The sequence below is a fragment of the Leptonotus elevatus genome, chromosome 3 (assembly GCF_054856555.1).
Source record: "Leptonotus elevatus isolate MCC_2025b chromosome 3, RoL_Lele_1.0, whole genome shotgun sequence".
NCBI lineage: Eukaryota > Metazoa > Chordata > Actinopteri > Syngnathiformes > Syngnathidae > Leptonotus > Leptonotus elevatus.
The window spans coordinates 6,475,562-6,547,650 of record NC_141241.1 but is presented as its reverse complement, the minus strand read 5'-3'; positions in this window follow the sequence as shown (position 1 = coordinate 6,547,650).

Here is a 72,089-nt window from a genome sequence, read left to right as displayed (position 1 = left end):
GTATTCTTTTTCTATATAGCTGAAAATAGAGTACTGTATTGTTATTTTTTTCACTGTTGTTATTATTTGTTCTGGCATACTATTTTGTTAGCAAATAGTTTTTGCACAAATGGTATGCCACCCCCTCCTCGTTTTTCCTCATAACCTCAAAATATTCTGAAAGATAGTTTGCTAGAAAAATCCCGCTCCAGTCAGCATCATATTTGATACCACACTCAAAGGCGTTTTTTTTATTTATTTATTTTATTAATCGCTGAAGTGGGAAATACAACCTACAGATTCTGACAAGAACAATATTACGTGCAATAAATTAAAGAAATGTTTACCACATACTGAGCCTACAGCTATAACACCTCTGTGATCTGTTTCATTTGATCGTTCGGTCCGCCAGCCTTCATAAAGCAGTCTCTTGCAATAACACTGTGCTATAGTCACACCTCTGGGCATACTGGTCCTGATCAGCTCATGGACATTTAAAAAATGTTTGGGCTTTTCAATGACTAAACTATTCAAATGTTTCAACTCTGTTTGCAGTTACAACAAAAATCGTTTAGGAAACGGTGTATTATTATGACTTTCAAAAAAATTAAAAATAAATAATGTAATGACATGATGGATAATAGTCTTTATGAAGGAGTACTACTTGAACAATCAATTAGTCATTGGAATACTGTGTGTGGAGTAGCCTATAGATCCCCTCCTCAGTTTGCAAACAGTAGCACGACTGCATATACGGATGCAATGTATAATGCAACTTCCTCTCCATTATGCTACATCAGCTGCTAAGCAGTTCTTTGATATTTTTCCTGTAAATGCACTAAAGTCTCAAGATCCCTTTGATTGCATAAAATGTGCTGCATGTTCGCTGTTAAACATCTGTAAGAAAGGATGAAGGTTGGGTTGGGGTGCCGTTGTTGTCACCAACATGCTGCCTGCTGGCACCAGTTAGCCCCCAAGGACCACAGGAGGAGCCCACGGGCTTGTTCTGACACAGCTCAACAGTAATGGGACAATGTGATTTCCTAGAAAATGTTGTGGATTTTAAAAAAAAATTAATACCTTACTATTACTGTTATTTATACAGCTGTTGTTGTGCCTTTTGTTCACTCGAATATCAATAATAATTAAAGGAAATTTTAGCAAATTTGGTGTGTGTTCCTTGTGTTCTCGTCAAGTTTCATCATGTTCAATTATGTTCATCCAATCAGCTCCCTCAGCCACGTGCTTCTTGTCCAGGTGTCTCTCGTTGTCTCGTCAGTTTGTGTGTATTAAGTTCCTTGCTTTCTTTCAGTCCTTTTCGGTTCATTGTCCATATCATCCACCTTGTCGTGTCATGTTTTCTAAATAGGTTATTACCAGGTTTTTTTCCCCCCAGTTTTGCCTTGCCTCCCTGCATTTGGGCCCACCAGAACACAAAACGTGACACTTTCAGAAGTGGATGTCATTGTTGATAACCCTTCAAGCTAATAAATATTCAAGTTATCACTTTCTAAAAGGTTGGTGAACCCTCTTAAACACAATAAAATAAAAATAATTTGTAGTTCAGTCCAGAATAAAGATAAGATGTGTAACAGATAAAAATTTATGTCCCGTGCACGCTTGCTGGTTTGATGTGGAAAAAGTCTGACTTCCCACTTTCCTCGAATGCAGCAAAAGTTAATGATTGGGGAAGTAAGCACAAACACGATGTCATACAACCAAAAACAACAATAATTAAAAATGATAAAAACATGAATTAAAAATACAGTTCCAGCATGTGCCATAAATATATGCAATGTAAACTTCTACAATTCAATATCACCAGATGAGATTTTTTTTTCTATCTTAGAAACAATCCAGGTGATTAGACAGTATCACAGTCCTTTTTGATTGGCTGTTGTCACTATCTTACATCACACACTGATCAAACACCCCCCCTAATTTAGATGCCTGGGGTCAGAACCCCAATACACCGACCCCCACCCCACTCTCTGCCTCCAGCACACACGCAAACCAAGTGAAGATATGAGCTATACAAGATGGATGGATGGATGCAATTGAAAATGTATTTCTGTCTAGAGTAGCATTCATTTTCCGGCACTCTGATGATAGTCAGGCCTACTCTACTCACATATGAGATGGAACTGATTTACCTAATGTTGTGGCTGGTGAGTGTAAATCACGAGTCACAGCACATCTGAAAGATTGCAGCCAGAAAGGGAAAATACTGCACTGCATAGCACAAACACAAACAAAGGGATGAGGGTTGGGTATTCAATTTTCAACTGTTGGAGTGGTGTAAACACAAACCAACAGCCTGATTGTTCCAACACAAGATTTCATTCAATTAAACCGTACACGTTTTTACTATTTTCTTATACAGAGGCAATAGAAATGTATGCAGAGTAGGACCATATACTTGTGAATTTTCTTCCTTTGTATTATGATATATATTTATACATTATATATATTGATAATAATTTAAAAAAGGAAGGCTAAAGAGACAGCACTCTCGTTCTCATTAAAGTACACACATGCACGCACACACACCGTAGCGGTTGCCCTCTTTTTTCACTAATAAGTGTTGGATTGCATCGTTTCCAAAGCTTCTTCAAGCATGTGTAGTCTTCTTGGAGTTATAAGTCTGGGCTGATCATGTTTGTGGGTCGCTCTAATTAGTTGCGTGTCCCACAAGCTATCTCTCTGATGTGATAATGTGTGTTATGGATTGAGAATACACTAGTAAACAAGCTCATTGTGAGGGGGTTTGTATAAAGAGGGAAAATGTGATTAGAATTATTTACATTGCTTTTCCTGCAATACGGATTGAGCTGGGGGGTTGTAGACTGCGGTCAGTGGCCTTGCAGTTCATGTTATTAAATGAAAAATGATGACCAGGTAAAGTGGCAAGCTCATATAATTATTAGCCTTGTATGACCATTTACTTTAAAATAGGTGCAACCTGGACTAATCCAAGTAGATTTTTGCTTAAAACAACAAACGGTGAACAGTCTCAGCTTTTTTTTTTTTTTTTTTTACATTACTGAAAGTTTTAACAGACTGCCTGCAGCCAGAGTGATGCCCTCCCCTGCTGTGTGGGTATCACCCGCACATCTGGCAACTTTGCAAATGATGACAAAAGAGAGTCTGTGCATCATCAAGGTGCAAATCGAGATGGAAATCAAACTGAACCTCTTTAGGAGCTTTGGCATGGCTGCATACATTACCAAGATTTCTATTTCAACAAAACAAGTCTTGCATACATTAGAAGTGGTCATTGTTTTGGCTGCATATAGGTAAATCATTTCTTAACTATATTTTGGTTTGATATTATGATTGAGTCATGGACAGCATAATGCTTTACTTGCTTGACTTCCACTGCGTATGCGGCGTCGGTTCGATTTGCACTCAGTAAGTGTGAATAGTCGTCGTTTTGGGTGTCCTGGTGCCAAGTGCACACGTGGACGCCCTTATGTCTGAAAATGGTGTTTGTGATGGACAAGCACAGATGTCCAATAACAGAGCATCACTCGGGTTCTGGTTGATTGGTTCTGATATGGGAGGGTCCGACCAATCACAGATAAGTAAATATAGTAAACTTCCAGGAATATCCATTATTTTCAAGAAAGAATTGTGAATCATATTCAGCATAAATAGGTTGAGGCAAAGGGAAAAAAATGATTCCAGAATTTAAAACCAAACGTCAACGTTATGTATATGGTAAATATATTCTGTCGATCACAAAAATAAGGCTTGCCGTTAAAACATGACTTAGATTTGGAATAGTATTTGATCCAAGGGCTAAGGTCGTACTGTTATTTTGTTTTGTTTTTTAATTAAAGACTATTAATAGTTATACTCAATATTAATTCATGGAACATTCACACTGATAAATTGTTCTGATTTTGTCATATTCCTAATGAAATGTAATTAAACTGTTGCACTTGAACTTTTGACTACAGAAGTAACTTTCAAACTGCTTAATATAAAAAGCTTTTGCCGCAGAGCGATCAAAGGAAGCGCTAGGATGATAAAAATAAATCAGTAAGTACAGAAATCAATACAAATATTCTTTGGCCTGACAGTTTTCAATGATGGCAAGAACAACTCGGGTTATAGCAGACTGCATTTTGTTTTGGCCCTGGGTTTGATTGACAAATAATGGCCCTGCAGTTGTTGTTTTTCTTAGCTCGGCACACAGTGTGTAACAGACACCCATCTCACCGGCTTGTGGCATTGGGGAATAATTACAGAGGGCTGCCCGAGGTAAGGCCTGGCAGAGAGAGTTCGTTAGCGATGAGGGGGAGGGGTGCAGCATAGAGGAAGGGGAGAGTGGATAGCCTTGCACTGTACAAGTGCACATTCAGTGCAGACAAAACTGTTTTCCTTGCACAATCTCTTTTTTTGCATACCACTGCATGTCTCACTAGCTGCAAGGCACAGAAACAAGATTTGGCCAACTGTGACTTTGGTATTTAACTTATTTGTATTGAGGTTTATGGACCACAAGGTGTATTGTGTTACCTATATTATTTTCAACCAACAGACTGTTGCCAATTCTTGTTTAGAATACAACCATATGGACTCGGTTCAGTTAGTCAATTAGTGAAGCCCGGAATTCAAAGCAAACATGGGGAAGCAGCATTTAGCAGTTATGCTGCATACAAGTGGAATAATCTGCCCACAGAAGTTAAATTAGCCCTGAGTGTAAAATCCATGTGGAAGTCTTCTATTAATGTCTTTGAATATTGCCAATATACATTATTTTCATAATTTTTTAAGCTACTTTTGTGTTCTCTTCTTTGCTTCTAAACGCCGTAATATTTTTTTGTTTGTAAATGCTTTTAGGTGTTGTGTCTTGGCTTGTGTGAAGCACATTGATTTGCCTTATATGTAATGTGCTATATAAATAAAAAGCCACTTTAAAAACAATTGTCACATTGTCACCAGGATTTTGGTTAAGGTAAGCCATTTAAAATTGAAAACCTTTTCTGTAGACAAATCATTAAGGATTTAATGCAGTGCATTGTGTACATGTTTAATCAAATGGCACCCATACAACAGACAAACAAATCAATCAAAAAATAACTCAAAGCAACACAAAAGTTAAATCTGCAGTAACATGCAAGGAGATGTGTGCAACTATACAGGATAATTTGGATGTGTGGCTTGTTTGTTTACCTTCCTCCTTGAGTTCAATGAAAAATGTTCATTTATAGTTTATTTTGGTTTCCTTTTTTTCTGTTTGAAAATTATTTTTTTTTATGAAAAATTAATCTCTTGATCTGCATCCAACTCAAATGTTTATATGTGGGTGAATGACAGCACATGCACTTGCTAATTTGTATTAGTCCCTATCCTAGCATGGGTTTACTGCACAGAAGTCTCAAAGGATTTCTCTCTGCTATGCTGTGTATTATTTAGCTCTCTAGTATTTGTGTATGGTACCTTATATGATACACAACTGATGCAATTAACATTCTCAACTGTCTTATTGCTCATTCGCTGAATGTCCCATACACACACATGTGCATAATTTACAGATATAGCAACCGAAAAGAGAACTGAGCTGAAATCTGACAGAAGCTAAACTAAGGTAACTTAAGGATAAAGTTGATTGACTTCATCCTCATGCAACTTACTTTTCCTCTTGGGAATTTCAAAAACCAGAAGGATGTGGATGAGTATTTGTAGCATTAGCACTATGCAGTGAAGTAACACTACGCACGGACCCCGTGAGGATGCTGGGAAACGGATCGCCAGGATCAAAGGGAACGTGGAACACAGCAGAAAGAGGGATCTCGTAGCTTAAAGGCTCATTAGCAATATTACAAAGGTAAGGCTTGGAATTAGGTGTCTAGGATTTAATACTGAGACAGTTTTAATACAAAACCCAGGAAAGGATAGCTTATACATGTTTTACTGGTGGAGGTAGGGGATTTGGCTAAAGTTAAAAAAGTGCTTGTCTTGTGTCATAAAGCCTATTATGAGTAGTCACACTGCAACATGTTTTTGACCTTGAACGGAATGCTACAAATGTTGCATTACTAGATCCTGATTGTTGTAATGATCATATGCACTATAGTTATTGATTGATCTGCTAATCTTTCAAGAAGCCTTTTTTTTCCACAATATGGAACATTCTAAACATTTTCCTATGCACGTTCACCGAACCCTTCTTTATTGAAAGTAAGAACTTACCCAGATGCTGAACGTGGCTTTCGTCACTATGCCGACAAGGGCGGAGCTAGAGTTATTTAGGAGCAATTACAACCCTTCTAGCAACTATTTTTCAAAAAATGACTTTTTGTGGCATTATTGGAGACTTTTGGGGACTCTCTGCATAGCTCATGTTCCACTTTCTGTTTCCAGACTGCAAATGAACAGTGCGAACAATGTGAAGACACCACTGGCTAATTTAGCGCTATACATTTCACACATAATGATTTGGCAGACACACCAGAGACCCAAATGTTTGTGTAAAAACAGTCATATATTATTAATACACTGTATGGCAGAATGTATCCCCTTTAAGAAATGTAGTGGGTGAGTTGTTTATTACAAATATTCATTTTGTTAGTGTTTAACACATACAGTACAATTATAGATTGGGTCTATTGGCCATCTGGAAAATATATAAGAAATCCTGATTTCTGTCTTAATTCATATAAACCCATTGCACAGCATAAATTAGGCTGGTCTTTGAAGAAAATAATGAAACCACCTGATTTAGTAAAGAAAAGAAAGTAAAAATTTCACTTTTTTTGTAATGCCATATGGCTCTCTGAATTGTATTTAAATCCAAGTTCTACATGTTGGTGAATAGTATTAAGATAATTGTGGCATGGCAGTAAACTGTGCTTTGAATATTCTATCGTCAAAATGACAAGCCAGATGTTCACATAGTAATTTTTTGTTGTGAAAATGAGTGTGTGTGTTTGTGTGCGTGACAGAGTGTGTATTACAATGATAATGCAGGTATTCATGGCTTCCATATGCACTGTACATGCCCATGTGTGACACTCCATTGGAGTATTTAGCATGGGGGGGGGGGGGGTACGAGGGAGGGAGATAAGGTAAGATTGCACCATCTGGCAGGAGCATCAGAATTCAGGGGAGGGTGATAAAGAATTTTATTCACCTTGTGGCTAAACGTTGGAAGTAGAGCGCTTATTAATGTCAGTTAACGAAATGCTGAAACATGACTATGGGATTTGGTTGTGTAACGTTTATTTTACTCACAAGAGGGCATGAAACCTGGCAATAAAAATGAACCACCATGCGCATCTTGCACAAGAACTCAAAAGAATGGGTTAGAATGGGGAAAAAAAAAGTCTCAAATTTTGATTGAAAGGTACTAACAACAGAAAAACTGAATGAATGGGGACCATGAGAAGAAACTACTTTAAATCATTATTTTGAATGATGATAAACTCACGAATGGACAAATGGAGGTTACCCTGTGATATTTTCAATCGTGAATCATTTAACTGTGAGTCAGCGCTAGCTGCGTGCTGCCTGAGGGAGAGATTATTTTCTATTCAAAAGATTTGACAACTTGTTACTGTGTGAATCTTTTACACACTTACATGAAACCAAAATTTGACCCATGATACACATTGTGTAATTTTATCATTCTCACATTGCATCACTCATCATGTCAAATGAGGTGCAGAATGTTCCCAATTACCATTCGTTTTACTTTGGTTTGACTTTATAGGAACATAGTATGAGTCTTTTATAATACTAAAACACTTTTATAGTAGTATAAATCCTTGGCCGACATTTGTGGAGGAGGCAGAGTAGCACGTCCCCATGGTATGTGTTATTCAATTGTTAATGCTAAGCATAAGGTTATGTTACTTATGTTCCATGTTGGCCTCGCTCTCCTTGTTAACATGAGTCCCGTGATACGTTTTGTTACAGTGCTACATGATTCATCTGTGCAGTCGGGGTCAGGCAATATATACGCTGTATTTCTCAGGTGTGAAAGCAAACACTTAAGACGTTCTGTCAGGAGACTACTGAAGCAGTTAAGACGATTCTTGAGCTGCCTAATGTTATTTGGAAGGCAGCGCCAACACAGCGCATGCTTTTTTTGTACATCCCTTTTCTAAATCCCTGTTACCTAACCATGTTGATGATAGCAAACGAGTTTCAGTGAAATCCAAAACTTCTGCTTCTAACTAGCGAAAGGTTTTTCTTTTTGGTTTAGAATGGCTTACCTTAAATGGAATCCAGAAAAGCATTTGCCAACTGCAATAAAAGAAGAAGAAGAAGAACAAGAACAAACCAGGATTTTGGTTAAGGTAAGCCATTTTAAATTGAAAACCTTTTCTGCAGATAAAAGCAGAAGTGTCAAATCCAAACGGAATTAAAGAATGGCGATGTTGGGTGCGAGTCCAAGTTCTAACTGTAATACAGTATATTTAAGTCGCACCCGAGTATAAGTGACAGGACCAACAAAACTATGAATAAAATGTGACTTATAGTCCGAAAATATGGTAAGTGTGATTGCATTTTGTGCCAGCTAAAGGTAAGATAGGAATCTCAATTTCCTTTTTCAATTTTCTTTATTGTCTTCAAAGACAGAACCAGATTATGAAGCCAATCATTATCAGTTTTTCTTTCTTCCTCACTCATTTTGCTACCTTCCTCTTTTCTTATTACACCTGTTCCTCTTCCCTCTCTCCTTCCTCTTTTCTCAGGTCCTCCTATCATACTTTCGTTTCTCCTTCTTCTTCCACTTTTTTTTCTTTCCTCCTTTTCCTCCTTCTTCCTAATTTCTCCTCCCTTCCTTCTTCCCTTCAAGGAATGTGCTTTAGATATGTAATGAGAACGATTTAATAGCATACCATGAGGTACTTCACACTAGCTTAGATGTGTTTTTGGAAAGGTCAGGATAGGAATGGCTCCGATGGTCAGTTTGACTGAGAACTGTGACTGGAGGAGTGGTCTTTTCTAAAGGTAGGTGTTTGTTTTTTGGGCAGCCTTTTGAAGATCCAAACAAAAAACAAACATGAAAAACAACAATACAATCATAATTTATTTATAATTCACTAAAAGTACAGCAATGTGACAATTCTGATGGATTGGCATTTTTAGGGCTATGGTCTATTGTCAATTTTGTCCAGCAGTAATGACCTTTTTGGCAAAAAAACAACAACAGTGCCTAGCCTGAAAAAGGTTCCCCACTGGGTCTTCGCTTCAGGTAGGACGTGAGTTCCCTCAAGTAAGGGTTCTCTGTAGTTCATCTATTAGCTAATAGCCTACACATACTGTATAGGTGTAACTGGTGGCAATTCTGCACAGCCCGGCCTGAGGCTCAAATCGCATGATCATCATCCCCTGCACTGAAAAAGCAGCGCACAGATTAATGGTTAAAAGCTGCTAACCAACTGTGCAGCTCTTAAAGGCGTCGGGGAATGAAGTTCACGTTGCATAGCACAAGCTGGCATCGGTTACACTCAGCACCCTTGAACCTCCCTGTCAATCTGGGTTATGGCAACAAGCAACTGGTGGCGTTCTTGTGCGGTCGGACCCTATGCTGGAGCCTGCGCCCAACGTGGCCTGCTTTGAGAGTGGAGTGCGCTAACTAGTGTGCTAAAAGCTCAGACTGCCAAACCTGTGCGTTATTGCAGCTTTTAAAATCCCTGTAAAGTGAAAATAAAAATGTCTCATACATTTCCCACACCACAGACAGGAGTTTAATTAGCCTGATATATTCAAATGAATAAAAAAAATAATTCATAAGAAAGTATATAAACTGAGGTTCAAATATTGTGAAGAATAAAGGTGTAGTCTCAGCTCTCAGATGCTGTGAGTGTCCGCTGAATGCGCTGAAAACACAATATAAATAGAACCCCCCCCCCCACACCCCTCCCACCAAGCCCCAGACTCTTTGCCCAACATCAGCTGGGATAGGCTCCAGCTCACTCACGATCCTGGGTTGAGGATAAGCGGTATAGAAAACGGATGGATTGGCGGAATTAAAAAAGCTTAGTGGAGCATAATTCTGTCATTACTGCAAGACTGGCATGTTGCACCATCTCTTATAACGTAGCCACAAATGCTCTACTCCATTTTGCCATTTCACGCAAACCCATACTCAACATAGGTTTACTGGCTAACCTTAACCTATTTAGCTGTGACAGTGTCTCCAAGTCATTTATTGTATGTGTACCAAACAAATCTTGCTGTCATCATTAAATCTTGAATGACCTCCCTGAAGAGTGCGTTGAAATCTGCATAGTCTCCATCTTTTTGGCTGTCTTGCACTTTGCCACCAACAGTTCTGAGTTGCTGTGTTGTGTCCCTGAATCAGGGTTTATTTGTTAAGTTTTTTAAGTTCCCTATTTAAAAAAAATCTACAGGTCAGTTATCTCTTTGCTTCTCTCACTGTTTGCAATATCCTTGCGAATTCTGACAACCTTGACGATTGAAAATAAACCTGTAACACGTTTTGGCAAAGCGATTAATATTGCAAAAGGAGAAGCAATTTGAGGTCCATCAAAAATGCACTGAATAATTAATCATGAAAGCTAAGTGCAAAATCAATCTATGCTTGTAGTTACTTTTCATTGAGTGAGCAGCCAGATTCTGACCATAGACACTGTGTGTCTGGATTAGGCCAAAATTCACATGCAGGAGTTCAAATAAATGTGTTTGGCACAGGTTATAGAGTATGAAGCGCCAACTCATAAAGAGGATTATCCCCATGCGCTTTCCATACGAAGCAAGTCAAGAACTTTGCTCCTCATACAATATGAATATGAAGAACACCAACAACTGAAGTCACACATGAGCAAGCACGTTGGCAACTCCCTCTAAAGAAGAACCATCAAACAGAACTAAGACCATCTGGGTTGTGTTGGAGAGACTAGAGGAAGCACAAATGGACAGGAGGAAATAAAAAGATAATTGAAATTGATTAGAAAATGATAGCAGTACATACTCATATTTTGAAAGTTTATGACTAAACTTCGAAAGCATGATTTTAAAAGATAATTTGATAGAGCGTAATCGTATAGGTTTGGGAAAAGAGCAACGAGGATTTAAAAACGTTTTCACTTTATTGGTATGTTTGAATCTTTATTTAATCATTATCCCTTTATAGACAATAAAGGATCAGCAAATCAGGAGCATGTATTATACATAAGTACAGAAATAAACTGCTTTTTAAGGGTGACTTTGGGGGAGTTATATCATACACGAGTGCGTATTATTGACAGAATTTTACGGGCCCTATCCATTATGTTTTATTTGACAATAAACATTGGCATGTGAACTGCTGACTGGTAGACAACAAAATAGTTTGTGTTCGGAATACAGTAACCAATCAGAACATTAAAACCAACAAACCCCAATAGGTTGTAATACAAGAAGATGGCTGTAAAAAAAAGTCTTACCTTGACAAAGATCATTTTAATTATTACACAGGCTCAGAGATACAGCATCCTTTTCAACCATGCACACTGCCCTCTGACAACCTGTAACTCTATGGGGACATGATTAAAAAGACAGGTATCCATTACCTTGAAGCAGAGTAGTTCGTTGTAGCTTGAGGCTTGATGTCACACTCTAATATATACAAAGCCCTGTGAATCTACCCTCTAGAAATCCCCAGTGCCCTTTATCTGCCAATCCCATGACTTTCATTGGCTGACTTGAAGGATGATACCCCCTAATGTTCATGACAAATTAATCCACAGGGGAAAACAAATGACAGTGAGCTGCCAGTGGGTCATCCTTTTGGTGCGGTCTGTCATTTTACATTTGCAGGAACTTGTGTGTTCACCTGCGCAGACAAAAAAAAAACCCGAAAAACAGCAGAGTTGAGCAAACTCTTACTTAAACTTTTATTTAACTTAGTGTACTACATAAAAGCCAATCATGACTTCTGTCTGAACAGCAGCAACGTGCTTGCAAAGCCATACATCATGCCTTAATAGTGCAGCGGTCAACAACCATTTCAAACAATGTATTATAGATATGATCTAAAACGGTGATTCTTAACTTTGTTGGAGGTACTGAGCCCCACCAGTTTCCTATGTGCATTCACCAAGCACTTCTTTATTGGAAACAAAACGGGTATGTTTTTAAATATATGGTATATATGGTTTGCTGATGGGCACAAAGAACATGCAGAGCAGCCTTTTCATTAAATCTGGCTCTCTTCACCTTGAAACATAAAGTGTTGTGTTCTTGTATTCTGCCATGCATCTTAAGTGTTTCTTTAGTTTGGTTAGCTAGCGAGTTGTGCTGAACTAGAATTGCTAACTTGGCATTTTTAAGTAATTCACTGAGTCTCATCACTCAACTGAACTCTATATTTATATAACACTTTAAAATACCCACCACTGTTTTCTTAAGATAGAAACCAGGGGCAGCAGATACAATGAAAACAGCAGAGGCCCCAGAATTGAACCCTGTGGAACACCATATGCTTTGTTATACATGTAAATTTATATTGCACATTTAACCGATCACTTTCTTTTTTTGCTTGACATTGTATAAAGGGATTGCAATAATAAATAAATCACACCACAACCATATCACAACAGCCATAACTCGACTACTGAGCGCACCAAATTCCCTGCAGCGTAGATAGGCCAAGAAATGTAGCATGATCGCCTGCAGCCAATGACGGCCAAGTGGGATCTATAATCAGGAATCATTTGAGCCGGGTGTGTGTCTTGACGTCCGTCACACCCCTGAGACGCACTCACCAAACCCTGAACCACTGATCTAAAATGTTATTGCGCTATGGTGTCTTTACAAAAGAATACCAACTTTATTGAAATGTATGAGACTGATTGTGTGATCTGTTGCTGTTTTGAACCTTGTCCATGATGCATTTCGCATTCATAGTAGGCTGGATAAAATAACTCAACATTTATAGTAAGGTAGTGTTTGTCAAAAGTCAACCGTCCAAAAACATATACTGAATGCTAAGCTGTCTGAAGGCTTTAAATTGTTGTGATTTTTTTTTCTGTTTCTATTTATGTCTGCCGTGTGATTGATTGGTGGTCAGTCCAGAGTGTTCCCAGCCTCTCACCTTAAGTCAATTGGGATAGGCACCTGCTCGCTTGGAGAAAATTGAGAGAAATAGATGAATATTCCATTCACAGCCTTTTGACACTGTCTGCTTAACAAGAAACTGCAATGTAAAAATTGAACAAGTGCCCCAAGTGCAGACATTCTATTACACTAAACACGAGAGATGACAGGAAATACAGCTGAAAGACATGCTTCATAGATTAACGGTTATTCAATGTTAATGTGAATGTGATTTATATTATCATTAGTAAATAAGTCATTGGACAACCTGGGGGGAAAAAAATCTCCTTTTGGTGCTCTTATGAAAATGAAAATATTTAGTGATTTCCTTTCTCGTCTGCCTGTTGTCTTATTTCAACTGGTCTCGTCAGCTCTGCTCTTCTTGTGTCGGACAATCAGCTTATTGTCTCCTCACTTGTTTGTCAATAGGCCATTAGAATTTAGTTCCCTTTGTTCTTTCAATCTCTGGTTGTTGTCAAAAGGGAAGTGTCAAACATTGCATATCGTATGTCATGCTGCTCTTGTATCAGTTATAGTTTGAACTTTTAATTATATATATATATATTTTCCCCTGCGTTCTTCAACCGCTGTTTTCTGTTTTTTCGGTGAAATCAACATTTGGATTTTAGCCTGCACTCATGTTCATATTAAAATGTACAGTTTTAAAATCACTGCTGTATATGAATTTAAAAGTGGCGAAGTAATGAACAAACATGCACTGGTTTAGGAATGTGCCATGGTCGCAAAGACTCAAGGTGCTTAACAAGCAGATCATGTAGCAACTCTGTGCTGTTACCACTTCTTATTGGCATCTTGTTGCTATATTAGAGGTAGCAGGCTGTCAATTAATGTTACAGTATTTTGCAACGGGGTGCACAGTGTTGTGGCTGCCTGGTCAGCAGTGCATTTGCAACTTGGAGAGGAGTGTCCATTGTGCCTGCAACCACAGTTTCTTACAATTTCTTCCCAACTGAACAATGTATCATTGATATCTCTTTCTCAGGTTGGCAAAAATAATTTGGGAAGGAAATGGGAAGGATTAAAAATGGATTATGATAGAAGATAACCTTTAAGAACAAATGTTTCCTTTTTGACCATCAGGTTTTCGAACCCAGAGGAACCGTGTGACTGGCTCCAAACCCAGGATGAGTTCTTTCCTTTTTCTAGAGTTAACCAGTGCTTGTAATCTTGTTTTACTGAACTCTCAGGACCCTACCGTCTTGTTAGCCACAGCACAAAGAACAAGTCCATTCATTATTTGGAACCTGATGAATGACTTGGTCAGACAGTATGGGAAAGCTAAGGTGTAAATGTTCAACCTCTCATAAATCACATTGACGGGCAAGTCTAGACCTTAACCTACATGTACTCAAGAGTGATGATCCTTTGTATATTTTTCCCTACTTTTGTGGAAAAATTGTTTGAGAATAGTTCTCTACTGCTCCCTCTCTGTGCTATTAATAACATGTGTGAAACTTGGTACACGAGAAATGTGGAAGGTCAAAAATATTAATACATACTGTAAGTAGGTAAGAATAATTATACTTTCCTTAATAACAGTAAGTCATCTGTTGCATACTGCAGGCACCTGTAAAATGATTGCAAAATATTACAAAAACATATTTCTGGTGGCAATTAAATCTGAGCAGGTGATTCCAGTCTTGACAGTATCGAGCCCTTTATAGCACTTCTTCAAAACAAAGTGAATGAGAGTTTTAACAATGTGTTCTGATGTCATCAAGTAGTTTTAATGGTTATTTAGATATGCATATGCAGCGTTTTCAGTAGATAGAAGGGGGCTAAAGCACACTGAAATCCCGTTAGGAGTAAGAATTCGTGGACACACATTTTTATCTGACAGTTTTGGGATAAAGATTGTGAAAAGAGCTTCCTTCGTCTAACCTCTCATATTTTTCCAGAACTCCTTTTTACAATTTTGGGACTGCAGCTGTAACCTTTCCACATTATCTATTTCAAAATGCCATCACACTTGTCAACATGACATCACAGTAAGGTCAGCACCCCAATCTATCCTCCTCCTGAGGCTACCTGGTTTAGTTTTGTCTCAGTTTCAGAGCAGATTGGAAAATTCTGCTCATTGACAGTGAGACAGCTTCATTTAGAACAAAAACTTTAGAAGAAAAAAAATTGTGACAAGCACATAATCAGAAATGTGACAAGAAAACAAAATATAAATACATTTTTCATGTAGTCAGCACCATTAAGAATACAAATAAATAAATTTGTGTCAAAATTTATGTCAAACATCTGTCTTCCAAATGTATTACCGGTATGCGAAGGACTTGCGATTACCATTCATAATAAAGGGTCTGTAAAAATACCAAAACTTAGTCTAGCCCACCCCTGCACCAATTTACACCGTGCCTCACACCAGACTTGTACTGGCCCTAAAATAGAGTAGTCTGTCCAGCGTGTTGTCCCCGAGGCCTCCTCCCACTGGGAAGTGCCCGGAATACCTCACCAGGGAGACGTCCAGAAGGCAGCCTAACCAGATGCACCTCACCTGGCTCACAGAGAAGCAGCAGCTCTACGATGAGCCCCTCCCGGATGACCGAGTTTCTTGCTTGTACTATAAATTAATACGATTTATTCCAAGGGAGCTGTAACAAAATGTCTGCCTTGGAAAAAAAGTTGTTTTAATTTGCAGTAGTTGAAGAACTGCATTGGTTTTAATGCTTTTAGGGCCCCTTTTAATTTTTGTAACTTAGCCACACCTTTTTCAATACTTACTTAATGTTTATGCATAATGTAGACGTACACTAAGATGTCAAATTAGCAAGTCACTCAAGTGGAAGTAATTTAGAAAATGTGTTCTTCACAGGAGACTAAATCTCATTACATTGCTATGAATTTACACTTACATCTAACTAGATTTTATTTCAGGGATGGGCATATGGGTTCTTATGCATAATAATTAACACTCAAGGATGGCACAGAACTGCTGAACAGCAAGCCAAAATGAAGTACAGCAACTCATTTTGTGCATTTTTCACAAAAATGAACTCATTACAATTTTTAATATTATCCAGATATCATGTTTATTTTGCATGTCATTCCAAATTCGGTAAAAAATTATTAGGCTTACTCACATTAGATTGGTTTCCATCCACCTATTTTTATTAAAATTTTCAAGAAATGCAAAAATAAAAGTGAATAGAAATGCTAGAAATTCGAAAAAGGGTCTAAAATTCGCAAAAAAGTTTTCACACTTGGACGGGGTGGATTTTGAAGCGTATCAAAAAAAGGAAAATGCTAATTTTGGCTATTGAAACAGGTTTTGCGAATAAACGCTGACAAGACCGGATACACGTCGCACATTTTGACCGGATATTATGTCACACATACGTTTGTAGTCACTAAGCAATGGCGAACGATAAAGTAAAGTATTTTGGGGGTACGATGAAACAAAAATATTTTTGGAATTAATTAAAGAAGCGTATATTAATGCATTTTAGATGGACAACAGCAAAGAAACGCTACGGTTTATCAAGAATTACAAAAGCAAACTCATACAACGTCATCACATGACGCAGTCGCTTCCTGTTTTTCTTCTTCTTTTAAATTACTGGCGGATCCCATCTCTATGATGTATACCGTCACCTACAGCGGCGGAGTCCCCTCTCAATATTCGCAAAAGAAGACCACATGGAAACGCACAAAAGTCGTATCACCGTTTTGTGCATTTTCAGGAAATTTGCATAAAAATTTGAAACAAAATTTGATGGAAACCTGACTATTGTAATATAGGGCAATATAAGGCCAGATGTAAGCACAATTAAGACAAGTCTGCCATCAAGTGGTGAAATCTATACAGCGCCGCTAATCGCGGGTTAGCTACTGTTTAGGGATGCCTGCTAAAACACAATAAAAAAAAAATTGGGGCGGGGGGGGTAAACCCAAGAAGATCTTTAAAAAAACAAAAAAACAATAATAACGCTGATTGACCTCCAATATGCATTTTCCACGAAAAATAGTGGTTGGCCCAGCCCTCCAAAAAAAATAAAAAATTGGAGAAAAACACGGAACTATAAATATGCGAGTATCCGCTGTAGTAGAGGAAACATATCAGATTGAGCTCGGGGGCCAGATGACGCCCATGATCCGCCAGTTGCCCATCCCTTTTTTATTTTATAAATATGGAACCTTGTGTATGTGAAGGCCACAATAACAATAGTAATTTGATTTGCTTTATGGTTTTAAATGTCTAAAAGTCTAGTCCAACCTTATTTGAATAGGAGAGCATTAATTTAAAGGAGAACATGATTCACAAGTGGACAGTAAAAGGTTCACAGACAATTAGTATATATGCTCCTGGATGGTCTCCGTGTCACCAAGAGACTGTGACATGCCTGTACCCTGGGTACACGTCCAACCGACCGCTTTAATTGGACAGATGCTCAGCATTAACATTCATCTACACATACCCACCTCTGTGAGTATGATGGCTCTTTTATTGTGACAAATATGAGGCCAATTTATTGGTCTCCTTGGATAGTAAATAGAAGGTTAGATGCAGCACCAAAGCTTTAATTGCATTGTTGGGGAAAGGTGATTTCCAGCCTTGGCAGCTCTGATGTGCTCATAAGAACAGAGCAGACAGTTTGCTTGCACACACGACGGAGACAATCTTTCCCAGCAGTTACATTTAATACCAGCCAATATTAGAAAGGCAGCTGGTTACTGGAACTTTTATTCCTTTAAAGAGGTCACAACTTCAAGTAGTTTACTCAAGTTACTCTTGCTCATCTTGCAAATAACGTTTGACTATCAGTTAACCCTCGAGTGTCCCTAATCAAATCAAAGTAATCAAATCACATAGAAATATATCTCAGCATAGCAGGCACTGGATTCACATTTACTTGAGCAAACCAAATAAATTGACATAAAATTGCAGGTGACCAGTACAGGTTGAGGGCATAAGTAGTATAACAAAATATGTTTTCTACTATATATGAATGAAACTAAGTAAACATAGGCTATATGCAAGTGCAAAACTTGACCTTCTGTAAAATTCCAATCTCTGAAACTGCAACTTTGTGGTATAACAGTCTAGTCTAGAATCACAGCACTATTATAGTTATCAGTGTAAACGCAATCAAATTATAAAATGATTGAGAAATAACTCCATATTCATTACCCAGATGAAATATTACTAAAAATGCAAATGATAACACTTTGAAACTCCACATTCAAAATCAGTTTGTGTAAATGTGTGTGCATGTGTCTGTGATCAAAGTTCTGAGAGAAGTAAAATTAAGTAAGCCAAGATAACTGAATATGACATCATCAGAGGCCAAAATAAGTGAAACTCTCATGCACAACTCTCTAATTGGTGTCTTCTTTGGCATGAGGGCAGAAGACCACCAGAAGGATAGAGCACAACTGGGGATAGAGGAAATAAACAGGAACGAGCAGATGGTCCACTCGAAAGGACAGACACTCCAACACATGTAACAAACTGGACACCATAAAAGTTAGTTTGTGTGTGTTGGTGACAAAGATGTCCGCCACAATGTGTCAATTAAAGATCGCATCTATTACAGTTTAAACTGCATATTTGCCTTTTATTTTATTTTTTTTTTACAAAATTAGATTTAATTTGTCAGTGGTAAATTGTAATCTACGGAAGCGTGGAACTGTGTCAACATTTTTGACTGGTGAGTATGCTCGAACGTACCAGCAAATACTTTCAAACATACACGTACAAACAAACGTAGACTAAATGCTACAAACATAGCATATTTTCCCATAATGCCTGTGGGTATTACTAGCGCGTGCAATAATGTTAAAATTAGTGCTGTCAAAGTTAAAACGTTAATTAATTAATTAATCCCAAAAAAATATCACATTAATCATGTATTGATTAATCCATTTTAATTTTGATCGCAGATGATCTTTTAGACGACAGCGGATGGTTCCGTTAAAGGTAGCACAGGTTGTGTTTGAGCAATAAACATAATTACATGCATTAAAGTAAAGCATTTAGTAAATGTTTGCGTATGACATTCAGAATATTTGTTCATGTCAAACTATTGGGGCGTTTTTTTCCATTTTAAATTATGCAAGTAATTAACTGATTAGAAAAAGAGGAGGATGAGAGTGGGCAGTGGATAAAATGTTTTGAAGACGTCCTCATAACATTAAATATCGGGGGGAAAAAACATAACAGGTGCTCCTTAAATTTGGCGGGAAAAAAATGTTGATGAAAAAAACCCTTAATTAAACGATTAATCATGATTAATCAAAATTCTTAGATGTGATCAATCTGATTAAGAAATGTAATAGTTTGACAGCTCTTTTTTTATTTTAATTATGTTCAATTAAAGTATATCAATAAAAAAATATATTTAAAAAATACCCCGTGGCATTATGGGAAAATAAATGCGGAACCTAAATCATGCACTGCAGACGTAACAATAAATCATGAAAGTTACTAATAAACAATGTGGTTTACTTAATTTTCGAACATATTGGTTATTGGTATGTGTGCCAAACGCTGAAAAATATAAAATGCTGTTTGCAGATTTAGTTTACAAGTACATTCAAACATACTTGCGAGTATGTTCGAATATTTGAGTATGTTCAAACAAACTTGCAAATACGTTGGAACACACTCGTCATTCAAAAATGTTTACTCCACAACTGGCAGTTCCACGCTTCCGTAGTAATCAGCTGAGCAGAGTAGCAAATTGTGGAGGCTATTTATTTATTTATAAAAAATGTACATATGTTTACTGCCTGACAATATTCACAGTATAAGGAAAAATAATAACTTATTTCACTTTTCCATGCCAAGTGAAAAAATAAATAAATAAAAGGATTCGTCAAGAGATTGGGTAAGATTACATCGCCACAAAACCATTTAGATGGAAAAGGGTAGACTTGCCATATGAATTAGAGTTTTTGTTTACCACAACTCAAACAAACCGAGACAAGCTCTTCTTAGTCCAAAAATTTGATAAATGTCTTTACGCATGAATAAATGGACGAGCCACAGTGCTTTTTGGTAGCGCCAAACACGATAAGGTTTGACCTAATCCTGCATAGTATAATCCAACGTGATCTAATATAATCTACTCCAAACAGTTTTTACCTAATCAAGTATTCACGTACAAGACTGCTGTTCTTTCCATGAGAGAAACGGTTTAAAAAATGACTTATGCCATTGCAATAATAAATGCCACTTTTAAATGGAAGGCTTGATTGATTTTCTGTGGGTCTTCATGCAATTGTTTTCTTATCACCATCTTTCAACAAGCTATTTTAACCCTGTTGACAAATAAGATTAAAATGAATCCTCCATAATCCAATTTTCCTTGCTAAAAGCACTAATTCTGTGTGAAACTGCTCCACTGTGTTATGTATTAGTGGTGTGCAAAATTACTTTTGGCTCTTGGATACACCTCACTGTCATAAAAAAAAAAAAGCTTCTGTTTTGCCAGGCAAGAGGTTTTAATTTGGCTGAGAGCAATTTCACACATTTTGCTATGCTTTACATGTTGCATAATGCCTATGGTGGGCGCAGAATCCAAAGTGTATTCTTGTTTTGAATATTCTGTCCTACTAAATGCATGAATTTTGACAAAGGAATGTCACTCAACCAACCCAATTCAACAACATACGTCAATGGAGCATATTTCTGCATGGAAACAATCCAAAACATGTATCCAATTGGAGATAGGTACATTTAATTATTCTCCAAAGAGGTCACTGGTATTTATTTATATTGTTATTAGACTCTACTTATCATAAAGCCTCAAGAGGAATTTCAGCTCACACTTCCGTATATGTTGTAATGCACACCACGTAGAGAACCAAATTAAACACATGCAAGGACGGATGTCAAAGTGAAAGGGGTGTGCAAACAGTGTTGCACCTCTTGTGCTGGGGGTTGGGGATGGTGCCTTGCTTAAGGGCACCTCAACGGTAGACAAGAAGCCGACTAACGTCTTTAAAAGTGAGTTGCCATTTTTACATTTGTGGGACTTGAATTGTAAGTCCTGGATTCAGTTATACATTTAAACTTAATGCAATAAATTATGGCTTGGTGGTTGTAACGTAAATGCATTATATGGTTAATTAAATAAACAATGAAATTGTTTTTAAATGAATGGTGCTGTGAAAAAAATACTGGCTCATGATAATTGGACAGTGTTGGACATTGTTGCTCTTTAGTTTAACAACAAAAAATCTAGAAATGCAATGAGTAAGTGAGCGCTTCAGGACCCCCCAATTCTGACAGAGCATTAATGATCAAAATAAATCAACTTAATAAAAAATTCAGAGAAAGGCCAAAGAATAGAGGGTGGTTGAGGGTAGTATTTGCTCTCCTCCATGTCTTGTATTCCGTCCGTGGTAAAGTCAAGACAAGGTTGACTGCCTCACTCCCACATAATGTGAATTACAATAATTGTCACCAGAGGGGATTTAAGCTTTACCGACTGATCTTGCAATAAAAAATTTAATTTAAAAAATCACTTTTGCAATAGGCTTATCAGTGACAGCAGATGATGTTGCTGCAACAGTTTTTAACATTTTGTGGCAAACTGGACATTCTCTTCATTTAAAGGCATTGAGTCGTCTTGCTTGTAGAATTGAAGTCCAACAAGTGTGCTATAGCTCAGTAGGACATGGTGAGCAAAGCACAACAAAATTTATGTTTTGTTTAAAAAATTGAAACGACAAATGTGTCCGGTTTCAGGTGTACCAAACATTCTTGTGTAAACACTATGTGCTGTGGATGTATTTCGAAGCATTGTCCCCCACTGAGCGCTAATAGCAGTTCTTAAATGCAATCCCCCCCTTGGCTGTCGGCCATGGTGATTCATTGACGTGAATGACAAAACGACTTTTCTAACAAATGTATTTAGTAAACTGTGACTCACATGAACTCTCACAGGCAAAGCAAACAAAACTTAAGACCATCATTCTTTTATATTTTATTGTATAGCAAACTAAAATTGGTTGCCAACCAGTCCTGAGTGTACACCATCTATCTAGCAATAAAAAAAAATTAGATAATAAAAGCATGGAATTTCGTATATAGTTAGAACAGATGCAGAGGAACAAATCTAGCTATAGGGCCATCGCATATTTGACCTATGACCCAAATGGCAGCCATTTTTCAAAATGGCCGACATTGACGGGTTATATTCTTCCATGTATCGGTATGTATCAAAACATGTTGTCCGACCCAACTACTACAATATAGCTAATGTTAGAAGTCTCTCTGCTCATCACAGTTTGTTCGATGTTTGATTTTATTATCACGGGACATGGACTTTTTCCGATTGGAATAATGGCTAGTCACATGAACTCAGTTGCTAGTTTATTGGTAATTCTTGATTGTTAGACTCATGAAAAATAACAGAATGGAAGCCAATTAACAGTGGCATTTTTGTGAAAAGTGGTACAGGGTTATACTATTTATCATATTTGCTATACCTTATTGACTGTGTTGCTGAGTAGAAAATGACTGCCATATGGGCAAACGGTCAAATTTGTGATGGTTCCATAGCTGAATCTTTTCTATAGAGCTTGTCTATGTTTACACCAAATTTCATGCTTTTATCAACAAATGAGCTTTTTTTTTTCCTACACAACTGCCTAACTAATCCGTTGCATTATTTCACTGACTCAGTCACTCTTTCTGCTTCCAGTCACCGTGATGTCACTGTCTATGCACAAGCAACAGTCTGTGTATCCGTTGGCAAGTCTTGGCCGGTCTACACATGCTGACCCAGGATAACAGTTTTAACTGCACTGTACCGAGTTATGTGTAGTTAGTTTACAGCAACACGACCTTTGGTGTAGTCCAGGGACTACGCGGGTATACTATTTTAGTCAAGTTTGCATATACCCACTTCTAAATCCTCAATTTTGCGTCTACTCACTTCTGAATCCTCCTGGACGTGCAGTTTTTGCGCGCCATTCAGCCATGACCACTGATATGTATATATTACTGGATCGGCTCTGCTATCGGCTATCCAGTAATATATAGATTAGTGGTCATGACCCACCCCTGCGCTGCATCTAACTGGCTGGCCTGCACTCACTGTCTTATTGGTTAATTAAAGACATGAGGACTGATGTGCCAATCAGAGAATGAGTTGGGCGGGTCATGCCGAGGACTTTATTGCTAATACGTGAGGTGCCAATGCCACTTTAGTTGATTGACAGGTCACTCCGTTTTTTGTTGTTGTTTTTTTTGCACTCACTCACTCAAACACGCACACATACACACAAACATGGTCTCCCCAGGCGGGGAAGCCCACGGCAACCTGCATCGTAGGCAAGTGACGGTACCACCCCGCCACCTGGAGCCCGACAGGTCACTCTGTCTCCTGCGCAATGATAGTAAATGTGAGCGAGGCGGAGATAAACGTCTTTGCTTTGACATACAGTACATACTACGAAAACATCATTCACAGGTCAGTTTTAAAGTTGTTTCCAAATAAATCATTGTTTTAAACTACTGGCTATGCAGAGGAGGATTTTGTTGCCAATACATTGTAGTTAAACTGTGCGTTATCCTAACCTTAGCAACTTAAGTTATCTAATGACCCAAACTAGCTGGATTAGGATAATGTAAGGAACCTGCGTAATTGTTTCAGTAATTGTATATTTAACCCAGTTTGCAAAGACTTTTACGCTAGACTGTAATGTTTGATGAACATATTATTCATGTTTGCCTCATAATAAATACATTTTACATTACAAACTGTTCTTAATTCATTCACGATAATTGTATTAATGTGCGTATTTACAAATGACAGCATTTTCTTACATGTCAACGTTTTTAAAACGAGACGTTTTTCTAGAAGCAAAAAAAAAAAATACCGGTACCGGTAAGTACAATTTTGAGTATACCCACTTCTCCAGGGACCACTACACCACTGCACACTACTACTTCGAGAACGCCCGATCTTGTCTGATCTGGGATCCGGATGAGTTCACAGGACCACTCATTCATTCAGCACACGGCGGGTCAAGTTCCTTCTACGACACCAAATTGCAGACTAACCTGCATCATCAATCTCTTTTCATCATTCGTAACACAATTATACAAATTCCTAACCCATACTACCAAAGGTAATGAACAATATAACTGTATAATCATTTAAGAATATTCATCGCATCATAAGGCTTTCTTTCTTATCCAGATTTTTTTTTTCATTCAGTCGCTGAACCAAATAGTAACCTTCATACGAATAGAAATCAAAGCTTTTCATTTTAAATACTGCTTTAACAAGAGTGTGATTACTCTGAATGAACTAAGATGCATTGTATTGACGCCAACTATTTTGTCTTGCGCAGTGCTGCCATGATGGTTTTGGAGGCCATAATAAGAGCAGAGGCCATAGCACATTTCATCTTTTCACAGTGAATGATTGATTTGCTATTCACATGAAGATGGCCATGGTGCACACGTGGAATGTGTTTGAAAGCTTCACTTTGGGCTTGGAATGCAAAATAAACAAGCAACAAAAGATCTGTGAAATAAGTAAAAGAAATCGTTGACCCTGAGTCACTTAAGTTTAAAGTTACACACTTGAGTACACGGTTGGCTTTTAATTAAAGAGATAGACAAGACAGAACTCACTGACATGCTGTCACATTATGATTGAATGATTCATATAAAGGAAAGATACCGAATTAGACCTTGCCAGGCTAAGAAATAATGGATGCATGATGTTACATATGAGTTCATCCAAAATATGTATGTATTCAATAACAGTACATTTCAATTATTGTGTTTTCACACTTGGAAAAAGTTGCACAATACTTTGTCTATCCATATTCAACTGATCCATCCATCCATTCATCCATCCAACCATCCATCCATCCGCAATTTCTGTCTCAATTTCCCCTTGAATGCCGTCAGACTGACTCCTCCTGCGAGGCTTGAAGACAGATGAGCAAAGAAAAATTCCGGCAGCATGTTCTAACTCAGGTTTCCCAACCCAGGGTTCTCCTACCAGTTAGACGTGACCAGAGCACCTCCTTTGGGTGCCATCCTGATCAGATAACCAAGCCGCCTCTCAAAGTAGATGAGCAGCTGCTGCATTCCATGGAATGCTTCAGCCACTCTCCTGCACAGGTTGAATCAGAGATCTCATTCTTTTTGTCATTACCACACGTTCATAACCTCTTATTCTTGTGGCAACCAAGAACTTTATATTGTATGTATTGAATAACGAAAGACCTAAGACAAGCACATAAAAATTATCTTGGACCCATCATATCCTGGTCACCACCTCTTCCAGCTCCTTCCCTTTGGGTAGGCACTATCAAACTATGCGAACAAAAATCATTAGACATTTCAATAGCTTCTTCCCTCTTACCATTAAATCCCTCCTGAAAATATTTTATTCATAATTCCATAGTGGCATTTTGTAAATGTTTCCCAATTTTGCATATCCCTGTGTGGCAGTATTACCGCATTTATTATTGTAGCTTCGGCACTCTGCATATTTGCATAACTGTTGTTGATCACTATTCCACAAAACGAGCCGAAGGACTCTCTGCATCATTTGCACAATCGTTGCTGTATCATTATTATTACACTACTTGTCACTTTAAATTGTATGATGATTCTCTGCATCATTTGCACAAATGTCATCAGATCATAATTACTGCCCTACTGGCCACTTCATTTTTCCCCCTCGAATTTCTGCATCATTTGCATAGCTGTCATTGGTTGTTACTACCACACAAATGATATCCTTACATTGCTTAACAACTCTCTGTACTTAAGTGTGGTGTCCCAAATTTTCTTTTTTTGCCGTAGTTGATTAATCTTCTACACGGACATAGTTAAAATAACATTCCAATTTCTAAACATTTCAGGATGCTCATATTTCCTTCTGTTTCTCAGTCTTGCACTACCTTTTTATTTCATTTATTTTGGCCTCACTTCCCTTATCAACATTATACCATTATGTGTGACAAAACGCCTCAAATGCATAGGAGCATGCTTATTTGCATCTCATTTTATTTCCATTCGGTAAATTTTGATTATTCAACATTTTTCTTTTCATAATTGAATTTCATTCAGTGGAAAAAGGTGAAATTAGTCAGTGTGACTGTTTGGCCTGAGAGTGTATGCGTGTGTCTGTGAGTGACAGGCCGAGTGTGGGGTTTGGGTGCAGACATTGGAGGAGGCAGGGGACGGGGAAATGGGCTGGTGGGGGTGGGATAATTTCTGAGATTTGTGGTTACTGATGATCTTAAAATAAAAATTGCAAGTGGATGAGCTGATTGTTTTTCCCAGTGAATTGGGAGCTGGCCAGCTGCTTAAATGTCACATGATTGTAACAATTACTCTGATGAGACAGCTCATCTGAATAGCCAACAGCTGTGTGTGTGTGTGCATGTGTGTGTGTTCACGTGTTTTTATTGACACGTTTGAGTACTCCAATAATTTATCCTAACTCCAGCACAAGTAACATACAGGAACGAGAGGTGCCAGGATGTTGGGCCATTTTACAATTTAATAAAGCACAAACTGAGAGTCTTAATTTAGGGAAGTAATCCAATTATAAATCCCATTCCCAAAAGCAGTACAGATGGTTTTTATCCAATATGATATGGGATTTGTTTTCATCCCCTTTATCAACAGCTGTGAAGAGTATAACAACTACAAGTACATGTATATTCATGTATTTGGAAAAAAACATTTTTATTAATAAGATATGCTCAGTTTTGATTGACACATTTGGAGAGATCAATCAAATATATATTTTTCGGTCGTGGTTGTAGTGTTGGAGAATTACACCGTATTATAAAGAGAACTGTATCTAATATTTTGTAGCTGATTGAGTTAAGCAAATTAGTTTTATTTATTAATTTAGCCGTGTTACATGCTGTGTTTGGTTTCTGGAACAAGGTTTCGGATTCCAGAAGTCGCAAGTGACCACACATATGTTCACGGTTATTGCAGAGAGTTTTAATGCAATAATCAGTCGGCGACTGTGTTTGGTTGGCTTAACCTTGACCCAATGCTGTATTTGAGGAAAGTGGGAAGTATGACTTTTCCGACTTCATAGCAGAGAGTGTGCGCGGGATTTGTGAAGTCTGGAGGGGGGGGGAAGCACCCCACCTTCACCGACCAGCTTCAAGCTGACATCATTCGACAATGGCGACCCCACTGAATGGCAAAAAATAATTACTAAGATTTTTAACAGATATTTATCTATCTTTCTTTATTGTTACTTTATTTATTTTTTGACATGGCTTTACATAACACAACATCATTTGGAATGATTGCGTTAACCAGAATAACAAATCAGCCATCTTTGTTGTTTACATTTGCCTCAAACGCGTTGAGTTCGGAACTTGGACAATCAGAGTGGCGTAAATCCAATTTCCCAATTTCCTCAAATGCAGCATAAGCTCTCTGAATGAACTCTACTACCATCTGCAGCTAGAAATGGGAACTGAGCCCTAGTAATAAACTGGCCCTGGGGCTGAATTATTTAAGGAGTGGAGTATTGATAAACTCTACTCTTAACGTTTCCATTTAACAATCTTGAGAACTTAGTGTAGTTTATTTTCAATTTATTTAGGCTTTTTGAAGTATTCAGACCTAATAATAATCTAATAGGACAATCTTAAGACATTTAGTTTGACGTCCTTGGTCGGGAAGGGGTAAGATCGGGATAAAACCTTTTTTTTCTGTGAATTGCTCGTAGATGAAATTTTGGCTCACAACGCAAAGTCTACGTCTACATTCGCACAGTTATATTCAGTGACAATTTGTTGAGCCTCCATGCTGCAACTGTCCTATTCCATTGCAACTTTGTTCAATTCCTCATTCTTGTATAATCAATTCATTAATACTGTAAATACTGTTATGCAAAAGTTTATTCCTACTGGTTTGGTACAAGACTGAAGGAAAACAAACAGACAGATGATTGTGAACACAAGAACAAACGAGGAGACAAAGGGACCTCACACACAAACACATAAAGTGGACAAATAGATTGGCATACTGCAGAAGAAGAAGATGTTGAAAGAAAAGCAAAGCATTACATGGACATAGCCAATCATGTACTCAGGTTGTTAAATTGCTGGGCTGGTGAGTTGATTGATGCCTGCCGTGCACAGTGAGTCGGTACGGTGAATCAACAATGAGTAGGAGGGCTGGAGATTGCTGGAGGAGTGCCACACCCACAACACCGTGCAGGCAAACAAAGTGCAGACCTTTGGAGCAAATATGCCACAAGACTGTTGAGTGTGTGTGTGGGCCCTAAGCTTTGTTGGAGCCAGAAAGAAGTGTAGATTCAAATGCAGTATCACCTCTAGTTTGTTTATTTATGCATGTGACAAGAGGCGCAACTACAGCACATGTTGCTTGTAGCCCAACGGCATTTTTTCTGCACATTTAAAAATTTAAAACACTCACTGCCAAGTCAACAAGAGAAGTTTTAGCCTACAAATTCTACATAACCTTAACTTTGTTACATGCCTTGTTTTGTGCTACAGTACATCCTTTTGTATGCGGGTGCTGCCATCTCGCTACCTCCGTGAGTTCGCCCTGCACAGCCACACAATTGTATTGTCCTTTTTATGTATTTGTCTGCCTTACAACAAAGAAGGCAAAATGTCCGCAATAAATGGCACAAGGGGAAAAAAAAATGGTGTGGCAGCTGCCTGAGCACGGCGCTGCTGGCTCTCAAGTCTCTGGTGATTTGACACAAACTCCTGGCCAAAGTCCTTCTCTTTGTCTCACCTAAATCTACACTCGAGGCCAGCACCCTACTGCATGCGTACAAAAGGGAGAGAAATCAACTCAGCAGTCACATCTGGTACAGCCAACTGCATTACTAAGTCCAGACACAAAAGAACCTCAGAGTTCAATTCAGATTGAAGGCAATTTTTTTTCACATTTAGTGTTTAGTGTGCCTGATATTATTATTTTTATTTTGAGTAGCCATTACAATACCATGCACAAATTGCGCCACATACTCAAATGCTACTAAAGAGGTTATTTTTGCCAGCTACTCTGAATTGAAAGAACAGTGGGTTTTAACCTGGGTGATCAAACCCAGGTTCAGCGAGTCAGTCTAAGGCAGGGGTGGGCACATTCGGTCCTCGAGGGCCGGAGTCCTGCAGGTCTTGGATGTTTCCCTTCTCCAACACAGCTGATATATGATCAGCTCATTAGCAAGCTCTGCATAAGCTTGGTAACGATCCTGTTGATTGGAATCAGCTGCGTTGCAGCAGGGAAACCTCCAAAACCTGCAGGACGCCGGCCCTTGAGGACCGAGTTTGCCCACCACTTGTCTAAGGGGTTCATTGGAGGTCAAGACACACACCTGACTCATATGATTCATGATGATATGCCTAGTTTGGCCATCATTGGCTGCAGCTGATAATGCTACATTGCTTGGCCTATTTGTGCTGCAGGGAATTTGTTGCGCTCATTAGTCAATTTGTGGCTGTTGTGATGGTATGTCGTGTGATTTCGTCATTATTGTAATTCCTTCATTCTAACTATGTTGAGCAAAAAAAAAAAAAAGTGGCCCAATGAATATGCGCAATATAAATTCCCTTGTATCACGGAATATATGGTGTTCCACAGGGTTGAATTCTGGGGCCGCTAGTGCTCCTGGGTTCCATTTTAAGACAACAGTGGTGGTTGTTTTAAAGTGCTCTAAATAGAGTTGAATGGGAGTCAGTGTCCTAACTGCATGATTTGCAATACCACCTAAGTATCTCGCAAAATCAAAGGAACACGACCTCAAGCTGCATGGAGATGGAGAATACATGAACACAACACTTTCTAAATTCAAGGTGAAGAGAGCCATATTCTATGACATTTTTAATAATCAGGAAGCCCTATATCTGTATCTTGAATTTGATTGTTATTTTTTATTTTAAAAAATCACATTTTATTTTCCAATAAAGAAGGGTTCGGTGAATGTGCATAGGAAACTAGTGGAGTTCAGTACCTCCAACAACCTCTGCTCTGGAAGGAAAAACGGACATATATTTTAAGTATACATGACGATTTAGTAATATTGGTGTTGCTGTGTGACCTAGGGTACGAATGAAACAATTGTAGTCCTCCCTGATTTTGACTATTCAAACTCGAGCAGACAGCTCAGCTTGTTTCAAATCTTGGCTGTATTTTATGTTTAAGGGGTAAATCCATGAATCACTGTCAGATTGTATCAAACAAATGAAGCTGACTGTGAACTGCACATATCCAGAAGTCATTTTCCTGACAATGTAAAAGCATACTAGCAAAGTGATCGACATACCACTTTCTCCAAGAATCTCTTGCTCGTGTCCAGGGGATTGGAAATGTGCTAAACACGCTGAAAAACCAATCTCGTTTTCCATAATCATGCCTAGGACTTTTTTTTTCTTTCCTGTCTCCAAATGCGGGAGTGACATTAAGCCCCATAGCTGCAGGATTGGCCTATAGTTAGATGTGCACCCTATAAGCCTTTCTGGGCGCACACGCAGACGCACACACGCACGCACACACACAAACACAGAATTTTATTTCTGAACGATTTAATACAATTCAAATAATACACACTGAATCTCAATTAGTTGAAGATGAAGTTGCTTTGTATACCATTAAGCATTTTTGATGCAGCGTATTGACTTATAAAAAATACTTTTTCATGTCGTGCTGCTAACTAATCTACATTTTTAGTAAACCAAAATATTGTGTGAACGCTAAAGGCATGTTATTCTACACCATTAACTTGAGAATTATTAAAATTATATTTTATTCCTCACACTTTCTCAGTATGCTTTATCCCCATTTCTCTTCATCATTGAATTTACGCAGTCTGGGGTGCTCATGCTCAAATCCCATTCATTACCAATGACATGAGAGATTCATGTCATTCTCATTCCCAGTTCGACATGTCAGGCTCATCCAATTCAGCTTGGGAACAATTTTGGAAACTCCCAACAGTTGCCACGTACCTGTAATTTATTGGCTAGAAACTGTTTCAGGAAGGAATTTTCAAACATAAATAAACATTCAGTTTAAACTTACCGGTAGTAGATCTGAATGTTTTGTATATGTTTTTAGTAAACATAAAATTATTATTTTTTAATTTAAAAAAAGATCAACTTCTTGGGATTTTATTAGCTTTCACATCTAATTGCCGATGAATATTGTTCAGGGAACACAATTTGGGGGTTTGTTTGGGGGGCGGAAGATGGACGACATGCCAAATCCTATCTGTCGATGTGGGGGGTGTCCAGCCTTTACAATTTGTTGTTCGTCAACGGGGGGATGCAAGTGAGCACAGCCGTCGGCTGTGAGTCATTAAATTCCCGACGCCGACCACCCTTACCCTGTCAACGAACGACGAATAGTAATGACTGCACATCAGATTTTGCATGATGAATTTCTTTTGAATTGTATGGATTTTCCATTCTACTTCTTGCAACTTCAATTTGAATTGCATTTCTGCTTCCTGTAGATTTGCACTTAGTTGACATTCAAGCAACAATTCTGAACTAACAAATCCCCTTGCAATCACAGTTGTCTCCAGTTGTACACACAAATGTGGCTTAGCATGTAAGAGGTAACGTGATGCATAAGATAAAACAAAACTGACTGGAATTTCTCTTGTCGAATCAGAGTTGGGAGAGAAATAATTGGTTACTTGTCCTTTGTTGTCTGCTCCCCCAGGCTCACTGCCTTATTATCCTGTTGGATACATGAATTGCTAGTTAACATCGGTACTGCACTAATAAATCACAGACTACAGAGCACAGAACTGTATTGTGATTGTGCCAAATGAAACTGAATTCTATGAAAGAAAAAAACACAACAACTTCAACTTAAGTCAGTGGGTCCATTATTGCAAAGGTGACAAATGTCTCTGCCTGGGTCATGGATTTTCTTTCTTCTGGAGTATAATTAATAAATAACAACACAAGGAGTTCTATTTTTGTCCCAAGTGTAAATCTAGCTCGAAATGCGACCTAATTGTGTGCATCAGTGAATTTTTCTTTCTGTTGTTGTTGCGCTGTTGTGGGTGTGAGCACAGCCGGCAAGCTTCGGTCCTCTCATACACTTTAAAGTCAGTGGGTTAAAGCCTCACAGTCTTTGATGTTGCCGAAGCAATACACTCGCTGGAGTGCATTCAGAAGATCGAAGTGCACAAAGTTCATAAGGATTGTTGTTGGTTAATGTGAAGTTGGACAGGGCGATCACAGATCACAGCAGCCAATGCCTCACTATCATAAAACTCATCGTAGGTCACTGAAGTGAAAACGCAACAGCATAGATGCTAATTAGTATGAGCATTAAGTCAGCAGTCGCAAAGGCTAAGTTGAATACATGCATAATGATAAATTTATATATAATGAAAAGTTTTGGGAAATAATGAGTATTCAATACATATGTACGTAAAGGTTACCATATATACCATTTTTGCATTTTACTCAAACTGTCAAGAGATTTACTCTCCTAGCCTACAAGCAGAATTTGCTGTCAATTAATAGTTAGTATTAGTCTAATAAAACAACTTAAATAATGTCACAAATGTTCTTTGTCAGCGAGACCTGAAGGAAAATGTGATGTACAATCACTTTCAGCAGTTAATATTACGCAGCAGAACCTGTTATTACAGAACATACACACTCAAGGACTCAAGTAATTGTCTGTGCACAGTATGAAATGCCATTTTTGCATAATATAAATGGGAATGAGGTTGGCAGAGTGGACAGGTCAGAGGGGGGCTTGGAGTTGTGACGGTTAGTGGCAGAGCTGATCCAAGACTAATGGACCCGCAACTGAAACTGGTTGGCTGAATAGAAAGAATCATACTCAAACACTTTTGCATCATTAGTTACTTTCAATTTAATCATGTGTGTTCGTAAAGACAATTTATTGAGTGTTGACTTAGGGCTGGAACTGATGCCCATGTGCTGTCATGCTATGTGTGTGGGCTTCACAGCATCACAACACATTTCTCATTGATACTAAATGATGATGGCTCGGTCATCTATGTTCCTACATTCCATTTTCAGTGCCCTTAATAGTCAATACTTTTGTAGGATGCATTTCTCTTTTTCACATTTCTTGCATCCGATTTTTTTGCCAACGTATAATTTCCCCATTGAAATCATATCTTCTCAGAAAGGATCCCTATAACAGCAAATAATCACATTATTGCATTACTAGTGCTTTCCAGCTTCCAAGGCAAGGTACAGCTCAGTGGCACTCAAGGGACTGATGATAGGAGTGTTGGCAATGCCACTAAGAAAAGAGCCTCCTGAGGTATTTTCACTAGAATATGCTGCGTGGACAGCAGAATGGCCCCTGTAGCCCCGAGGATAATCGACAAAAAATGGGAGATTTTTCTCGTGAGTGTCACAACATTGAGTTAATGAACTGTGGAACATGGAGCTTGGTTATATGTGGTTAGCACACCTGCCTCACTGGCAAAAGTCCTAAGTTTGAATAAGTAGGAAAAAAAAGAAGGAAGCAATAATTTCCCCAAAAGGGGAGATAACGGAAAAGCAACAAAAACAGAAGCCAACGAAAAGATGATGATGTTTTCAGTGAGTGGGGCAAGGAACAGAAGTTAGAGCAGTATCTTGAGATGAGGAATAATACAGAAAGTTACCTTACACAAAGAGAAAAAAACCCCCATCTAAACAGGAGCGAGAAAGACAGCAGAACACGAGGAAACAATCTGGCAGTTTTTGGTGTGGGCACAGATGCGAGGCACGTCGTTGCTACACTCTCCACTGGCAGCCACGACGCCTTGAGGAGAAAAGAGAAAACGCAGGGAGAGGGCGAACTGACAAGGAAACAAAACTCAGAGTGAAATCATATCACAATCAAGAGAGTTGTTGTATGGTAAAAGTTGAGTGATAGAGTATCTTCAACCCTGCTCACTCCACAGTGCTTTGACCGAGACCCGGAAGGTGTTATCGAGACACACCAAGGACAGAGGTGAAAGGATGGAGGAGGGTCCACAGTGGATCCATAATCCAGGGAACAATGATGTATCCTTTGCCGAGGTCTTTTAGCTGCTCACCAGTAACATATAAAAGTGGTTATACCACCAACCAGCTAGATTGTGCACGGAGCAGGACTTCACAAAGATGGTTCTTGTTTTGTCTTTTTGGGAATGTTTTTTTTTTTTTTAATATATACATATTTTCTTGAGTCACTTTTGTATTTGGGGCAGTATTTAATTCTGAAATGACTTAAAATGACATTAGTTCCAGAAGCAGGGAAGCCCATATTTCTCTCACCCCGGCCACTCTGTCTGTCTCGTCCAGTGGATCCCGAGGACATCCTGGGGACATAGGTCGTTTAGCAACATGAGGAACACAGTGTGATTTTGTGAACTTGCCAATTACAGTCTTCCTAAGAACATACAAGTAAACGTTCTTCCTAAGAACGGAGTCTCTTTATAAATTGGAACGGCTGTTTACTTCAAATTTCCGTGATAGATATCTTGGGATAGATTCCTAGCCAAGCCTTTGCAAATAACCAACCGCTGCATCCTTGGTTTAAGCTAGCTGACAAGAACAACATATGGGTATTCCGTGCATTCTTAGTTTATACATACTTTCAACTGGTAATGCAGCACTACTTGTCCACAACTGATTTCAGGAGCTCCGTAAGAATCTCTGGGAATTCACATTTTAGAAATAAATCATGATTGGTTGTCATCTTGCTCTCAGGGGACATTGGGAATTGTATGTGTCCATTTGTATTTCGGACCAGAGGAGGAAAGTGCATGTACAGCCGCACTGACAACGGGCTGACTGAGCTCTGTTACTAAGGCCACATTATGTTTGAAAGAGGCACGCTCACTTTTACAGCTGCTCGGAGAGCGCTTGAAATTGGGTGGTGCAGGTGGTCGGTAGTCACTATGTGGCCAATAAATAAATATATAAAATAATAAATATAAATAAGCAACAATAATGCTCTGTCATCTGCAATACAGCGGCAGTACATACGCTCCCTCTACGGCCACCATATATACTCCATAGCTGTAAATAGGGACATATCCAAATGATCTTGGAGGTCATCTTCAAGCACGTCAGGGCAAAGGTAACACGACTTACTTTTTAAGTGGTGCTGTCCTTTTTGGCATGCCGGTTTCTCCTGTTGAGTTAACTGAGGTGGTCCTCGGGTTTACAGTAGAGGTGCCACTTGCCATCTGCGGCTGATCCACAGAGACATGTGATCCTGTTAGTCTGCATTGTGCTTGCAGCCTAGCAAATTAATTACCAACTGCAGTTGGTCGTATGCTTGCAGACTTATACCAACTTGACCTCATTTTTATATCATTTTAGTACCCATTGTTATGTTGGAAAAAGTAAACAGTGAACCGTTAGGAACGTTTGATTGATTTTTGATGAGCAGTAAGAACAGAATGAGCAAGCAGAAATATTGTACATCTGTTTGGCCACTCTGACGAGATGTCTGACCTTCAAGACTAGAACTATAAACGTGCTATGCTCAACCCACATAAAAATGCCCACAATGAATTCCGCTCTGTATTTTAGAATGAATTTTACCCGAGGCCCTCTTGCTTCCATTAAAATGATATTGATTCGTCCACTGCTCCCCAGAATACAGTATAAAAACACACATACTCACTGTTGTATTAATAAGGGACTTTTAGTGGCACAATATCAACAAATAAATCCCCAAGGTAATTAAATATCAAGCCAACAACTTTCTGCGTAAAGCCTTTTCTGACTAACAGACCCCTGTGCACAATCAATTAGCAGAACATTATTAATGCCTAATTTAATAGATTGGAAGGCTGCTATAATGTTTCAAAATTCCAGTTGTGTATGTCGTCACGCTGTTTAATCACACCATGCTTTTGCCATGACCTACTTTGTAATTTCTATGGCAGTCAAAACTATTGTTGAATGACTTCTGCCTTCTGCGATTGGCTAGCAACCAGTTCAGGGTGTACCCCTCCTACTGCCCAAAGACAGCCGGAATAGGCTCCCGCACCCTTGTGAGGAATAAGTGGTTAAGGAGATGGATGGATGGATGGACTTTTGCCATATGTAACAATTGTGACTGTGTAACCGCGAACTGGACTGTATCGATATCAAAAGCAACAGTTGCAGTTTTCCAATTTAAATTGGTCTTCAGTACCGAAGCTCATATATTGATTAAGTCAAACCGTTTACACACAAGCTACATTTCCTCAAGTATTTCTGTAGCTCAAGGGCAATGCTGCTGTTTTTGCTGATGCCACCTCTATACATTGACCTTTTGGTGTATGTGCGGACAAAAGCACTTCTATGATTGTGATATCAGGTACCAACCTTTGGGCTGATGACTTGAACATGCCCCCTATATATCCATAATGAATGCCTGAGCTTGTTTTTCTATACATTCTCTCACATTCTGTTATATTATTTGCAGAGGGGAGATGATTGCTGGGCCTGTTAATGACTCTAATTCTAATCACTAACAATGCAAAATGTTCTTGCAGCACAATGGATATAGATTATATGCCCAACAGGCCTATTTTACTTTGCATACTAACTTAATTGCTCTGCGATCACAAGCTCATTGTCATACAAGGCCATGCTCTAAAGTGATTTTTATGAGTGGTCTGTCCTCTGACGCAATTGAGATGTTCCTTATATTTAACCCCATGTTGTGAATCAGCATGGTGACAGAATGTACTGAGAAATATTCCTAATGTATGATTTGTGCAAATGAAGGCCATATTGTTGTTTATCCGTTATGGCAAATACATTATTCAGCTAATCATCACGGACACACACTCAGGCTGAGGGAGCAAAGAGAAAGAAAAAATAATGTATTGAATAGATATGCAAGTACTATTGCATTCAATAAAATATGCTCATATGTGATAGTCTGATCAGTATATAATCAGTATAAAAATGTGCCTCAGGACAATGCTCAATTGTGGGGGTATAGATGTTCATCAATATTCGTCATATTGTTGTTGAAGGTAGTGATGGCATCTATATGTTGTCTGGCCCCTTGTCTATACGGTGCCTGCATTTTGAGCATCCTACTACAGTATATGGCAGTGGATCCTAGATGACATATGTACTGCAGGAACACAAACGCAACACATTTCACATGCAATGTCTACAACATATTTTAAACATCAAGTGGCAAGACAGAATAACCATTGTTTGCAGTTGGCTGGAATTCCCAGCATGTACAGATTGCTGACGAAGAAATTGGGCACCTTGTACATATGGACCCCCAAAGACCTCCGATACTGTATGCTGAGCTAACACAAAGAAAAAGGCGAACTGATAGACCTCAACTGCTCTCAAGATTTCTGTAATGGTTACTTGAAGGCCCGAGGCATCAACACAACTCATTGAAAGTCATGGTGAAGGACGGAAGATTCTGGAGACAGACGGTCAACAACTATCTCTCCAGTTTGGAAGAGTCAGCTGCCCAGCAACTGGAAACCAAGCGTGAAAGAAGAACAGGACCAAGAAGCTCCCCTCCATCATTATTCGTCAGAAAAACTGTCACTCCCACATCTGACTATTTTGGTTGACTTTTCTGCACGTGCGGTCCTACGGTCTCCTGAGACCGAATTTTGCCAAGGTTGCCGATGAGTTCGCCTGGTGTAAAACAGAACTGCAAATAATATTTACATTACGTACTCGCAAAAAGTTAGCTATATTTGGCTTTTGGGTGCAATTTCAAAATTAGCCCAAAATGCAGTGTAACCTGTTATAAGGCGCTGTTCTCTAACCAGGATCTGATCTGAAAAATGTATTAAAACAGTGTTTGATCCATGAATCGATCAATATATTTCCTGGCTCAATTGGAATTAGTATTTTTTTTAAATCCCTTTCATGATACTGTTTATATATTGACGTCACAAGACAAAGACACCTGACTATTGATCAACGGTATCTGCCATTGTGAGGCTTCAAGCAGGATTTTTTCATAGGAGTGCCTGAATCAAAATGAATAATGGCAATAAACAAAAACATCTATGTCTACTCTTGCTTCATATTGAGTTCTAAAAACAACACTCTACATGCATGCATGCCTCACAATTTGAAAGAGAGTGATAACGTGTGTGTCTGTATGTGCACACCCAAATGAGAACCATAAACCAAGAATTGCTGCAGTTATGGCCTATTTTTCAAACAAATTGACTACCATTACAGTCTAACTAACTGTGGCGTGTGGTGCAGTAATCATAAAGCCATTTACAACTAGACAGCAGTGGTAGTGTAAGAGCTGATGCACACAGGCAGCCCATTATTTAAGTGATCTCATCAGAAATAACACTGCAGTCATAACCCACTGCTGCGCCCTCATTTACTGAGACCGTTTTGCAATTCTAAAAATCAGCAGGTGCACGGTTAAAAATATATCAAGAACACATTTTATAAATTGCTGGCAGCAAAAGGTATCTATATATTTTTAGCGATTTCTCATTTTACAGATCTTGGGCTCTCAGTGATGAGAGCACCACGGTAATTGAGCATTATAATAAAATACTGTCAAAACCAAATGCTATAGGCCGAAATTTAAATGATTTTTTGCACAACACTTCCTCACTGGTTACAGAGGCAAAAAATAAGAATACACATCACAATGTCTCTCTCTGAAGATAAATGTGGTATCTCCGTGTCTTGCAAAAGGGGATTATTTAGCTCAATGGATAGAGAGAAAAATACAGAGGTGACGGAGTGCCCATCCATCCGGCCATTTTGTTGACAATTAATGATTGACAACAAACGTAGAAAAATTGACGGACTGAGCATTGCCAAAATTGATTTTCTTTTTTTTTTTCTTCTTTTTTTTTTTGCCAAAATTGATTTTCATTCATCGATGTAATTATTAATAACTAGGTCAGTATTAATTGAATGTGGGCATTCCGTCATTTAATGACGAATGACTCGTTGGCGGATGTTCACTTCAAATGACGGACACCCATTTCGCTGAGGAATGACGAATTGACAATTACAAAGCATTTCGGCTTAAACTATCCAAACTGCTGACGATTGCCGAATTACGGACACTTATGTGCCCACCTCTGGAAAAACATCAGGAAGCGAATACAGTTTGTAAGATAGAAATCCATTTCATGCAAGATTAACTTTAATTTTGAGCATTTCGCAACACACACACACATACACAATTTTTTTAATGACAGAGTCATGTAAAAAGCACTTTTCTGTCCACCTGAGAGAGCGTGTGGAGTGCAGGGCTGGATTAGGTTGGACAGGTACGCAAGTTGATCAGTCTGAAAAATGAAAATATTTTCAAAAGGATACAACTTTGCCATGTTATCATAATACATTGTCTTCATTTTATGGGCAAAAACCTCTGTCTCGGGTTTCCACGATGCCTTAAGACCTCATCATCTCACGTGTACAATAGGGACAAATTAAATTAGTTAGAGTAACGAACCAAGATGCACTTCATGTGAAATATCTCTCTTCATTGTTCCCCAAGTCACCAAAGAGACTCATCTGCACTGCATGCAATCCCCCTCTCACTTAAATGATGTCCATTTCGATGAGCTCTCAGGGGCCTCCCTTTTCAAACATGACTCCTCATCGCAGTCCTTCATCAAACCTGAAAAGGTACTGCATAGCACCTGCTACAGAGATATAGAGTTGCATGAATGGATTTTATAGTGATACATTAAATTAACAAATTTGATTCCCTTTATCCCAGGGGGCAATAGACTTAAATTCTCCGGTATTTTAAGTCCACACTGACCTGAAAAAGGAGAAGGGGTGGAGCCAAAAAAAGTAAAGGTGATCTCAGTAAGACAGTAATATGAGTGTAAACGATATATGTAATTAATGACACACTCACTCCTAATTAAAACCTCTTAGTTCTCACTTCACAAGGTTGCAGCAGCTGGTAGACAAGGTTCTTGCGGAGAGATGAGGGACACGCATTTTCTGACAGTATCGCACAGCAGCACCTGCTTTTGCCCACACCTGCTACTGCTGGAATCATATCTCATTAAGTCAATGAATTAACATTATCCTCGGTCAAGCAGGAAAAGAATGATTTTCTCATCATAGTGTGAAAAAGCCACATGCCTCAGAGGTAGGCCTACTGCAATGTGCCATCTTTCAAATATAAACAGGCAATTGTGTGATTCAGTGAGGCAAACATGCTCTCTACAAAGAAAATAAATAACTTGCATCTTGGCATTTTATTTAGTAAACAACTGTGATATTCATTTTTAATCAACTTAAAAATCTCTGCAGCATAATAAGATTATAGTCAAGCATCAAGTGCCGTACACGAATAACATGAGCAGCGCATGAAAAGAAAAAGAAAAACAGAAGAAGGCAAAGGAGAGGAGAAAAAGGAAAGTCAGCACACAAGGGGCATCATAACACAATGCCCCCAGATAATAAAAGCTACATGGGAACAATAAAGGGATATCAACTCACTCACTTGAAAAAGAACAATAGGAAACCGCCACGGAGTGCCATTTAGCATTAAAAATTAATATAGTTTGGATAGAATATTCTGTTGTCTTTAAAGAGAGCAGACTACACAAACCGTCCTGCGGGACATGCACACGGGCACTTCATGAATGCATGAATCTCGCTACTCTGGCCTTCCACTGCTCATAATGCTTCCCTGAGCTACTTGCCGAACATCTTGCACACCACCACACATAGCCTTCATGTTCCGCAGCACTAATATTTTTGTTGTTCTATAAATATTATCTCATTATACATTTTCCTACAACACAAACACACATACACAGGATTGTGCTGAAATGGATGGAGTTGGATGAAACAGTGAGAAGACATCTAACAACTGACAATCATTTGATCAAGAGCCTTTCACTTTACTCTATGCAACTGATTTGTCTCTTCTTTTTTTTTGCTTAGAATGAGCAAACTGAATGCATACATTTCAAGGCATTTTTTTTCAGCCCTCAAGTAAAAATACTGACAGACAAGCCTCAGTGGTTTCTTGTGAAATAAATAAATACATAAATCCATCCATCCATCCATTTTTGTAACCGCTTATTCCTCACAAGGGTCGCGGAGGTGCTGGAGCATATCCCAGCTGGCTTCGGACAGTAGGCGGGGTCCACCTTGAAGTGGTTGCCAGCCAATCCAGGTAAATACATAAATAAATAAATAAACAACAAACAAACAAATAAATAAATACACTGTCAATATACTCACTTGAATTCCATTCATTCCAAAATGAACCTATAATAAGGGCACCATTCCTGACACTTTTTTCCACAGGATAAGACTCCTACCATTGATATTAACAAAAGATATCTATAGAATGTGACGGCACCACAGTGGAGTGATTGGCTTGCACCGCCTGCCACACAATACTACTTTGTACATGCATACATACAAATTAATTTCAAAGTCCTGGTTTGCCTTCATGCTTGATCTCCAGGGCTGTCATTATCACAAAACCAAAAGTCTCTCTTATTTATTAATTTTTTTTAATGTTTTGTTTAGCTTACAGTGCAACATGGAGCATCAAGTATTTAAAACCTAAAAACCTATTGGAAGTAGAAAATCAATGGTTCTTAGTTAGGAAGAGAAAATTTGACATAATTAAATGTACGAGAGCATCAGCAGCCCACGAAGAGCAGAGGTTAATGTGTTGCTCTGGTCCGTGCTGTAAAATGATTGTTCAAAACAGTTGTGCAGTATTAGGCAAAGAGCCAAACAGACCTTCAGGGACATTTAGTGCTACTTCAAGTTTCAAAACCTTCTACATCACGCACAGTAAATGATGTGTTCAATTCAAAGTATGGAGTGTATTTCGCTATAATTGAGCCCCCTTCGTGTGTGAAGAAATATTCTGAATGACCTTCAATACCAACCATTCAATAAAGACTGCAAATTATATAGAAATATATTATTATTAAATTTTAAGGTCACAATCTATGAAATTCCATGCCCTTTCTTGTCTATTGAACCCTTTATGAATAATTATAATGGTAAGTCATTGAAGGAATTATGAAAATATCCATCTTCAGCTGTCATTGCATTCCTAACCGTATTAATTTAGTTTTTCATCCAACAGCACTTGCCTTGTTCCTTTCCTCACCAGTCAACAAATTCCAATACATTATTTTTTTTCCCACGTAGAATGACCTACCAGGTCATGCATGGTACATGGTAGAATTCAACCTTTGACTCGCACAAACCAACATGGCATAAGCTTCCACCCACCCCCTAACATCTAAAGTTCTTGCAAACTCTGGTATGACAGTGATTGCAGAAGCAAAATGTTCTAGATTTGGTGAAATTAAAATGAATAGATTAATAGATAGTTTTTTAAATGAACATGAAAATGCATCTTAGCTGGTCATTGGGGAAATGAAAAACAGTTGGTAGTGGTGTAATTTAAAATACAATATAAAGCTTTCCATTATTGCACTTTTTTTTTTTTTTTACTTAGAAAGCATGTTATATGAGAGAATCTTCTGAAACTGAATTATGATTGAAATGATCTGTTTTAGGATTGATGAAAAGCCAGCACCGTTGTTGCGGTGTGCATGTGACCAGATGGAAAGTACCTTGACACACAAAGAAAAACAGACAGGCTGTGTCACTTCACACGGAAGCCAAGAAAAGTTGTGACAGGCAGTCTCCATGCGCACTGATGTCAGCCAGGCACATCGGCCTCGGTTTGATGGAATAGTCACAAAATGGTAAAAGGCAGGTGACTTTTAATGTTCACCAATCAATCAGTGCAGCACACTGCAATGCGCTCAGCTTTGTTTGAGTGTCAATTAGCTGACATGGTTTTTGCTGCAAGATGAATGTCAGAGGGTTCTGTTTATCGCAAAGCAGAAAGTATATATTTTTAAGTGGCAACCAATCAAGCCTGTCAGACCACTGCAGAGCACATTCATGAATATAAAAATAGTTCACTTTTAAAAAATAGTAATTGGAATGTTAAAGTCGCAATTGAAATTTTCCTGTTGACAATTATGTATAATGTATTCTGGCAGTTTTTCTCAGAAATGAAATTCAGACAGTGGAGGGGAAGTCAGTCAATCGCTCTTGCTCACTTTTTTTCTGCTGGGAAAGGTTAGTAATATGTAAACAGAGGAGCAAGGACCTATAGGGAGAACCTATAGGGCAAACAGAGAAATGGGATGAGCCCTAAGACTCAAGCGTATAGCGGTGGGCACGCAATTGAAGATAGCCCATGGAACGTCCCCAATGATCAACCCTCTCACCTCAATGTGCATTTAATTTGCGCTGCCCCGCCTTTGTTCCTTGCTTCCCTGTGTTTGGGTCCAACTGCCCTTTTTCCTTCACTCCACTGCCTTTAATTCATCCAGTTTACATGTCTTTAGTACTGTACATGGGAGAATAAAGCAGAGAGGATGTGTATTAGACGAGACCACACACACACACACACACACACACATGCACACACACTTAGAATGAGATAACTCCAACAAAAGAAGGCCAGAAGATACTCGGGTCTGCCTTTGTATGGTTGACAGGCTCATTCACCAGGCTAATTAGATGACAATACGTAATCTGTAAATTCAGATTAATGGAAATACAGCTTTGATGGGTACTTCAACATTTGAATAATTAACTAGATATTCAGGACTCTCCTTTTCTCAGCAGAACTAGATGTACGTGTATAGTGAATTTGCTTCTCTCTCTCTTCTTTTCCAATGGTCATACAATTTGGCATTTAACGTTTTAAGGGGAAAATACGCCATAAAAGTTGCACAAAAACATGGAGCTTAAGATGTCCTATAGGTCAAGACTTCTCTCTGTTTAGCCAGTGCCAGTGAAAGTGTTCATGGTGGCCGGCTCGCTTCTACTAGCGGAAATTATTATGTTTGAGTTCTAAGCCTCCATTGTAGGCTACTGTATGTTATTATCACTTTATTACATTAAAATGTATGATAAAATTCACTGTCAGTTGACTTGCATAATGTACATACGATGCAAACCAGACTGAGCCATTCGCTCATAAGACTGTAATCTTTACATCTCGCAGTAACAAATGCAGGATCATGAAGCGCTCTATTTCATTGAGCTTATTCCTCGCAGGGTGGTGTGATTTCATTTTAGAATATGATTCTTTACTGAATCAACCTGAAACTTACACCAACTTTTGAGAGTGAAATAATGCCCAAAATATTCAAATGGTGAAACAAATAAGAAAAAGATCCATAATTTGATGGAACTGAATTAATATTGATCTGTCTCTCTATAAACCAGCAAGTATTGGCCACTGGGGTTCACGAAAGGTCATATTACCAGTGGGTTTCTTTGGCTTTCAATATGATGGTCCATCATAAATTATTAATATTTGATCATGGACTGTACATCTTTCACGTTTCCCAGTCTTATACAGATGCTATGTCAGATCGGAGGTATATTGCTGTATGACACTTCCCCTCTTTGCTACCAACTCTTAAATAATTAGGTAGTCAATTTTGCAGCAGCACAGCCTTTAGCTTAGTTTTATAAATGTTTGAAACCTTTGCAAGCAGGAAGCATCCGGACGTCAGCTGAAATGTTGGCGTTGAGGGACTTTGTAGTTTTCCAGTTGAGCTTCTGTCACTGCTTCGTCTTTAGTCATTCCATGATTAAAAATTGTAGCAGATAACAAAGTGCATTTTACAATTGAAGAGCCATGGACATATATTCTTGCATACCTATACATTTTTACATCCTTGATGCTATATATTTTTAAATCAGAATTTAGAATAGAGTGGGGGGGCAAAAAGAAAATGCTTGGGGATTTTTTTTTAACATTATTACATTAAAATTTTGCTTTGTTTTAGCAGTTCATTGTGTGATTTGTTTTGTTCTGTTTGACTTACGCCTTCAACACAACTCAACACAATTTCTTTGCAGCTTCTGTTATTTCTTGATGAAAAACTGTCATTGTCAATTTCAGTAATGGTGTTGGTATATTTGAAATAGTAAATCATAAAATTACCCGTGACGGAAAACAATAACGGCGTTAGGCAGTTATTTTTTTAATTCCCAAAATGGTTTAGGGTACATTTAATGCAGGGATTGAAAGTCACGGCCAATCAACGTCGTCGTTTTGGTGCAATTATTTGGTCAGATTCTCTGAATCTTTTGACGATATTATGGACCGTCAATGATGAAATTCTTAAGTTCCTTGGAATGGTACAGTGAGAAACGTTCTTAAACTGACAGTATTTGCTCACCAAGTGGTGAACCACGCGGCACCCTTACTTGTGAACAACGGATCCCTTCCAGAATGCTTCTTTTATTCTACTGGTATATGAAAATGGCAGCTGGTATTTGCAGGAATGTGATTAGCATACAACCCAGAATGGTTTTTTTTAAACGAATGCCGTCAAAATTAAAGCATTAACTCATTGATTAATCACAAAATATATTGCATTAATCATGTAGATTAATCATCAAGATATGAAGATTAATCAACGAAAATTAATCACACTAGTAATTTGGACCGCTTTAGCTTGACAGCGGATGGTTACGTCACGGGTAGCACAGGTTGTGTTAGAGCAATAAACATAACTACATGCATTAAAGTAAAGCATTTATAAATGTTTGCGTATGACATTCAGAATATTTGTTCATGTCAAAAAAATATTTTTTTAAATTTTAAATTATGCAAGTATTTAACTGATTAGAAAAAGGAGGAAGATGAAAGTGTACAGTGGATCAAAACGTGTTGAAGATGTTTGCATAACATTAAAAATAATAGTCGAAATAATTAACACATAACAGATACTCTTGAAATTTGGCGGGCAAAAAAAATGATAATTATTTTTAATTAAGTGATTAATCATGATTAATAAAAATTCTAAAATGTGATTAATCTGATCTAGTTAAATTTGACAGCTCTAGTTTAAACATACCCTGCTACGAGGACTTTGCCTCTTATTAAATAGGATTGGGTGCAACTTCCCTTAAAACTCCCAAAGAAATACCCAATGACTTTGAAGCATCCCTCAAAGTATGTCAAGAGTTTGGCCTGAGCTAGCACAGCATTCCATATATTCTGCTGTTTATTCATTTTACTGCTCTCAACAGAAAATCCATATTTTGAAGGAAAGTCGGTCAATGTATGCCTATACTTAAACTGACTTCAGCGGTTAAATGCCGCAATACACAAACTGTATGTACAAATTATCGCAGCATTCAATCAAACATTAAAGTGTACCCGACCGCAGTGCGGGTGTAAAAACAAAAAAGCACAGAATAAATCTCTCATGTTGAGGATCTCAACTGCATGCATTTCCATATTGTATGCTGCAGCTGAGATAAATGTGGGATTTTTTTATAGTTGAAAGGTTTTGATAAGCTGCCTAGAAATATAGTAAATTTATGGGGAGTGAATTGGCTTAAATGTTTATATAAAACTAAACGCTGTACATTTATTCGGCTGTAAATCTCCCAACTAAAATAAGTGTTGTGTTGTGGCCTTACACACTGTTTTGCTGCCTCAAGCCAGTGTGTGTTGCAGTGCTAGAGTATGTACCGCACATTGAGACTGATGCCTAACGCAAGATGAGAAGGCCGGCAGAAAGCCAGCCAGAGGCAACTTTATTTTCCAGCTGTTTTTCTATGTGCTGTTGTCTCTTCTTAATGGCCTAAAGCAAGGCCACAAACAATAAAGAGTCACTTTATTTTACTTAGGAGGAGCAACACTGGCTAAAATGCTCAGCAAGCTATGACATTGGGAAATGGGACCTCTATTGTTTAATGCCGATGTAGAGTTTGGAATGAAACAACCATTTTCTCTCTTCTTTTTTTTTTTGAGTGGGGGGGGGGGGGGGCACATTAGCGCATTCATGCTCTACTTTACAATGTACTAGTTTACAATGTCACAATTGAACTCCAAAGACATCCTGGCTAAGCGTTAGCCAGCTAACAGCCAGCCGCTAATCTAACACGTATGCAGGCTCAGTCTGTTCTTAATCAAATCCCAAGTTTTGAGTTGACTTCCCCTCAACTAGAAAACAGTCATCATTCGGTAATCAAGAGGAATCTAGCCCAAATATGTCGAGACACCATGGAAACCTATAGAAAGACATCAACTTACAGTACTTTGTTTAGAATTAAACTGGCAAATGTGGTCATTTAATCACTATGGAAATCTATTCTGTACAAAGAAATGAGAAGCAACATGGGAGTAAACTGATACACAAATTGGAGTGCGGAGGTTTGAGTACAACTTTTTTTTTTCTTGCCATGATTGCACCTCACTTAGAGTTTACTCATTGTAATTGACATTAAAGAATTGGTCAAGAAATAAAATTATTTCATTGAATTAATTATACACATATTGGAGTCATTGATTTGAAAATGTAAGAGCCTATATGAAAATATAGTTTAAAAAAAATAAATTTCTTCTTGGCTGGATATAAATGATGTTGTGCAGGAGCATTGATGGGATATGTGTCCTATCCACATCACATTTGGAAGCCATAATGACATCCCATTAGAAAAAAAACAAAACTTCTGGTGCTCAAGGCACCAGAAGATTTTAAATGGACAGATGGGCCAGGACATTTGTACAGATTAGGTAAAAATAAATAAATAACAAAAAAACTTTTTTTTAATCACTATGCGAATACTAAACATTAAATAAACAGCAATCACTGGTTAATAATCAGTAATCGGGGGGAAATGCTTTTTTAACACACTTTAATGCAAAATTAAAATGAATCAGATTAGTCGATTAAACGGTTGAATAATCGCCAGATTAACCGATTCTACAAATATTCGATAGTGACAGCACTTTTACTAGTTTCATTACTATTACTTTCAATCATTAGGGTAAAACACACAAGTGGATAGAAATAAGAAATAAAGATGTTATGATTTGTGGATATCATGCTTGGGTTTGTTGTTTTGGTTTTGTGTCCTGTCTTGCTTGTTAGGTTTTGTTTGCACCTGTACTCGTCATCCTGTTCCCTTGTGTCATCCAATCATCTCCCCCAGCCACTTGTGTCTTGCCCAGGTGTCTCTCGTTGTCTCGTCAGTTGGCTTGTATTTAGTTTCCTGGTTTCGTTCAGTCTGGGTTGGATCTTTGTCGCTGTCACCACTCTTGTGTTTTGTTGTTACTTTGAGTTTTGGTCTTTTCCGAACTTTTTTGGTTTTGTTTAGAATTTAGAGTTTTACCCAGTACCCCTGTTAGTGTTTTTGTTAAATAAATTGTGTTCAGTATTACATGCATCCCTGCCGTGGTTCTCCTGCCTCCCTGCATTTGGGTCCTCCACCCCCATCGTGACAAAAGCCTAATTAGAGCTCCAAACGAAACTTAGAGAAAAAATTTAATCTACCGCCTGAAAAATTCTGGTGATGGAATTTCATACAGTAAAGAAGATAAACACAGATGGCAAAATATAGATTGATGGTGTGGAGGAGAACAAAGTGGCAGAGGCCCTAAACGGCCACTTGGCTGTGACGAGGTCCCATAACATCTGCTCTCCGTACCTCCCTCACCGACCTCCCCACCATCATCAGTCATTTCCAGACTATCGCTATCGTATGGATAGGTTAAACTCTGCCGCACTGGCTAAATGAAGCAAGCCGTCAGTGCTACATGGTTCGCAGATCAATGCCAACAATGTTGTCTGCATGTAAAGACCAGCATGTACAGTATACCTTCCAAATCCCACACCACAAAGCCTCTTGTGAAAGCCAACCAATGGCTGGAGATGATCTAGTCAACATCTATCTAAGACTGTTCAAAAGCAATGTACAACTGTGTGAGTGACAGACAGATGGCAAAAAAAAAAAAAAAACGGTCACCCAAATTTTGTAGCACAAAAAACACTGTCAATTGAACCAAGCTGTTATGTCCAATGTTGGTTATGTGTTAATGGTTGAAAAGTGCAGTGTTATTTTTATACTGTATTGGCCTGTATGGCTGTTGTTTGGTTGTAGATTTTTTATTTTTTTTGCAATTAACCCGTTTAGACCTGAAGCTGCCCGTGTTAATGATGTGGAGGCGTCTAAACAATATTAATTAGAGCTTTAAAGGAATTAGCAACGAAAGTCTGGCTGAATAAACAATGTAAGAAATGACGCGGTGGCTTGGCTTCATTTCACAATTAAATTCTAATTGTCTGGTGATCACGTAAAGGAAACTCAAGTCGCTCTCATCAACTTGTTTCATACAACACGGCTTCACACTCAATGGTTAAAATATAGCCATGCAATCCCTATGACAGTACTTACTTAGACTTTTGGTAGACACATTGACATGTTGTGAAAAACCTCATTATCAGCAACCTAAATAAATAAAGCCCAGGGGCAGAAAACTGCCTGCTGGTATGTTAGCACTGAAATAAGATCACACAGGTGATCATACTAAAAGCTCCAAATGCTATATTGGCTACTGGTATATTGTTTTGACAGCTGTAAGAACATCCATTAGGTTATAGTATCTGTTTAGGTAGTATGCATGTATGCATGTTTGACAACAGGAAGTTTATGTAGCTTCATAATTACTGTGAGAGAGGTAAAAAAAAATAAAAATACAAAATCTGTTAGATCTGCTCACTTGTGCTTTATATACAAGATAATTTACACTGAAATATTGTATTAATGGGTTGTTCTCATCAATAAACATACTATATCGTCATGTGATAACAAAATGGTCTTGGGATGGAGTTGTTGATTGGGTTCTACACGATCAGAACAATGTATCCGTCACTGATAGTACTGTGCTCCAGAATAACACTAAAATACAAATCTTATCTATGATTATATACAATAATCAAACTTAAGTATTGCATTATGCAAAACATGGTATGGAAAGGGCTCTGCCTACGCTCAATGGGGCTCACATTTAGTGGAAGATTATGCCATACCATATTTATTATAATTCTCAGTTTGATTGACACTGCCAAGCAGGTATACATTTACGGATATGTTTATTATTTGTGCATATACAGTGCAGTGTTTGTGATTATGCTAAATTTATACCGCTTTGAGTATCTTTATAGTGTAATTTTCTCCATTGAAACTGTTGCAAATGAATGAGGGATTGCGGTGGTTTGTGCGAATTACTTGAGATACTTTATGTCCATATTTCTTCCTCAGTTCCCGACGGGATCTTCCTCCGTCTGTTGCTTTATTTCTTTATTTCTGTGGAGGTCTTTTCACAGGAGATCTCTCTATCAGAGAAAAATCTGTGTTCAACAGTCCGCTTGGCAGCACTTCACTCAAAAATAAAGGGGAAAATGGAAGATCTATCAACTGAAAATGCTTGAAAGCTTGATTTGTTTTCTTGTGTCTTAAGAACATTACCTTTAGCCTATTTTTCTTCCTGGTACGCAATTTATGACTGATTAGTGCATACATCTGATGATCAAGTGATTGCTTCTGATCCTTGAAAACTGAATGTACCATAATCCCAAGTCTTAATTATTATGTAACTATAAACTTCATCATCTGTTACCTGACAATGGCAAACAAGTAGCACACAAAGTCATTACAAAATCATAATAATACTTTAATAAGTGGTTTATGATCAATGGCGCTGTGAGAATAGCAGCCTTCTTCAGCAGCTGCAGCTCACCAGCTATTTTTTTGTCCTTTCTCATTTTTTTCCCTTTAGTTGTGTTTTTTGGACTTCAATGTATTTATTTTGCTTTCTCGACATGAATACACGGTTCGTGCTGGCTTGGAGCCATTTCTCCTGTGCTTGCAGTCGGGATCAACCGTTGGCATGCCATGCTAGCGCTACGACGGCTCCCGGAGGGAGGCTCGACATTCCCCGTGAGCTGAGGAGGAGGAGACGGACGGGTATGTCGTGCCGAGACGGGGCGGCGAGCAAGGAGGAGACGATGTCAGCCTCATCCTCCCATCTGTTATCATGGGAATGTTACAACTATCCCCAATAAGACGAAACCTCTAGTGACGCTAACACAGCATGACAGGGACTTCCAGGAGGCAAGCCTGCTGCTGTTTATGGTGTCATGGCTAACAGCACTAATATGGGACTTTTCCCTTCTGGTATGCCTTTTTTTTTCTTTATGCACTATTGCTGCTGAAATGATGCAAATTTCTATATTGTGGGACTTATAAATGTTGTCTTGTCTTAATTATTAAACGTACACAGTAAGATTTAGATTAATTTGCTCAGTGCTGACTTGGACCACCGATTAAAGCAGTGGATCAAAACTAGCCTCAGGCTTTCCCTATTGTTTCTTTAGGTTGCACTGGACAGCAAGTCAATAGTCCGGGTTCTGTTGGATGGCAGTCTTCTGGACTTCGTCCAGTTATAGTGTATGAGTTATTTCTTGGAAATCCTATTCACTGGCTATACAGGACAGAAGTTTGACCTGGTGGCATGAGCTGATGTACAGTATGTAACAGACTGGCTAACACTCATAGAAATCATCACTTTCAGCTCTTTTATGTACAGTGTATTGTGTTTAGTCCCATCTTAATATAACTAACAATTCTCATACCTGAGTATCTGGTTTAACTAATGGTTGCCTTTCTTTTAATGTGCGTCTTGGGCCGATAAGGTTCAAGCAGAGTTCCCTTTGCTGCTCTCGAATTTGATATTTTTGGACTTTTCAAGTGTCCCTAACACAGTGATCAGTGTATGTTACTGTTTTTGCACATTTTCCCCTTATAGGACACATCTTTGAGTTATTACTTGACACAATGTATTGATGAAACAAGGAGTGGGATTTGTTTGTCACCTCTTGACTTTTTCATCCATGAAAAGGTGAATCCAGAGGTGCTAAACCACAAAGTATGCGGACGTCCACTGTACTCTAAAACTGTCCATACAGTTCAATCTGTCATACAAGCTCGTCTGATTTACTACTACGAGTCTTAATTTTTCAAAGAATACACTTGTACTGTAACTGTAAACTTGGTCTTCTGTATTGCGTCTGTAAGATTACAACTCTTTGGCCTTGATGCTAATGTACTGTATAAGACCCTGAGGAACAACCATTACAGTGTGCGAGAGCATGTGGTTCATGAGACAACGCAGAGCTGGAAGAAACTGTGAGGCATGAAAAAACCCACAACAAAGGAGAAACCCAGTTGCTATCTACATGTCTCTTGGGAGGGTGTCGTTTGGTGTTCGGGTTAAAGTGAGACCCTGAGGCAGACCCTGACCTCAGTCACACTCTCCTTACCAACTGGTTCTTCCTCTGTTGGTTTCTTGGTTATCTGAGCGACAGCATGTAGTCAGTTTTTTTTTGGGGGGCGGGGGGGGGACTCTACCATAATCAGTCCTTGGGCCTTCTGATAGGGCATGAAACAACAATGAAGAAACCTACAAGGAATGAAAAGCCTACAAGGGATCGTCTTGACACATTAATGTCTTGCACATACAAACAAACATCTTAATACTCTCGTGTGATAACAACAGTAGCATCATCTCCATTTAGAGCATTTAGTTGCTCCATCAAGAATCTAGAAATCCTTGATTGTCGGTAATTGTTGTCTAGCTTAGATTTAAGCAGTTGCTTGCTTTGCTCCAGATACAATTTAATTGATGCTTCCCAATAAAATAAAAAAATAAGAAAAAGTATATATTGTCCATTTTCCCCTTTGCAAATTATCCTCTTCCATGACAGAACGCATCACATCAGTCATCACAAACACATGGAATATAAAATTTTCTCAAAAAAGAATATAAAATGAGGGATTTACATTTGACATTTGTATGGTCGCAAGTTGGGATGTGAGCACCGCTCCGTAACACACTCCACTTTGAAGGAGAGCTGCTCTATCCATCAGTGGTGCCCAACTTCCTTGTGCAAGTTCACTTTATCGTATTTTGACAACTGGCATACAAGCAAATAATGTACTTCGTACAGCCTCTGGAGTGTGTAAGAAAAAATCCTTGAGTTCACTAAAGAATACTAACAGCATTCACTTAGGGCCAAATTTGAAAATGAATGCCCACATCGTAGGGTTGCTGCATCCATAGTGTGTATCTGGCATGAAGTTGTGTAAAAGGCAAGAATAATTGATGCAATTTTAAACCAGACATGTCAATGGAAGATACGCCTATACAGGCATTTTTAAAACAGACCAACTAGAAATAAATCATTAATCCATCAGCAACATTTTCAGGAAGAGAATTTGCATTTATCAATATGAAATTTGTGAAACGCATATCTTAAATACTTCAAAGCCCCTTTGAACTCGGTGTGCCTTACAGATACCAAGGCAGTGAGAGCTGACATGAATGAGTAGTGAAGTGATTCTAATATTAGCGTACCTCAGTACCGCCTGGTAAAACATAAACAGATAAATATCCCTGGATTTCAGTGGAATCTTCATTTGTCAAACACCAAACTGCCCTCCAGCGGCTCGCATTTCGAATGCCGCTGTTTTCTGGGTTTGGTCATGTGACATTTGCAATGTGAGCCCGAGGGCAGTTGCAACGCCTGACATGGATGAAAAAGTCATTATTCTTCATAATTATTGTTCCACAAATATATAGTAATAACAAATAGTGTTTAAAATAGAACTGGGGGCATGTACAATGTCTTCTTGTAAAGAAAAGACCTTTTGCATATCCATACTTCAAAAAGAAGACATTTTTTAGCTATCCATCATTTAATTCAAACAATGGGTTGAACTTTCTCTTCATGGGCCCACAGACAGCACATCTTTCAATATTCGATCAAATCCTATTTTCCAAAAACAAGTGGAGGGGACTGTTGCAAACAGGTCTGGAAGCACTGAAGTGAGGATGTCTGGCCGAGTGAATTACATTGGCCTTGTTGTTTTTGGATCGTCACATGCCTTTTGGGAACTGACTTAGAGTAATGCCTTGCCCCATATCTCCCTCAGCACTCAGCCAAATGCAGCTGCGCAACAGTAGGCTCACTTAATGTGATCTTCTCTGGCTTTCTGAGAGCGAAGTGGCAGAGAGACAAAAAAGGACAAAGTCAAATGACTGATGCACACACATACACACATTTTCAGCAGTGCACAACCGCATGCCAAAAATAGTTGCCGTGTGTGTGTGTAGTTGTGTACATTTAAGTGTATGAACTGTTCCTATGTAAGTTTTCTTTCTCTCTCCTCAGCTCCAAAATAGAGCCCGCTCAGTGAAGTGATGAGAGAACATAGGAGAACAATTCATACAGTTATCTAAATTTGTGTAAAAAGTTAGCCTGCCCACTGAATTGGTCGTAAATTGTATTTTATGGACTACAATTGTGTTTAATTGTGCTGTCAGTCATATTGGTTTGGATTGGTTGCTCTTTTAGGTAGTAAAATCAACATGACTTTGGGTGAAAGGCGTAATACATTATCATGGACATTAAAAACGCCAACATTAAAAACATGCACAGCTGTTTGTAAAGGAGACTATTATAGTTTCTTGGGCATTTATCGAACTCCTGTTAGCAACAAAAAAAAAAAAGAAGACGAAATTGGAACGCTCGCTACTTCATGTCAAGGGATATTACGTTGGTGTTATTGGCGCTGACGGCTGCATATGGACAGTTGCATGGCAACTGATTTTCCATTCCAAAAAAAATACAACACCAAACCAGTGACATTTCATGTTTGGCAATACTCCATCATCAATATGTTTACGCTAGCAGTGTATCTGAGTTGGACACGCGTAAGCGAGCTGGGAGGGAATGAAGGGAGGCTACTTTCAAATGTTGCTAGCAGTTTTAAGACTGAATACTCTACCTATTTGTTTTCACAGAGTGACAGAGAGCCAGATCAGAAGGATGGAAGAGCCACGTGGCTTTGGAGCCGATAGAGTGACCAACCAGACATCCTGTTTTGACCAGGACAGTCCCATTTTAATCTTCGGTCCCAATATTACACAGGTTCTGTTTTTGTTTGTTTTGCCATGTGTGTGTCGGTCACACATTTGTCATAGCAATTCATACGATAAACCCATTAAAATAATTTAACTGTTAAATTCCTTCCTATATACTTCCAAATGTACGTTTCTCATTCACATCCGCATCTAATCGGTAGCAGCACAGACTTATGTAATGACTTGTGAATGGCATGCGTTGTCCGGACAAAGAAGAACTTCCTGCATTCGCATCCAAAAATCATGGGAAATGTAGCCCTACTAGCCACTGTGGTTGCCTGTCGACGGTCAGACAACGTAAATTGAGCTTTCTTGAAGAATATTTCCAATGTTACAATGCGTGTCCGGCGTGAGATAAACGGCACAGCCATCTTCCAATAGCTGTTGGATAATGTAGGTTTGATAATCGTGAGTGCATTGACTTGTTTAAAAAAAAAATTAATGGGTGCAACCCTCATTTGTCAACAACAGTATCAGCATAAGAATTATGACTGAAATGGTTATGACATAACATCCAAAAGTGTACCTAATATATTGTTTTAGATTTCACTGTATCTAAAAAAAATGTATCATTTTCCTCCAGAGTGTGCTCTCTCTCAATGTCAACATTACCATTTTTTTTTTGTAAAAATCCTAGCAGATTAACTTCAGCCTCCAATCCAGATCATTAGTTATTTGGGTTTTTTTTAACGGTCTGTTTTGTGTTTGAGCTGCAAGTGATTGATCACGGGCAAGAGGGGACAGTGGAGCAGGGACGGCCTAGTGATTTAAATCACATCGGATAGAGGGCACATAGATAATTGGTTGTCTGGCCCTATAGTCACGTGGAGCGAGCCGTTATCTTCTGCAGGGAGATAAACTAGAGGGCAGCCCACAATGATAACAACATACCTGACTGTCAACAGATGAGATGCAAAATGAAACCCCCTTGCACCACCTTCTCCCTCTACCCTTTCTCCTTGCCTGTTATTGTTCAAATGAGAAGTGAAGTGTTTAAGTGGATTGGAAATCAGTCGATAGAATGTTTTTTTTCTTCATTTTTTCCTCCTTTATTTCAAAAAGCAGTTTTGCTGCAGTGGTCATCTGTGAATATATGTATTTTTGGGATGCCTATTGTAGCGTCTAATCAATAAGGCAACAGGAAGGACTTTCTTACAGCAATAGTGATGCGCAAACCATTTTGGCTGAGTGCTACCATCACCTTCTCAAGGCATCTCTTCCTCCTCTCCATCACTTAAACTTTTCAGGGTTTGTTGGGGTTGTCCCACTCAGCAGTTTTAGCAATAAAAAGGATGTCCGTGCGCATCTGAAACACAGAGTCATCCTTGATTAAATAACCTGACAATGCGCCGAATGTCACTGTTGCCAGGGAGACCAAACTGACCTTGGCTATTTCCAAGTAGGAAAAGGACACATTTGACAACACTCCAAAGCAAAAGATGAACACTTGGGTTAAATTAGTTTGATTTTATAACAATAACAAGCATTATTTTGTTTTGTTTTTATTGCATACATTCAAATTCACTATATGTACTGTGACTGAATGAAATGACAACCAAACCAAAGTGTGCTGCGATGGGTTCCAGCTCATCTGTGACCCTGAACAGGATAAACGGCAGAATATGCATGCATGTTTTATGACAGCGTATTGTACCACTGGGGTGAGTCCACAATAGTGTTTATTTTTCTACTCTTCACTTTCCATCCATCCATTTACTGTACCGCTTATGCAAAAACGTATCCAATACAATGAACCGCACTGAACTCTACTGGTTGGATGAAATTAGGCTTAATACAACTTTGCAAGAATGCTTTTCATACGGGATATGTCTCAGCCATATTATACAAAACATAACAAAATAATAGTGCAAACACTGCAAGCAGCGACACTTCTCATTTTTTAGTCGTTTTCATATGCAGTAGCCTCCACATTTCCACTTATAAATGCGGATTACAGGATTCTTAGAGCATCCTCAGAGAACACAATACATGAAAAATACTTTTCCTAATGCTGTGTATCGGATTAAATACTTCCTGAGCCCCTGGGTGCAATAATGGAGCCAAAGTGGAGCAACAAAAAACTGCTCTGAACTTTTGGCAGGAGTTTAGCTTCTTTATTTTATTTTCTCGGCACTCGAAAAGACTTAAGTGTAAATGTGACTTGAGCTTTGCATCACATCATGAAAATGTTTCTATGTAAAAGTAACATACACACACACACATATATATATATAATATATATATTATATATATATAATATATATATTATATATATATATATATATATATAATCTCGCACAAAATACTGGAGTGTTACATCATTAGTGGAGATACTAATGAAAGTGAGAACTAATCGTAAACCACCATACCTTTTTGTAAGCAAAGAATATATAGTCAATGGGCATTTTCATTTTCCGTCTGTTCCGCCTGCTGGATGCTTGACAATGACTTTTGGTGGAAGAGGAATGAGAAAGGAGACTTTCATAATTGTCATTCACGCTGTGTTTCTGTGTGTGCCTGCTAATTGATTGGCTTTTTCCTCTCGATTTCTTTCGGAAAACAATTTAGTAGAACATTTATTTGCCATTGGGGGATTGTTTCCATTGCCATCACTGAGCATCAATTACTACTTTGTATATCGTACAGCTTGTAGCAGCTATTACTATTTTGACATGGCTGATCAGATGGTCTATTTAAGCCTTAAAAAGCGCTGCATTTTTTTTCCTTTCTTTTCATCATTGGCTACAGAAAGCTAGCAAAGAGTGTCCAACGGCCATCGACACATATCAGATTCAGAATGATTGCCAAAGAATGTAAAAACACACATTTATCTTCACAATCACAATACGTCCAAGAAACGTGAAAAATAACAATCACCGATGGTAAGCCTGTCAGTTCACTATTTAGTGCTACAAGTTTGTTTGTTTGTTTGTTTGTTTGTTTGTTTATTGAACATATAAACAAGTAGCAGAAAATAAACAGATTTAAAAATAATATATATTTTTATATATATTTCAATAAAATAAAAATGTATAAACCTGCACTTTGACGTGCGTACATTTGCCAGCAACATAAGTACTGGTTCATGAAATCCATAGGCATATGCCATAATACATTTATGAATCATATCCTCATACTCACATACACAATTTTCATTACACTCATACTGATACAGCTATATAAAACATTTTCTTGCTTTTGGTCCATTGTTTGCCGTTTCCAATCAACCATGAAGTGACAGTGCTGACAGTTGTCTTAATCACTCGATGAGCCGCGCTGGGGTGAGACCTCAATGTCGGGATGTGCGAACGGTTCGCTAACTTTGCCGATTAAATTAACCAGGATAAAATTGAGAGGAAGAAAAAAAAACCATCTAGTACAGAGAAACAATGGAACAACAACCTAAAATCTCTTGATGTTAAAATGCTAAATGTTCTTTCATACTAGTATCTGCTGTTTCTTAACATTATCACATTATTATGTCATTTCACTTGTCAGTTCATCAATATGCACGGTTGATAGACTGTCATTTGTCAAATGTTAGTTTTCAGTAGCAAATGCAATCATCAACAGTGTTTAGCTTGTTCTGCTTTAAAGCCGCCGTTCTCATCCTTGGGGTCTGTATTGAACCTACACAGGTATGTCCTATTCCTCACATGCATAATCAAACTCAGCTCTACCATCAACTCTCTCTAATCAATAGCTATTTCGACAGCGTTGCTCCAAAGCCACAATTCATAATAAATGGAACGCTGCAATATATTCACCTGACCTCTTTGTTATGACAGTGCTTATCTGAACATGATCATAACAACAGATGAAATCGATCAGAGCCAACTTCACGAGGAGGTGAGTCCACTTATGCCAATTAACTAAATTAAGGGATTGTATTTTGTGCTACCAGAGAGCACAATCCAATTCTGAAGGAAAAAAATCCTGATATGAGTCACAACACTATACAACCTTGGTGGTCAATGGGGGCAATCCAGCTTGCTGTAAGAAGAACAAAATCCATGAACCTTGTTAACATTCAAGAGAGAGAGAGAGAGAGAGAGCGAGAGAGCAAAAGCAAGGGCACCAAAAACTTCATTTTATTTGCTGATAGGCTTCAATTTTGATCTTGTATAGTTGACCTCCTAAAGAAATCTGTTTCCCAGGCATGCCAGATGGTGCGCTTCACAAATGAGAGGAACACTGTTTGGTACATTATGTCATATGCAGTGCAGCCAATCAGATCAACGCAACATAGACTAGGCATTCACTAACAAAAATCTATTAAATATTCAGTTACATAGTTGATAATCTGCCAAACTGTTATGTTGAAGCTAAAAAACACGATCAATCTGTTGACAAATTTGACTCTTTACATGCTAATTTCTTTAGGGTTTGCCATGAGTTGCTTGTGAATCAACTGTAGCAGCCTTGCTGGGTTAATAGGTCAAATGAATGTGCTAATATTTGTGTGGGTTGGGATTAGCAACACTACCCAGACAACATACAGTAGATGCAAGCATTTTATTTTATTTTTTTTATTTTTTTATTTATTTTTTTATTTATTTTTTTTAGACAAGAAACCATTTCTGGAGGTTTCATATAGTGCTGGTTATTTAACCTCTCCGATCAGATCAAACGAGTGGCAAACTCTCTTGTTCCCTCCATTTTCCAAAACTAAAACAATTAAATAACTTTTTCATAATTTCAACTCCTCAGAGGGGAATATTTGTTTGAAGGAGAACAACAACAAAAACAACAACATTATAAAACTTTTACTTTGTTATGCTACAATATTCGTTGTTATATGGGTCATGTTGTTCTGGAGAAAATTAGTGGTTGAGAGGGCTATCTACCTATGTACTTAATGAGTCGCCCTTGTACATTCTGTAATTAGTTGCTATATTTATGATTTTCACCTCGCTTGCAAATGGGAAATGTGCCTGGCTTGCATTCGTTCAGCAAACACAAAGCAGAAGTGGTCAGTAACAAGTAACATTGAAAAAGTTCTATTTAAAGACATTTTTGTATAAAGTGTCAGAGTAGTTTTGATGTAACCTACTGTTTTATTTATTTATTTATTTGTTTATTTTTTCATCAAGAAGAAGCACTACTTCGCTCTCCCCAGCCGCTTCAACCAGCTCTTCTGGGTTGTTTAAAATTAATAATAATAATAATATGCTTTTATATAGGCTTAGTTGAATTACGCTGAGCATATGAAGCTAAATAAGGTAATAAAATAATACTTGCATGAATAAGCAAATCCCAAGTGAAGTGCTCTTTAGACAAACGCTGCCTCATTTTGCAAAATACCAAGACATTGTAATTCTATTCAAATTACTTCTTGCAAGGTTAACGCTGCATTTTTTTTTTCTTGCTTCACTCCAATTTCCCCCATGAATGCTCCAAAGACACATTCAGAAAAGCACTGGTAAACAGAAAACAGTATTCTGCCAAGTTTCATTATATGTGGGTTCAAGAATCGGGTAAAGTTTGCGATACATGATGCACATTTTAATCGCTAATCATTCAATTAAAGATTCTATGAGACCAGTGGTTATATTTTGGCAAATAAAAAATACATTTTCTCTGTTGATAAATGATGTTACTGTACTAATCTAAATCTGCAGTCGGCAACATATACAGTACATATACATGGAGAACATGTAACTAATGACCAAGAATCATAATGGCACTCTCACTAATATGGGAGGGAAAATATACATTTCTACAATCTCATGTCTTTGCTTGTGCTCTTCAAATCCTCCACAATCCAGTTGATGCGTTGAATGGCTTCCGAAGTAAGTGGCATGAAAGAGAAATATCTCCTTCCACCACCGCTCACATGCACTTCATGTGAGAACTGTAGCGTTGTGAGTGAGGGATTTGTGTCTGCTCTTTTGACAGCTTTAAACCCAGCCATCCAATCTTAATCCTATGGGCAAAATGCTCTCTTGCAAAGGATTCTGTCATCTGCTTTTAACCTCTAACACCAAAAGAGAAATACACATTGAAGCATCGCATGCTCGTTGTATTTCGCCATCTTCTTGAAACATATTGGTGATTCACCTCTCACGTGGACGAGTAGGTGTGAATTTCAGCTACTTAAGGGCACATATTATAGAAATTTAACTTTGTAATTGTTTTAGGCCTTGGGTTACTGTTTATTTAACATAATAACCGGCCCCATAATGAGTTTTCCGGGACTTGGCAGCTAGTGTCGGCTGAGTTTTTTCTATTGTCAAGTGACAGCTGCTGGACTACATCATTACAAAAAAAAAATCACTACATATGTTGTTTGTCGCATTATTTGAAAAAAATGGTCACTGTATAGGTTTAAAGAACCTAAACTGTCAACGCAGACTGACTTTAGATTGAAATGAACTTGAGTCTGAATGGTTGTCTGTCTCTGTGACCGACTGGTGACCCGGTCTCAGTTGTTGGTTAGATGTTAGTTTTTTCATTTTTCGTTATTGTTTCTTTAAATTCCATTTTAAGCTTCTGCTTTGTGGATGATTATTTCATGGAGAAAAATTGTGTTGATCTGTGCTCTAAGAAACTATTCATGTGTACGTTTGACCTTTTCCAACTCTGATAGTAAGTAAATAAAGAATGCCTCCCACCCACAAATAAAAGAAAAAAGAAAGTGCTACCAATGACACCTACTAGTACAGAGAAATCATTTCTTTCCAACTTTATTACAACAATGACAATATGTTTGTGTAACATTACCATACTACACCATGCTATATTTTCCACTAATGTTGGGCTTACTATGACTTTTCTTTGAGAAGCCTTCTGTAACCGAATAGAGTTTTAACTTAAACCGCCTTACTTACTATTTATTTTCCAGCTTCAAAGGCCAGAGGCAGCACGTTGCGCTTTGCAAAATGGATAATTTCATGTTGTTACAGACACAGGGGAGAGGGAAAAGCTAAGCAGATCAATATCAGAATTTTTTTTTATCTTACAGTAAAACTTCTGTAAGTAATTTGGCCTATCCAAGAAAAAAGTCTTGATGCACCAAGTGATCTTAATATTTTAACTCTTTAGTCTCAGGGGAATCAGATGAAATCTGGTGTTTTCTTCCCTTGGTTCCTTAATAGGTCTCCTGGGGTTCCCAACCAATATGGGGCAAAAAAGAAAGTTGAAAAAAAATTGATAATTTGTAACTTATGCATAGGGAAGTTATTAAGATACACCTCACTAATGCTGCTCCTTTTCCCAGCTATCCCCAAGACATTTTTCGACTTGTTTTGTTGTCAGATGCAAGAATCGTACCTTCTGCCACTGCCATATGTACTTTAGCTCAACACAGACATACATCCCCTCCAATTTGGTACACAAGCTTTGTGCTGCTTTTGAACATTTAATCATTTTCTTTTAACTTCTGAGATTAAGTTTAAGTCACACTTGAGCAACAAAATATTCTACCATTGAGCTGGCAGCAAAGTACTACAATTCTGGAGCGAAGAGGAAACCAAACCGACTGGCGACTACTTCATTTAGTGTGATGAGTGACATACATATAATGTCTTTTATTGACCATAGAAAGTTAAAAGTGAAAATGGCCTATTTTATTTAATTATGTCGTCCGCGCGTCGCGGTCCGAACGGGGTATTCCAATCGAGCATAAATGACCATATAAACGAGAGTAACTGCGCCATGCATGTAAACGGGTTACCTTGATTGTTTCAGAAACAGGAACTCTGACCTTAACCCAAATATTGACTGCATGTAAACGTAGTCAATGTTTGAAGTATGTTTCCTCAAGAAGTGATGTGACATTCCTCTCCAAAGTTATTGGAACATCGATGGCTTTAAATACACTCAACAAAAATATAAACTTTAGTTTTTGCTCCAATGTTTTATGAGATGAACTCACTAAATCTGTGATAGTGAGCACTTCTCCTTTGCAGAGTCCCCAAACCCCCACGCCCCCAATAAAACAAAACTGCATCTTTCAGAGTGGCCTTTTATTGTGGCACACCTGTGCACTCATGGTGTCTAATCAGCATCTTGATATGGCACACCTGTGAGGTGGGATAGATTATCTCGGCAAAGGAAAAGCGTTCACTATCACAGATTTAGACTGGTTCGTGAACAATATTTGAGAGAAATGGTGATATTGTGTATGTGGAAAAAGTTTTAGATCTTTAAGTTAATCTAATAAAAAAATAGGAGCAAAAACAAAAATGTTGCATTTATATTTTTGTTGAGTGTACAGTATATTGACATCAATACACAAAACAAATATGAGACAAGAGATCAACATTTCAGCTTTTTTTATTTCCAAGTATTTACATCTGAACAGAAGTACACAACAGCGCTGAGTTGCATTTGCGCTTCATCCAAGTAATAACGATGAACTCAAATGTGACTCCAGTGTCAACTTTGAAGCCTGGCTCAACAATAAGCAGCATTTGAGTGTATGCCAAGTCTTGCAGTGTCTTAAAAAGTGGCTTCTGACTGGATACTCAACGAACACAAACGCATTCACACATTTTTAACAAATTTAAACATGATGTAATATTAACACATTACCTGCAAGGCCATCCCATCCCTCTCTGGGAAACATCTTAACCACCCATCGCTTTTTCCTCTGGAAGAACAAAACAATTTAACTCACCGTCTATTTTCATTACTGTCATTTTTCCACTATAAAAAAAAAGGTGAAAGAAAGAAATGTCCCTGACTGAAAGTGGTATTTTAATCAAATGGAGCCCCCCCATCCCCAAGCTTGGAGAGTACACTATGTGCACATGACAAAAACACTGATGGGGCTCTTTTTTCACTGACAGCGGACATGCATTCACCGTAAGAACTGACAGGTCTTGATTTCCGTGCCGGTACAAACCAAGTTTAGTGTGTCTGGGAATTTGGCAGACCGTGCTGCACCATGCTTGGCGTTCTGGCGGACCGAGGGCGTTTTCTTTTGCATGCACACCTGACAATTTGGTGGCTTAAAGACTAAACTTTAGACTAGCTTGGAAGCAGGTCTAAGTTGTGGCGCAGGTGGTGTAACACAATTTGGGTGAATTAGATCAAGGTGTAGGAAGATGGATTCTGAGCTTCGTGGATATGTGGCAAATGTCATAATATTTTATTCAAGAGTGTGCATCCGACCTTCTAAATGCACAGTATAACTTTATTAATTGAACACATTATTGTTATCATCATTATTATCTTATTTTCTTTAAAAAAAAAATCACCTTCCTTGGCTTGGTTCACACACAGACACGAACAACCGGGTAGGAAGGAGGTCTACCTGCAATTCCTTATAAACATACTTTGCACGCTTCGATCTTCTGCTTTGACTCTAGCGAGTCTACACTGAAAAAAATGGTGGTTGAATTTAGATTACACATCTAATGTATCTGGATCCAGACGAGTTTATTTTCTGCAAACACTTGACAAAATAAAATGGAGTAAATTCAACCACAATTTTTTTTTTCATTGTAGTTTAGCTTCCGCAATGTTAAAGGGAATCAGGTGAGCTGCTTCCATTGGCCGGGAAGCGAGTTGGCTGTGTTCACCCCCAGACTGCACAATAAACTTGCGTTGGGCAGGAAAATCGGGTCTCATGATCTTTAAACTTAAAAGGTCTTCTTTTTTATTTTACAGTGGCTTCCTGTATCCTCAAAAACAACATAGTAGGAGCTTCTCTATGATTTAGTTGGGTAGTGCGACAAGATTGTATTTGTTGTGTTTTATCTTTGACAATAATGACAGGATTTCTGAAAAGAAAAAGAAAGGTGTTATTGTGTGTCCTTGAAGTTCTTGCCACTCCAGCATTTCTCCATTACCAATTATTTTTACCTGACTAGTGTGTTTGTGACAAACCAAATAGCACATTTATTTCCAATCCATTCCTTTATTTATTCGAAGGGACCAGCTCAGAGCAAGCTCTCTTCCAACAATGCACTGATTGCAAACAGTTGATAAACCCAACATGAAAAGTCTAACTAAATGTGACAGTGGTCATCTGATGGGGTCCTGCCTGAGGCCCAAATCCATGTGACCACCATCCCTTGGGTTAAGAGTTGTCTGTGGTAACCTGCAAGCTAAAAGCCCAAGTTGCTAACATACAGGTTAGCACTACACTTTGGCTTCTGAGGGAGTGAGATTTGACGAATGTACTTTTGCACTAACTGGCAGCCACAACCTTAAAAAAAAAACATACAAAATTAGAATTACTTTTGTAATCATTTTATCATTTAAGCTTCAAATGGCAGTTCTTATGCAACTCAAAAGACAATGACAGTGTTTTCCACATTTCTCTATTGGCCCATTTGAACTACAACTGAAGTACCTACTGTAACAAAATCAACAACAGAATCTCTTGGCATTGGTTGTAATTATAATGTGGGGAAGTCCAGATGTGATTATCAGCACAATGCCTTCTGTTTTACTTCCTTTCAGGTCAACATGGCAGAAGGGTAGAGTAAGAGTAGCTGTCTTGCAATTTGAAGATTGCTGGTGTGACTTCTTGTTCCCCTCAAGACCTGTCGAAGTGTCCTTGAGGGAGAAACTGAACCCCATTTGCTCCATATGCTGGGTCCTCACGACTTTGGGGACTGGAAGGGATTATCCTCTTCTTCTTTGAACTTATTTCCCTTTTTTGGATTGGGGGAGGGCATTTTTCAGGCCAGTTAACGGAAAAAGTTATTTGTATGACCGATTTTATACCAGAGTCTACCCAAAGGAGTTTGAAAACTGCTAAGGAAGCTCCAGTTCACTCTTGAGTTTTTATTTGAAAAAATAATGACCCAAAATACAAAGCTAAAAACACACAGGAATGGCTAAGAGCAAAACATTGGACTGTTTTGAAGTGGTCTTTTATGACATTTACACATTCCTATATTCTAGTCTCTATACTCATGCATGCTATGACATTGAGGTGTCTTTTTTTTTTTTGCAATAATTCACAAAAAAATGTGTGGGAGGTGTCAGTTCAAACTATTATAACAACACCCGTTTATTATCCCCTCAATCAGAAAGTTTGTGTTTACACTTTTTGTATTAAATACAGAAGTGTGGAACTGCCAATGTGGAGTAAACATTTTTGACTGGTGAGAACGTACTTGCGAATGCATTCAAACATAGCATATAGCATGCTACAAACATAGCATGTTTTCCCATAATGCCATGGGGTATTGCTCACACATGCGCAAGTCAATACCCCATGGCATTATGGGAAAAAAAGCTGAGCATAAATCATGCACTGCAGACATAATAAAAAAAAATGAAATTTTCAAACAAACAATGTTTTTTCTAATATTTCAATGCATTAGTATAATGTGTAACGAATGCTTTTAAAAGTGTGTGTGGGGGGGGGGGGGGCGTGTGTGTGTGTGTACATGCGCAATTAATATTCTGTGGCATTATAGGAAAATAAGCTATACATGTAATATTTAGCCTACAAGTACGTTCAAACATACTTGTGAGTATATTTAAATGGATTTGTGAGCATGTTGGAACGTACTTGCGGGTATATTTGAACATATTTGCGAGTGCATTGAAACATATTTAAATACGTTACTTCCCAGTCAAAAATGTTTACTCCAACCTTACTCTGTAATTAAACATGCTACACATAGACCAGAAATATAAATAGGTACATGCAGAATTTCAATCCTATGAAAATGCTGGAGAGAGCGAAAGTTGGAGGGTGTCATGCAAGTAATTGTTCGGGGCTTTGATGACTTGCTGTGGCGTCTCATTTCCATTTTTTTTATTTTTTGTTCTTTCAGTTGCCTTGCTCTCAAATTGTAGCTTTACAAACTACACTGCTGCTCCAAAACTACCCTCCATTCAGACTGACTCTGTAAAAAAAAAAAAAAAAAAGTGACCAGAGTGAAACATAGAAATAATACAGATGTAACAAGCTGACAATATTGTGGAAACAATTATCCAAAATAAGATTCAAACCTAACTAGGAGAACAAAGAAATCCCCTGGATTCCTTCAAGCGTTATTGTTTGCCTCCTATGTCTCCAGGTCAGGACTCAGAAGTCTGGCTCGTGTCCATCGTCTCTCACTACCCCAAGGCCAGAAGAATATTGTCCTCGTCTTCCTACAATGTGATCTACCTTCAACAGAGCCATTATTCCAGCTGGGATTATTCTTCCTTTCTTTCAACTTCCTCCCAGTGACAGATGGGACTAAAACTCGGATCAAATCCTTGACGGCAAAGAAATTAGTGCCTTTCATATGGATCCAGAGCAGCGAGACACCAGGGATGTTTGGCAGAGGTAGGAGATGGGTTGAAGCCTTTTAGTATCATATACCCCTCATTGTTGCAAAAATAATTAATAAATAAAAAACATTCTTGTAAAAGACAAATACAAGGCTGTAATATAATAGGTACCGTCCTGACATATTGTCTCTATTGTTTTACAGAACAAAAGAGCAGTGCGTATCAATATAAATAGAATGCACAGGGTGACACACATGCTTATGTGTATGTATTCCCCTACTATTATTATACACACACTCACTCACGTACACCTCTGTGGGCTGGTGATAACTGCTTACCAGTGTGTGCTCCAACAATTGTCAGACTGCCAGTGCAGAGGGAGCCAGTTAGTGAAGATGAGGAGGATGAAGGCGCAAGCTCTGAGTGGCACCACCGAGTGGGTACAAGGAGAATTGGATGCTGGTGTGGAGAAGGGTTGGCAAGCAGGAGAACTGCGGAAGAAGTGATAAAAACATGTTTTAGTAAACAGAAAATGTGACAAAGATTGTAGAGTCATGGAAAGAGGAAGGTAAATAAATATAGGGGAGGCTCAGCCCTGGGCCACTGATATGGCGGGGAAAAAAATGGAATGGTCAAAAACAGTCAAACGTTTGCAACTAGGCATGGGCCCGATTATAGATTCTGACGGTATGTTTACTGTGAGCAAAAATATTGTGGTATCACGGTATTACAATTACAGCTCTAGAATGTTTATTTATTTATTTATTTGGGCAAATAAAAACAGCATTTTTTCCCATTGAACACAGTCTGTTATATTTTTAAACACAATAGAGAATATTTGGTACCATAAGAAACATGTGCATGTTAGAATGAATGAATAAATAAATACATACTAACATACATACATACATACATTTCACTCGTGGGCTACTTTGTCATTGTTTGTCATTGGGGCTAACTAGCACCCGCTGTCACCATAACTTTTTTTTTCCTCTTTTAGGCAATGCACAATGATCAAAGAGTGAAAAGGCATTTGTTTAACTACACTGGAATTTGCACAGTGTATGTTTTTGGTCATCTCTTTTGACCCTCCTCTCTCCTCTGTGGGTGTAACTGCGAAACCCTCTTATCTCTACTAAGCCGAAAAGGAGGCGAAAAAAGTGGCTGGGCTCCCACTAATTTAAGAGAAGCGTTGTTTAGTCGGCTCAGCCACAGAGTCATTTGCAGTAATTTTTGTCACAAAGACACATCTACGATAACAGGATATTCTTGCAGGTAATCTTTACTGACTACTCCCCACATCTACTACTACACGTCGTCTGACTACTGTCACTCTTCTCATGGTTAACAGTCTGTCATCAACTGTATATGATTTCAAGGACAATTGATGCAAAGCTCTTCCTTTTGAAACATAACAAACGTACTCACGGCATGCGAGCTGAGTTGAGAATTTTCTTGAGCAATTCACCTCACCTTACATGTTGAGGAAGATGAGCAGGAAGGAGTGAGAGAAGGATGCACTAAGTGTGTGTGTGTGTGTGTCGGGGGGGGGGGAGTTGAAACTGCCCATGACCCTATGGTCAGCAGTCTACTAGCACCACCATGTGGCTGAAAAATCAGGGTCGTGTATTTTTCCAGATGATGCCTTCATGTCTTGAACACGGAGAAAAACATCTTGGGCATCACATATGCTGTGCTGCTGGAAACCTTTTGAACTTCTTACCATGTTTTGATCATGTTTTTGGGTATACACTTCAAGCAAACTACACTTCAGTGTGCAGGGGGAAAAAACAGGCATACTGGATACTGTACATATAACAAAAAAAAATAATACACCACATCCACCTTTGAACGGGTCCTCTGTGGGTCGCTATGGTGATGTTGTATCCCCCATTCATCCATGTCAACAACTGACCTGCTTTTCTTCAGCCTCCCACCCCCCACCCCCCAAACCTCTCAATGCCCCCAACCCCCTGCTTCCTAGCTGCAAACTGAAAAACCTTTTAGCTTTGTATAAGGCAACCGGAGATTGATGGTATGAACATAAAGTCTGTCATGTGACTTTTGGACAAATTAATTCACCAATTCCTTAATTGCTCCAGATTAGCATGTAAGTAAAGAGATATAGTTTTGGTTTTTACCTTGCCTTGCGGAGGTTATAGTAACCTACTAGGCTTTGTCGCCCCCCACAACTCTCTCTAAAGGTGAATAGATAGATCATAGATAACATAATGTTATTCTGCACATTTTTGTTTGGGATCATATGCGTTGTCTGGAAAATATCGCTCAACACCCTCAAACAACCCAAATACTCCTCTTTCTACCAACCCTCACTTGTCAACGAAAGAATTGTGGGGGCCCAGATTTTAGTGTGATGCCCCTGACTCTGGGTACATCTATGCTTTCTTGGAAGTCCATAAAAAAATATGTCAGAGCAGAAACCCAGAGCATTGAACTACTCATACAGACATTGTGTGCAAGTGCTGTGTAATAACTCCCGCCCCCCCCCCCCTTAGCCCCACCCCCTGTCGTATTTTTTTTTCAATTACACATTAAGTACATCCATTGAACACATATAGCAAAGCTGACATGCACTTAAGAGGGCTTCAGGTCCTATTCTTCTAGTGTGGGCTCAAAAGCATTCTCTCCACAGGGCTGCAGGGTGAAAACATTAACAATACTGTCCATTAAGTTGTCCAAAAAAAAATTGTGTGCTTATTATGCTTTTGAAAATGAATGACACTAATTCAAATTATATGTTAATCACCTACACTGAACACTCCAAAGCAATGATGGTCAGTGTGTTTGATATTTTCATATTTCAAAATGTAAGATTAAAAAATTTACATAAAACTAAATTGTTATATCACTTTTTTTTGCAACAATGCTTCCAATTAATTTCATTCAATTTGAAAGCCTGTTTGCTTCCCTAATTAAATGATACCCTAACCATAAGAATCATGCATTAATTCCCTTGTTGGTAATGACTCTTGATTGAAATTCTTTGTTGGACTGTATGACTGACGTCTGACCTGATAATCAGCTTTGGTGGCATTAGGGCCTGGTTTTTCCATTGATGTTGGTGCCGCCCACACCATCAAACAGCCTCCACGTGTTACGCTATTGATACAGCAATCACGGATTGCTTCTACAAGTCTTCACCGCACATTAACCCTGTGATCTGCAGTATCTTCTGCGGGAATCAGATCTCATTGCTGAACATAAAGTTCCTGAACATGCTCAGGTTCCAGTGCAGGTGTTGCTGTGTTGCTGACATCATTGCAAACAGGTCAGTTGTTAAAAGGTATTCGTGGCTGGCCACCTGACGGCCCTTTAAGCCTGGAGATTGGTTTCAGAGGAGAACTGTGTTTCATATCATCCTGCAGGGCAGTGGGTCTTAACCTAGTTGGAGGTACTGAATCCCACCACTTTCCTATGTACATTCACCAAATCCTTCTTTATGGAGATTTTTCCCTCTTTTTTCCCTCAAATTCAAGACTAATCAAGTCAGATTAAGGAAGTGTTCCTTTAGTTTAGTTTATCTAGATAGCTAATTGTGCTGGACTATAATTGCTCAAATTTACATTGCAAATCATGCAGTTAGGACGCTGACTCCCATTATTCAACTCTACAGAGCTTCTTTTTTTTTTTAAAGCCAGATACAACGAAAACAGCAGAGGCCCCAGAACTGAACCATGTGGGACACCATATGCTCCGTTATACATCCATCCACCCACACATCCATCCATCCATGAATTCATATTGCACATATTCGTCCAACCACTTTTCCCCCCTTCTACATAGTTAGTATAAATAGATTACAATAATAAAAAAATATATAATAATCACACGACGTACTATCACAACAGTCACAGTCGACTACTGAACGCACAAAATTGTCATAGGCCAAGCAATGTAGTATGATCACCTGCAGCCAATGATGACCAAATGGGGCGTATCATCAGGGATTATATGAGTCGTGTGTGTGTCTTGACCGCCGCCAGACCCCTGATACTGACTCACCAAACTACTGGGGTTCGATCGAACCCAGGTTAAGAACTATTCCTGTAGACCAAGACTGCAGATTTGTAGAAGACATCCTACTGTTCTGAAATTCTGAAAAGTTTGGGGAAGGAAGTGTGTGACGTCCCGTTTCAAAACTATTTGCTTTCCATTTGGAGCAGGTATAGCTCACTCCAAATTATGTGGTAACTTGATTTTGCAGAACACCATTTCCAGGTTTCCCGATTATTATCGTCAATCAGACATAGCAAGTAAATTCTTGTGAAAAAAAAACCCACTTTTTCCAGGGCTTGTACAATGGTGGGGGCACCGCAAGCTCAGCTATTAATAGCAACTGCAGAATCGGTGCACAATGTTCACCATAGACTTTGCAGAGTCTGTACTTATCACACTGTAGAGAACCATTTAAAAGGGAAATGATCAGTATCATTATAGAACATATATCGAAGAACAGCAAGAAGCATTAATGCAACAGAGAAATCTAAAGACACAATCATCTTGTTTTATTATTTTTTTTATTTTATTTTTTTTCGGACCTCCTGAGAATATACAAATTAAAGCAAATAGACTATATCAAGATGAACAGCTTTTTCTCACAATACAAACAAGACTAGACTAAGAGGTGGGAGAAGGCTACGTTTTACCAGCTGACAAGTTAAATCTCCATACACATACAAATATCTTCTTCTTCACTTTGCACAATGATTTGAAAGGAAAAGGCTAAATCGTTGGGAACCACTCAATCACATTTCCTTATGCAAATATCCAAGTGACCCCCTCCTCACTTTGCCACACTGTTAACATACAGCCCTGTGGATCCTCTGGCACAGAAATGCACATGGGAGAAATTAACATTTGCTCTCATAGTCTGCAAATGGCAGCTTATGCTTAGACAAGCCTGTACGAGGAGAAAATATTTGAGTGGTTAGCGATTAATAATTCGTCTAGCAGAGCAGTAACATTTGCTTTTGGGGTCAGTGAATTGACAGAATGAGTTTCCTTGGGAACTTTTCAATCAAAGCTGCCTTTTTGTTGTCACTATCTT